Raw genomic sequence first — 72,089 nt, 5'->3', positions numbered from 1 at the left:
ATGGAGAATGAATGATACACTACTAAATGACGAATGGGTAAGAGCAGAAATTAGGGAAGAAATAAAGAAATTTATGGAAACAAACGAAAACAGAGACACAACCCACCAAAACCTATGGGACACCATGAAGGCAGTACTAAGAGGAAAGTTTATCGCATTGAGTGCCCACATAAAAAGGATGGAGAACCACCAAGTAAAGAACCTAATGAAACAACTCAAGGATCTAGAAATTCTGCAACAATCCATTCCCAAAGCCAGCAGAAGACGAGAAATCATCAAAATTAGAGCAGAAATAAATGAAATAGAGAACAAAAAAACAATTCAAAGAATCAATAAAACAAAAAGTTGGTTCTTTGAAAAGATTAATAGAATTGATAAACCCCTGGCCAACCTAACCAAAAGAAAAAGAGAATCAACTCAAATTACCAAAATTAGAAATGAAAAAGGAGATATCACCACTGATAGTGAAGAAATTCAAAACATTATCAGAAACTACTTTAAAAATTTATACTCCAATAGATTTGAAAACCTGGATGAAATTGACAGATTTCTAAACACAGTTAACCTTCCTACACTCAACCAAGAGGACATAGCAAGCCTAAACCAACCAATAACAACCAAAGAAATAGAAACGGCAATAAAAATTCTTCCACCAAAGAAAAGCCCAGGCCCAGATGGGTTCCCAGCTGAATTCTACAAAACCTTCAGTGAACAACTAATACCAATACTTCATAACACGTTCCGGGAAATTGAAAGAGATGGAACTCTTCCAAATTCCTTCTATGAGGCCAGTATCACATTAATCCCCAAACCAAATAAAGATACCTCAAGAAAGGAAAACTACAGACCAATATCCTTAATGAACATAGATGCAAAAATTCTAAACAAAATACTAGCTATACGCATTCAAAACTATATCAAGAGAATAATTCATCACGACCAAGTCGGTTTCATCCCAGAAAAACAAGGCTGGTTCAACATACGCAAATCAATACATGTTATTCACCACATAAATAGAACCAAGAACAAAAACCACATCATCATAGCAATAGATGCTGAAAAAGCATTCGACAAAATCCAACACCCATTTATGTTAAAAACACTGCAAAAAATTGGGATAGAAGGAAAGTACTTCAACATCATCAAGGCAATATACTGCAAACCCAAAGCCAACATTATATTGAATGGGGAAAAACTGCAAGAATTTCCGCTACAGTCAGGAACAAGACAAGGATGCCCACTTTCACCTCTCCTTTTCAATATAGTCCTTGAGACTCTTGCTGCAGCAATCAGACAAGAGAAGGAAATCAAAGGAATCCACATAGGAAGAGAGGAAGTGAAATTATCCTTATTCGCAGATGACATGATCCTTTACCTGGAAGACCCAAAGAACTCAACCAAAAGACTTCTGGAGCTGATCGACAAATTCGGCAAAGTCGCAGGTTACAAAATCAACCTAAAGAAATCAGTGGCCTTTCTTTATGCCAACAACGAATCCACAATGAAGGAAACAAAAACAACAATTCCATTCACTATAACCTCAAAACCAATAAAATACCTAGGAATAAACCTAACCCAAGATGTAAAAGACCTCTACAACAAAAACTATAAAACATTAAAAAAAGAAATAGAAGAAGACCTTGGAAGATGGAAAGATCTCCCGTGCTCATGGATAGGCAGAATAAATATCATCAAAATGGCCATTCTGCCAAAACTGATCTATAGGTTCAATGCAATTCCCATTAAAATACCAGTGACATTCTTCAGAGACCTAGAAAAATCAATCATGAACTTCATATGGAGAAAGAAAAGACCTAGAATAGCCAAAGCAATTCTCAATAACAAGAAACACGCAGGAGGCATTACAATCCCAGACTTCAAACTATACTATAGAGCAATAGTAGTAAAAACAGCATGGTACTGGCACAAAAACAGATATACTGACCAGTGGATTAGAATAGAAGATACAGAAACAAACCCACACATCTTTAGTCAATTAATCTTTGACAAAGGGGCCAAACACATACGCTGGAGAAAAGACAGCCTTTTCAACAAGTGGTGCTGGGAGAACTGGCTAGCCATTTGTAAAAAGATGAAGCTAAACCCCTATATCTCACCTAACACAGGAATCAACTCAAGATGGATCAAAGACTTAGAAATTAGACCTGAGACGGTGAAGTTAGTAGAGGAGAACATAGGTTCAACACTACAACATATTGGCACAGGCAGTAACTTTCTCAACAAAACCTCCAAAGCTCAGGAAATTAAAGCAAGAATAAACAAGTGGGATAACATTAAACTAAAAAGTTTCTTCTCATCAAAGGAAACTATCAATAACCTAAAGAGGAAGCCTACAGAATGGGAAAGGATCTTTACCAGCCACCATTCTGATAGGGGGCTAATATCCAGAGTATACAAAGAGCTCAAAAGGCTCTACACCAACAAAACAAACAACCCAATCAAGAAATGGGCAAATGAACTAAATAGACACTTCACAAAAGAAGAGATACAAAGGGCTAATAGATACATGAAAAGATGTTCTTCATCACTGGCCATCAGGGAGATGCAAATCAAAACTACACTGAGATTCCATCTAACCCCAGTGAGAGTAGCAAGCATAAAGAAATCAAACAACAACAAATGCTGGCGAGGATGTGGGGAAAGAGGAACTCTTTTACACTGTTGGTGGGAGTGCAAACTAGTTCAGCCACTATGGAGATCTGTGTGGAGATTCCTAAGAAAGGTGGGAATAGATCCACCATATGATCCAGCTATACCACTCCTGGGTATCTTTCCAAAGGGGTTAAATTCAGAGAAATACAGCAACATATGCATACCTATGTTCATAGCAGCACAATTTGTAATAGCCAAAATATGGATCCAACCCAGATCACCATCAACAGATGAATGGATAGCAAAACTGTGGGAAATACACACAATGGAATTCTATTCAGCCATAAAGAAGAACAAAATTTTATCATTTGCAAGAAGATGGAAAGCCCTGGAAAGCATCATGTTAAGTGAGATCAGCCAAGCACAGAAGGAGAAGATACACATGTTTCCTCTAATATGCCCAAACTAGAAAACACAAAGGATACCAGTAGGACCCCAGATATTAGAGGGGAAATACTAGCTAAGTTTCAATGGAAAGATAGGAGAGGAGAAAGGCCGATCTTGATTAAGGAGCATCTTCACCTGAACATGTGTAAAATTATGAATAAGACATGGTTAACCTGGCCAACCATTGGTGGGGGGGGGGAGAAAACGGGGGCGGGGGGAGAGGGCACCAAATATAGTGTAAATGTATACTATTTATGTTCAATAAAAAAATTGTTAAAAAAAAAAAAAAAAAAAAAAAAAAAAAAAAAAAAAGATGTCTCTTGAGCAGGCAGAAGCATCAGTAGATGCTCACACAGGGTCTCCGTTCGGCACTGGTGAAGCCAAGGCAGCCTCTGGGACGATGCTTCCTGGAAAGACTGACTGTGAGCAAGTGGACGATCCAGGAAAGAGAAGGGAGCGTGAGGATGGCGCCTCGCAGGAAAGCCCCAGTGATGAGGGCGGGTCTCCGTCCAGGAAAAGAAAGCTTGGTGTCGAAACTGTCCCGGAGGAGACAAGTCTTGGTGGTATTGAAGGCATCTCAAGCAAAAGAAAACTGGAAGCTGACGACGTTCCTGAAGATGAAGCCTGCACTGCAGCTAGCGCTCAGAAAAAGAGAAAGACGTAGCTCCAGGACGTTCCTGAAAAGCAGAACCACTTGGAGGGAGGACACAGCTCCGCAGTGGCCGCCCACTACAACAGGCTGAAAGGTCGGTCTGGAGACACGCAGTCAGAGTCGCATCTTCTACATGAGAAACTTTAATAATTGGAATAAAGTGTTCTGATCGGAGAATTTTTAGAGAAAGTACGACAGAAAAAGCCTCGGGACATCACTGTGTTGGACCTGGGCTGCGGTAAAGGCGGAGACTTGCTCAAGTGGAGGAAGGGGAGGATCAGCAGGCTAGTGTGCACTGATATCGCGGATATTTCTGTGAAACAGTGTCAGCAGCGGTATGAGGACATGAAAAACCGCAGTGATGAATATATCTTTAATGCAGAATTTATAACTGCTGACTCTTCCAAGGAACTTTTGGTTGACAAGTTTCGTGACCCAGAAATGCGCTTTGACATCTGCAGCTGCCAGTTTGTCTGCCACTACGCATTCGAGTCCCCTGAGCAAGCTGATGTGATGCTCAGAAATGCGTGTGAGAGGCTTAGCCCTGGAGGCTATTTCATTGGTACCACTCCCAATAGCTTTGAACTGGTAAGACATCTTGAAGCTTCAGAAACAGAATCATTTGGAAATGAAATATATACTGTGAAATTTCAAAAGAAAGGACATTATCCTTTATTTGGCTGCAAATATGACTTCCACCTTGAAGGCGTTGTGGACGTTCCTGAATTTTTGGTCTATTTTCCATTGCTGACTGAAATGGCAAAGAAGTACAATATGAAACTAGTCTTCAAAAAAACATTTCTGGAATTCTATGAAGAGAAGATAAAGAACAATGAAAATAAAATGCTGTTAAAACGAATGCAGGCCCTGGAGCCGTATCCTGCAAATGAGAATTCCAAGCTCACCTCCGCCAAGGGGGACGACTACGAACACGCGGCGGAGTACATGAAGGGTGGCCAGGCGCGGCCGCCTCTGGGAACTCTGAGTAAGTCGGAGTGGGAAGCTACAAGTATCTACCTGGCCTTCGCCTTCGAGAAGCAGGAGTGAGGACTGCTCGGGCTTCGCCGCGGCGCAGCGCTCCGCCCTCCACAGCAAACCACCGTCTCAGGTCCATTTGACGGCTCTGTTTACGTGAATTGTAAATTAATTCTGAACGTCCAGGACGCTGCTAGAAACTCCAGAGTGTAAATTCAACATTTGCTGTCTGTGACAGATTAACTCTGTGTGTGTGTATGTGAGTTGGGGCCTTTGTCTTTAAAAATGTATTTTTTAGCAGTGTTCTAAGAATTCCATTTGCTGTTTTAGCTCATCAAAACTATACTATGACTTTGACAGCAGCTGAGCTTTGCACAGCGCTCCCTTGTTGAGTGTGCATTTCGGTGTGGAACATGTTGCAGTTGTAAACTGGTGAGCACATACAGGGTTGTTGCTGTTTGGGCTCCTTTTCAGTTTTGTTACGTAGCGTTTTCAAGATTAAATGGATTTGCTGTCTGTACAAAAAAAAAAAATGAATGCAGTGTATATAATTTCGAAAAAAACAAATGACAGCATGAAGTGAACATTGAAGAGATATGGGCCCATCTTAAAATATCTAACCTAGCCAGGCATGGTGGTGCATGCTTGTGATCCTCTGGTCTCAGCCTTCCAAATGCTGGGAGTACAAGCATGTACCACCACATCTGGCTTCAAGGAGAGAATCTTAAAGGCAACAAAAGCAAAAAAAAAAAAAAAAAAAAAAAAAAAAAGAAAAGAAAAAAGAAAAAAAGAAAGTGACATTCAGAGGCAAACAAATTAGAATCACTCCTGACTTTTGAAAGCCAGGAGGGCCTGGAGCAGCATATTCCAAACTCTGAAAGAAAGTGACTTGCAGCCCCAAATTTCCTTAATCTCAAGCTGGGCATGGTGGCGTACGCTTTTAATCCCAGCATTTGGGAGGCTGAGACTGGAGGATCACGGTTCGTGGACAGTCTCAGCTACTTAGTGAGGCCCTCTGCAACTCTGTGAGACCCGATTTCAAAATAAAGAATAAAAGCCGGGTGTGGTGGTGCACGCTTGTAATCCCCGCGCTTGGGAGGCAGAGACAAGAGGATCACGCAGGTTCGAAGCCAGGCACGCGCGCTGGCTTAGGAGACCCTGTTTCCAAATAAAAATGTAAAAATAGGTCTGGTAGTGTAGCCTGGAGGTAGAAGGGCTTCCAGGAACCCCAGTACCACCAAAAAAAAAAAAAAAAAAAAAAAAAAAAAAATAGGGCAGGGGCGTAGCTCGGAGGTAGAATGCCCGTGGGTTCCATCCCCATACCTGCAAAAAACCCATACAAACAAACAAACAAATCTCTCAAACTCATTGGGGAAATAAAAATCTTCCATGACAAACAGAAGCTGAAAGAATTTATGTTTCCAAACCAGAATAGAGAAAATACTCAAAGAGATTAACTGTAAAGAAGAAATAATTAATAAACACCAGAACCAGAGAAACAATAATTTTCATCAAGCAAACAATTAAGCAAAGAAAAACAAACACTACCTCAAAACAGAAGTTAAAATTCAAAATGTTAGGAATTAAAAATCATCTCTTAATAATCACACTAAACCTAAGTGGCTTCAACTCCCCAATAAAAAGATACAGGTGACAAAATGGATTAAAAACCACAATCCACCTACCTGCTGCCTGCAAGAAACACAACTTATAAGTAAAGATAGTAACAAACTAAAGGTGAAGGGCTGGAGTAAGGTAAGATATAGTAGAGATTAAAGATAGCGAATATGTAGTAGGATTCTAGTAACCAATGTAGAGTATTAACTATAGTGATATGAAGAGGATTTAATACAAGACAGGGAAAAGAGAAAGAAAGAAAAAGGGATGGAGAGAAGAGAGTAGATATGAACAAGGGAAGACGCTCAAAAACAGGTAGGGAAGAGAGTAAGCAAGCATGCAAACACACACACACACCAAAACACAGAGCAGAGCAGCAAAATAATACAACCCTACAAATATATGAATACTGAGCAGACTTGTCCTCTGCGGTCCTCCTGGGTCTGTTTGGATTCTTTCAGCTGTTTAAGGTTCACCTTCTATAATAGGTTCTTGAGCATGTTCCAAACACTCTCATTTGCTTTGTCATTTAGAGTAATGGTGTCATTTTATAGCCTTGTCCTTTGGTCTCTTTCTGTGATTGGGACCCTGGCCTGGTGCCTCTCTGTGTGCAGGTGCCAGGTGCCATGGGCATCTTTCCTGCTGCAAGCCTGGGTCCCTGAGACTCTCAGTCTATGTAGGTGGCCAGCATTGCTGGGGCTGGATCTAGTGTTAAGCACAGGGCTCCACACTTTCCACAGACCCTGAGCCTGTGTCCCTCCCCCATCTGTGTAGGTGGTAGGTTCCACTGGGACCAGGCCCATTGTATAAGTGGGAGTTCGTGTTTTCTACCAATAGGGCTGGATTGGTCTGACCTCCCTGGTCACACGATTGGGTGGTCTGTGGCAATCTTTGGAGTTCCTACTAGACCTCTGAGCCCTGGGGACTGTAGACCTCTTTGCCTGATTGGCCCTGGGGGCTGTCTGCTAATCCATGCCTCTGCTGTGTCCAACAGCAGATTCCACCCCCACGTTCACCAGAGTCTCAGAACCTGAGTTTCTTGCTTGTCACAAGAGTCCCCGCGGCTGCACTGGGTGATCTCCCACAGTGATAACTGGTTCACTTCAGTGCTGTTAAGTGCTGCTCTGGATCTCTTTAGGATGCGGCAAGCTTGGCTGCCAGCGCTGCAGGTTGTAGCTGGGGTCCAGGCAGCAGGAGCCAACTGCTTATAATTCTGATGAGCTGCACCCACTTACTTTCCTTTAAGTCACTTGCTTTTTTTTTTGCTGGGGGTCTCTGGAAGCACAGTGCCGGCAGTCCCAGTGTAGAGAGGCAAGATGGCACTGCTGCAGATCTCTTGGCTGCAGCTGGAGGCAGGTGGGTACTTTTCTGCTCTGTTCTACCTTCTAGCTGTGTTTCTGCCACCTTTCAAATTAATGCTGGTTTTTTTCTCTCATAAAGATGCTGTTTTCACGGTGAGATCAAGCATCGGCAGGACTGATAGTTTCTGAAATATATAAAATAATTTTAAAAGATAAATATTTTAAATTTCTTTAATGGACCCATTTTGTTTATACTAGAGTGCTCAGTGAATGAATATGAGAATATTATTTTTAACAGGAGAAAAAGTTGTGCAACCCTCAAGTTTTAAGTCATATTATTTTAGTTCTTTATTCTTTTGGCTCTAGATATAGATGGATGACCCCCCCAAAAAAAAAAAAAATCCTCCTATTTTCCTTCTTTCCTCTTTGGCAGTCTGTGTGTGCTTCCATCTCAGCTTTTACTTAAAGCTGAGTCCATCTTAAAGCCGGTCGTCATCTTTATCTTTCAGCGCCCTCTACCGAGATGCTAGCAGTATTACATCGTAACCATTTTCCAATCAGGAAGTTTTTTCTTAAAAAATAAGGTAACGTTTTGAAAATGTCTTAAAGATAGCTAGGCTAGTTCCATAATTTGGCTGTTGTAAACTGTGCTGCTATGAACATGAATACGCAATTGTCATAATATTCTGATTTCATTTTCTTTGAGAAGATGCCCAGGAGCACTATTGCTGGGTCCTATGGTAGTTCCATTCCCAATCTTTTGAGAAACCACTACACCAATGGTAGATATAGACACAATAGAATTTTACTCAGCCACAAAGAAGAAAAAAGTCACACCATTTTCAGGAATATAAATGGAACTCGAGAATATTATACTAAGTGACTATAGCAAGTCTGAAAAAAATGAGTAGATGTATGTTCTCTCTCATATGCAGGAGCTAGAGGGAAATAAAGGCAACATCAGATAAATGAGCAGAGACTCCAGGGGAGTGACTGAGGGGGACTGGAAGAAAGAAGTAAGAAGGAATGCAACAGTCAAAACAATGCTATGAATGCATACAGAATTACAACTCCAATCTCAAAGGCAGGAAGCAGCCCAGTGGGAAGTGCACCAAGGATTGTGTGTGTGCATTTTTCTGACACTCTGTTCCAAATATGATATAAAATTACAATGTACCAAATCAAAAAAGAAAATATATTAAAAAGATGGACTCTTCACAAATTGGATTGATAGTAATTTAAAACTTGTTACAAGTATATAAACACATCCACTTATTACAAAGATACAAGTGGTTCCACGAGTTTGAAGATACTATAAAGATACAAACAAAAAAACTTTAAAGGGTATTCAGTTTGTTTTTATAATAGCAGCAAAAAGACATGAAATAAATAAAAAGCTAAAATTCCCATTTTAAAAACGAGTGATGAACACTTTAAGAAGTGTGCATTGGAAATCTCTCTCTGCATAGTATTACCACTAAAATGAATGTCGGGGAATAATTTTTTTAATAGTCTTATGTATTCTGTTTTATTGCTTGTAAAACTTCTGGTAGCTGTAGAACCCTTTAGGTGTTATTAAGTTGCTTCCTGTCTCCTTGAACTAGATTTTTTGCTTGAAAAAGGACAGAGGCTTAGTTGTTTTTTGTCACTGATTTCTTCTCCTTTATACATGGAAATCTGTGTATGGTGTTCAATAAATATTTCATAGTTGAATGAACAAAGTGTGTGGGAAGAAATATATATTAACACCTGCTTTATATTTTATAGAGCACTTGTTATTAGTCTTTTTATTTTGATCTCAATTATACCCCAGAACTTAGAACTTGGTTCATTATTATATTTTGGGACCTAAATTTTAAATGTGTGGATTTCTTATAGTAATACTTCATTTATCTAATATGGCTGGAAGAAGTAGTTTATATATAAATATTAATGTAACTATAGTTTCTCTGCTTTTTAAATGGTCTTGTCATATATATATATTATGTTATTAATATATATATATTAATGCGTTATTAACTTTCCTGTGTTCTGTAGTAAAGACTGTGGGTAATTATCTTTTCTAGGAGCTATGTTTTCTTTTTGTTTGTTAATAGCCTTCTTCCCTCCCTCCCTCCCTCCTTCCCTCCCTCCCTCTCTCCCTTCTCCCTTCCTTCCTTCTTTCTTTCCTTCCTTCCTTCCTTCCTTCCTTCCTTCCTTCCTTCCTTCCTTCCTTCTTTTTACTGGGGATTGAACCCAGGAATATTCTACCTCCAAGCTACATCCTCAGCCCTTTTTTACTCTTTTTTGAAGCAGGGTTTTGCTAGGTTACTGAGAGTCTTGCTAAATTGCTGAGACTGTTCTCACACCTGTGATCTTCCTGTCTCAGCCTCTCAAGTACTAAAATTAGAGGCATGTGCTACCACGCCTGGCATACGTTTTAACCTGACTCTGTATCCATTCTCTGAGCACCTAAACTTTCTGGTTTTTTTTTGTTTGTTTGTTTTTGTTTTTGGTGGTACTGAGGGTGGAACCCAGGGGCTTTTCTACCTCCGGGCTATACTCCCAGACCTATTTTATACTTTATTTGGAAATAGGGTCTCACTAAGTTGCTGAGAGCCTCACTAAGTATCTGAGGCTGGCTTTGAATCTGTGTGATCCTCCTGTCTCAGCCTCCCAAGCACTGGGATTACAAGCGTGCGCCACCACGCCCAGCTTAAACTTTCTATTAAAACAGCATGTTCTTATCTGTACCTTTGCTGCTTCTGCCCTAGAATCAACCATTTTTCCAAAGTGCCTTAGTTCTTTTTGAAAAGAGGTATTAGGAAGAACAATCTGGATACTAGATGTGCCAGTTGTTAATAGATTTTCTACTCCTAGGTTCTGTCAGTGGACAGAGTTGGGAAATATATATATATATATATATATATATATATATATATATATATATATACGTAAGTGTATACAAACACACAAACACACACACACACACACACACCTTTCTATCTGTATGTCAGAAGATATTTCAAACTATGACATATTTTTGTGTGCAAGCCACACTGTTATTATTTTACACTAGCAATGCTTCTCAAACTTTAACATATGAATGCTTGTGGGGAGCCATTAAGGTTTTCCCCTAAAAGAATATTTCTGACTCAGCTGACTGTCCTTCGCCCAGAGTCAACAAGGTTTGGGGTCTGAGAGAAGACCAGGTGGTGACAGCACGAGGGTATTGATTGACCTGCCCGTAGTGTAAGGTACTTTGGATTTGCCATTTTTGTATTCTGGTGTAAGAAACTGCATAAATACCTCAAGAGACATGAACCCGGCTTCGGCCCAATAGAGATTGGCGACCCTCCCGTGCTTCAAGAAAAGTAAATTAAAATTCGTTGAATTAAATTCTTAGAATTGAATTCTTTCATCCTCACTCCTCTCTTCGGAACCCATACTTTTGCCGGCTGGCTCTGAAATGATCATTCAGGGATTTTGCTGAAGTACATTTTTTTACTTAGTAGGCCTGGGGCAGGCCTGAGATTTTGTATTTCTGACAAGTTCCCAGGTAACATCAATGTGTTGTTCTGTGACTCACATAGTGATAGCAAAGCTTAAAGTTTAAACACTTCATAATTTTTAAATTGTCACAGTGATTATTTTTTGGACTGGGGGTCAAACCCAGAGACATCCTACCCCAGCCCTATTTTTTTTTTAAACAAATTTTGTATTGAACATAAATGGTATACATTTAAACTATATTTGGTGCCCTCTCCCCCCGTCCCCGTTTTCCCTTCCCCCCTCCCACCAGTGGTTGTCCAGATTAACCATGTTATATTCATAATTTTACACATATTCAGATGTAGACCCTCATTAATCAAGATCAGCCTTCCTCCTCTCCTATCTTTCCATTCAAACTTTGCTGATATTTCCCCTCCATTATCTGGAGTCCCACTGGGATCCTCTGTGTTTCCTAGCTTGGGCATATTAGAGGAAACATATGTACCTTCTCCTTCTGTGCTTGGCTGATCTCACTTAACATAATGTTCTCCAGGGCTTTCCATCTTCTTGCAAATGATATAATTTTGTTCTTCTTTATGGTACCCCAGCCCTATTTTATTTTTTGTTTTGTTTTGTTTTTCTTTTTGGTGGTACTGGGGATGGAATCCTTCTCCGGCTACACTCCCAGACCTATTTTATATTTTTATTTGGAAACAGGATCTCTTAAGCCAGCGAGGTTGGCTTAGAACCTGCGCATCCTCCTGTCTCCACCTCCCAAGCACGGGGATTACAGGTGTGTGCCACCAGGCCTGGCTTATTTTTTGTTTTGAAACAAGGTCTTACTAAGTTGTAGAGGACCTCACTAAGTAGCTGAGGAACTTGTGACCCTGTCTCAGCCTCCCAAGTACTGGGATTACAAAAGCGTGCCAGCACACTGATATGTTGAGCTAAGAGTTCTGATTCCATTTTGCTTATGTTAAGACACACTTTAAAGTTGTTGTTGTTGTTTTTTTACATACTTCATATAGAATAAAATTTAGCTGGACATGGTGGTGCACACTTGTAATCTCAGCATTTGATAGGCTGAGACAGGAGGATCTCAGGTTTGTGGCCAGCATCAGCTACTTAGTGAGGCCCTCTGCAACTTAGTGAGACACTGTTTCAAAAATAAAGAAGAAAAAATAGGGCTGGGTTTGTAGTGTGAAGGTAGAATGCCTCTGGGTTTAATCCTCAGTACTGCAAAAACAAACAACAAACAAATAAAAACTCTAGAATAAAATTAAGCTAATTTAGTGTACAGTCTATAGTTTTTGACAAACACACACAGTTGTGTACCCACCACCACCACTATAATAAAGCTACAGGGTAGTTCCATCACCCCTAAAGCTCCCTCCTGCTCTTTTGTAGCCATCCCCACTGCGTGGACTCCTAATTTCTGGCAACTATGGATCTGTTTTCTATCTGTATAGTTTTGCCTTTTCCAAAATGTCATAAAATGCACTGTTGCCTGGCTGAGTAGTATTTCATTGTGTAAGTAGAACACAGGGTGATTAGAAATTTACCAACTCAAAACTTTTTTTTTTTCGGGTCTGGGGATGGAACCCAGGGGCATTTGACCTCCGAGCTACACTCCCTACCCAATTTTTTTTATTCTTTATTTTGAATCAGGGTCTCACTGGGTTGCAGAGGGCCTCACTAAGTAGTTGGGGCTGTCCGCGAATCACGATCCTCCAGGTCTCAGCCTCCCGAATGCTGGGATTACAAGCGTGCCACCACCACACCCAGCTAATTCAAAACTGTTTGGTTGTTCCTGGATTTGAGCAGCCTCTCTCTAGTATAGAATATCCTCAATAGGGGGTTTAAAATTTTTTCAACCACATAGAAAATTTGGTGGTGTTGAAGGTCATTCCAAAGGAAGAGCCAAATTCTTAACAATACTAGAAATTGAAAGCAACATAAATAGGTGAATTGGCTTCAGGATGGTTTTACTGAACAGGCAGTCCTTAAATACAAACTCTATCACAGGTTCCCAAAGTGGGTGATACTGCCCACGGGTGTGTGTGTGTGTGTGTGTGTGTGTGTGTGTGTGTGAGAGAAATTTAATACATAAAAGAATACAAAGTTGTCACTGCATCTTTCTGGTATTTTCTTTTAAAGAAGGTAGATTTCTAGCCGGGCGTGGTGGCGCACGCTTGTAATCCCCGCGCTTGGGAGGCTGAGACAGGAGGGTCGCACAGGTTCGAAGCCAGCCTCAGCTACTTAGTGAGGCTCTCAGCAAGTAAGTCAGACCCTGTTTCCAAACAAAATATAAAATAGGTCTGGGAGTGTATCCTGGAGGTAGAAAGCCTCTGGGTTCCACCCCCAGTACCCCCCCCCCCACACACACTAAAATAAAATAGAAAGAAGGTATATTTCTGGGGGGGCACCGACTAATTTTCTTTTTCTGGGGAGGGGCATAAAACAAATATATTTGGGAGGTTCTGCTGGATTATATACAGAATATCTACAGCAGATAAAATGGTAAGAGAGGAGGTAATATCAGGGTCTGAGTTCTTGGCTTTTGTTGGAATTACTGGTTTTTGTTTAGTGGTGGGAGGGCTGCGAGGAGAGTCTAACTTTCAAGTTCAGGGGTGTTCTCACCGCTGTAGACAACAGGAATGCAACCACAGTCTCTATTAAGCGGCTGTGGTTGAACGAGAATTATTACAATTAATGGCACCTTATGTGATTGATGCTCTGTAAAGCCTTTTCCTGCACAGTACACAACCTGTTGTGCGGCAGCTCTTCCTAGCCTCATTTCCCCAATGAGAGGCTCCTCAGAGAAGCTGGGCCACATCTCCAGATGCGCACCGCCGAAGCATCAGGGCTCTGGTATGCTCTCTGTATATATCCAGTGTTTCTTCTGTTATCCCAGCTTCTGCGGAAGGAAGTTTTGACTCAGCCAGGTAATAAATGCCAAACCTGGGAACCGCACCCAGTGCAGAGGGAGGGGCCTGGGTTTTGCTGATGCAGGCTGTGAGCAGGCGCTTCCAGTGTTATCAGGGCCAGACCCAGCTAACCCAGCTGCTTACCTGGGTGAACGCTGATCATTTCTACTAAAGGCCCTTGGGCTTTCCAGTTTTAACTTTTTAAATCGCTCCTCGCTTTTTAGAGATTTCCCATTTCAGGTGTTGCAGCCAGCCGCTTCCATCTTCTTCTGTGTGTGTGAGTGGAAGACTCCACAGGTGTGTAGAGTCTGTGGCGTTGCACCCACAAGTTAGAGAACCCTGCGAGAGCCAAGCCCGGCCTGGCCCAATTTCCACGCAGGAAGACCCGCCGTGGGGCAGATTCGTCCGGGATCCCAGCCCCAGGGGCGCTTGGGGTTAAGTAGCTGGCACTGTGATCCGCAGAAGCCCGGGTCTTTGGGGGCTGCGGGGCTCACAGCCTGCGGGGCCGGGGCTCCCCGGGCGCCCGCCCCGCCCAGCCCAGCGCGCACTTCCTGCAGCCGCCCGCTCCCCGCCGGCTCCTCCCCGCCCGCCCGCCCGCCCCGCCGGCCCGCGGGGTCCAGATCGCCCGCGCCCCCGGCCGCCGGCCACCTCGCTCGTGGACACGATGCTGCGCGGGCCGCGGGGCTCCGGGATGCCCGCCGCCGGCCTGGACGCCGAGCAGCCCACGCGCTACGAGACCCTCTTCCAGGCGCTGGACCGCAACGGCGACGGCGTGGTGGACATTGGCGAGCTGCAGCAGGGGCTCAAGGACCTGGGCATCCCCCTGGGCCAGGACGCCGAGGAGGTGGGTCCCGCCCAAGCGCAGGGGACCCGGGAGGGCGTCGGCCCGAGCGCTGCCCGGAAGGCGGCGCCGTGGCTTCCAGCCCGAGGGTGCAGGCCTGGGGCGCAGCCAGCCAGCTCGGGGACCCAGCGGGCTGGACTCGAAAGGCTGCGGGTGTTTTTCCAAATAAAATGAGTGTCGTGAACACTCTGGCCCACGGGGCCCCTCTGCGGTCTTAAACCCTGTGCTACAGCACTTCTGTTTTGAGTGCACCGCAGGCACTTTACCTGCCTGGTACTTCTGCAAAATTTTCATCCTTAGCTGTGGGACTTAAGTGGGTCCCCAGTTGTGTAAAAGATACTCTTTGTAACTCCTGGAAGTTGATTGTTACTGTTTCAAAACTGAAAGTCTCCCAATTTGTTGTTGAGGAGGAATGGCGACATTCCATTGTTTTAAGACCAGTGTTAAGTTAATGCCCTGAGCACATATATTGCTCCGGCCGGTTGGCCTGTGGCCCAGCAGTTTAACTTCTGAGTCATTTGCATTGCTGCGTTCCTTAGTGCCTTAAGTTTAGCTCCCGAGAAGGGTGGGGATGACAGTATTTGGAACTTCTCCAACCCGGCTGAAGTGCAAGAGGACACTGGCATTCCGTACAGAGGCGGAGTGATCGGTGACTCTGAGGCCAACAACTGTCGTAGAGTTTTATTTCAAACTCCTCAATGCCTTGAGCACTTATGGACCTCTTCAGCTGTTTATTCTTGACTCAGATTGAGTTACAACTTGATTGTTGTTTGAAGAAACTACCTGTTTCTCCAAGGTTCGTATTTTTCACTTAGGATTTTATTAAAACTTCTGACTATATCTGTAGGTAGGCTCTTCATGTCATTCCTGATCTCTGCCTCCCGCTGCCCCCCAACTGCAGTCTTGTCACAGGTTTGTCTACTTTATTCACAGTTTCAGAGAAACAACTTCTGGTACTTTTTGCTGATTGTCTGTTTTTATTTTCTTGGATTGTTTTATTTCCTTCTTTCTTCCAGTTTACTCATTTGCTTTTTCTAACTTCTGGAATCAAATGCATCTCATTAATTTTGAGATATAATGTTCCTTGAATCATTTCTTCAGCTGTATCCTACAAGTATTTTGTCATTGTTGTTGCTAGGTCCCAGGCATTTTTAGGAGAGTGCTTTGAATTTCCTGATACATGTTTTTTGACTGGTACCTTGGCACTATGAAAAAAAAAATAGAAAGACTTGGCAAGATTAATAGACAACTCAAACTCAGGAATAAAAATGTCCTTAGTTTCCAAATTTCATAACATATAAAATAAGCTGTATTTTAAGTTGCATAAAACTGTGACCATACAGAAACATAGAACAGGATGACACATATTTATCACTGTAACATGTCTACATTTTGTATATAGACATAAATATATTTTATTCATACACATGACACCACGCCCTGTACTCCTGCTAGGCATTATTAACTATTCCCAGTGTTCTTTTATTTGAAGGGTACCCTGTTCTATAAAAGGTTACTCCTGGTTATTTCTGGATTCTAGGAGATTAATGGTGACTTATTTTCTTGTCTCTTGGTCCCTGGACACAAGAGTTCAAAATGTCCTAGTGGCAACTGTAGCTTGTAGTTTAACAGGGCACTTGATAGTCTCTTGCTGTGTCCCCTAGCAAAAGAATATCTTGTTTGGGGACAAGAAACTAACCCTACAGAGCTGAGAGCTGTGGGGACGGGAAGCAAGAAGTTGAGGGAGGGGATGATGGTGAGACCACTCCTGCCTCCATGTCTTGGCTGATGAACTCATTTATTCTTCCTATTAGGGGCCTTGTGGAGTCATAAAGAGGCCTCATCTAGTGCATGTACTGCATCCTGAAGGATGGCATGCCATTGTTGCCAAATATTACTTCCTATTTGATTCTTTAATTGTGTTTTTATTAGGTCGTTTTAGTGTTCTGTGAAGTTGGCTGCTTCTTTCATGGCTTGGTGTTGTTTTTTGAATGTGTCCCCCAAAAGCTCATGTGTTAGAAATTTAGTCCCCAAATTCCTATGTTAATGCTATTTGGAGGAGAAACCTTTGAGAAGGAGTTAGGATTGAGGTTGGGAGGGTGAGCTAGCACGATCCTCTGTCATGTTAAGACATAACATGAAGGCCCTCATTAGATGCCAGCACCATACTCTTCGATTTCTCGACCTCCAGAATCATGAGCAAATAAACTTTTCTTCTTTATAAATTATCTGGCCTCAGATATTTTGTTATAGTGATGGAAAATGGACAACATATGGTTTGTGATATGCCCAGCGAATTCAATTTTGTTATGGTTTGAATATAGACTATCCCCAGGAAAAGCTTAGGTATTAGCAATGTACCAATGTTCAGAGGTGAAGTAATTGAATGAGAGCTCTGGTCCCATCAGTGAATAAGGGCACTGAGGGATTAATAATTTGAATGGAATGCCTGGGTGGTAATTTAGGCAGGTAGGGTGTGATGGGTCACTGGGAGCATGCCTGTGGGTACTGGATCTGTCCCTGGTCTTCTTCCGGCCCTCTCTCTCTCTCTGCTTCCATGCTACGAAGAGCAAGGTAGCACTCTTTTACCATGCCCTGCCACCATGATGTTCCTGTCTTGGAGCCAGCTGACCCTGGACTGCACCTCTGAAACCATGAGTCCAAATAGACCTTTTGTGTTCTGGGTTGTTTGTGTCAGGTGGTCACAGCAGTGGAAAAATCTGACTGAAACGCTTCACTGTGAGCCAGCTCCTGTACATTATTAACTGTGAACTGGGCAAGCCATGTGTTGCTGTTCAGTAGGCCATGCATATTCTCACCACAGGCTGTTTCTCCTTCCTTATGGAGTGGGTGACTCCCCCACCGGGAAGATTTTCCTTCTCTGCTATTTTTCAAGGCCACTCCCAGAGGTTGCTGTAACATAGCCACTGTCTGTTTTTGTTTTGCACACACACACTCAGCCAACACTTCCGCTAACCAGGCTGCAGCTTTCCCCTCCTCATTCTTGAGAGGAGGAGATGGAGGATTGTGTAGGAAGAACTTCAGATGGCAGAGAAGTTCTGAGAACGAGGAGTCAGCCAGTGTTCTTCATGAGGGGAGGCCTGTGCTGGGTAGAAATGACCAGCTTGAGTTCCCGCAAAGTCTTATCATTGGCTGGAAGCGGCCTGGGGGCAGGGCAGCTCACTGCAGTGTGTCCAGAGGTGCCACGGCCAGAGGCAGGAAGTCAGTCATCCATGCTCCCCACAGCAGGACCCCTTGAAGGGAGATCACTGTGGTGTGCAAAAGGATCCTTGGGGTCCTCAATAATTTTTAAGATTATAGAATGATTTTGAGACCAAAAAGTTTGGGAATTAATTGCTTTTGGTCGTTTAATTTTTTTTGGCAGTACTAGGGATGGAACCAGGAGCATTTTACCTCCTAGCTACACCCCCAAGCTACACCCTCAGCCCTCTCTCTTTCTTTCTCTTTCTTCCTTCCTTTCCTTCTTTCTTTCTTTCTTTCTTTCTTTCTTTCTTTCTTTCTTTCTTCTTTCTTTTTTTTTGTGGGTCTAGGGATGGAACCAGGGACCTTCTACCTCTGAGCTAAACCCCTAGCACTTTCTTACTTTCTTTTTTCTTTCTTCTTTCTTTCTTTCCTTCTTTTTGTTTTTGTTTTTTTCTTGAGGGTCTGGGATGGAACCCAGGGACATTCTACCTCTGAGCTACACCCCCTGCCCTATTTTTGTTTTTTTATTCTTTATTTTGAAACAGAGTCTCACTAAGTTGCAGAGGGCCTCACTAAATAGCTGAGGCTGTCTGCAAATCGTGATACTTCTGTCTCAGTCTCCCAAATGCTGGGATTACAAGCATGTGCCACCACGCCCAGCCATTTTTTAATGATTATATGATATTCTATTTGATGTTGGTCATGTAATATATATTATAAATTCTCTATTGTCACTTAGTTTATTGATAGTTTCAAAATGATAATAAGTGAAATTGCAGTGGAATCCTTGTTTATTCATTTTTCATTTTGTTCTTTTTTTGTGGTACTGGAGATGGAACCTAGGGGCATTATATGTCCAAGCTCCACCCCTAGCCCCATTTTTTATTCTTTATTTTGAAACAGGGTCTCACTGAGTTGCAAAAAGCTTCACTAAGTAGTTGAGGCTGTCTACAAACAGCCATCCTCCTGTCTCAGCCTCCCAAGTACTGGGATTCCAAGCATGTGCCACTACCACACCTGCCTAATTTTGTTCTCTTTATAAGACAAGTTTTGAGGAGTGGACATTGCTCAGTCTGAGGGTTATACATATTTTCAATGAGCTATGTATTGCCTCATAGAAATTGAGTTATGTTCTGCTTCGTTGTGGACTGACTGTCTCTGTGTTTCCATCTCTCCATCTACTCAGGATACCAATCTTTATAAACTCTCCCATCCTGAAAGAGAAATTCGTTTCAATTTCTTTCACCTTTTTGTTCAAGAGCACGTGTGTGTGTGGTAGTACTTGGAATTGAATCCTGCAGTAATCTACCACTAAACCACATCTCCAGCCCTTTATATTTTTTTTTTGGGGGGGGGAGTATACCAGGGATTGACCCCAGGGGCATTCTACGTCCAAGATACACCTCTAGCCTCCATGCCCCTGCCTTTTAATTTTGGAATAAGTTCTTGCTAAGCTGTTGAGGTTGGCCTCGAACCTGTGATCCTTCTGTCTTAGCCTCCCAAGTACTGGCATTACAGGCATATGACTGCTGGCTGGTGTCAGCAGTCTTTATTCAGCTGACTGATTCAAATGCTAATGTCTTCTAGAGATACCTATATCCAGAAATAACATTTACCAGATAGCTGGGGATTCTTTAGTCAAGTTGACACTTAAAATTTAGCTATTTTACCTGGGAAATAGCAATCAAATACTTCAATTTGATTTCACAGTCAATATTTATGGGAGAAAATTTCAAAGGCATGGGTCAAAGGTTTGTGTAATATAAAGGATCGAGAAGATTGTCTACCTGTGTATATAGAAGTGACAACTATGGGCTGGTTCTTATCCGAATGTTTCAAGGTAATGGCTTTAGCTAAGACAAATAATTAACTTGAGGTAAAACCTCACTGTAAATTTTCATCTTTTTTTTTTTTTTGGTGGTACTGGGGTTCCTGGAAGCCCTTCTACCTCTGGGCTACACTCCCAGACCTATTTTCTGTATTTTTGAAACAGGGTCTCTTAAGCCAGCACGGCTGGCCTCGATCCTCCTGCCTCTGCCTCCTAAGCGCAGGGATTACAAGCGTGTGCCACCACGCCCGGCTAAATTTTCATCTGAGTTAGTATCCTCTCCATCTTTCCAAGCTTTTGTAATGAATTCAGCATTTACAAGAGAATACATTTCATTTAACTTTCTTAAGATCTTAGAAGAAATGAGTAGAATGTAGAAAACAGACATAAGGAAGAAATAGATAACCATTATTAAGAGGTTCAAAATTATCTAGGGAAGAGATCAGATTTCATAGCAAGTCTTGAGATATCTAAGAACCAGCTGGAAATGAAATCAGTACAGTTTCATCTAATATGATCTCTCTCTCCTACGTGTTTCCAAATTCCCTTACTATGAAATTAATGTTCAAAAGAGAGAAAATTACCATTAGGCTGTCCTAGGACTCAGGAATGTAAGACTGTGGACTGAGAGTAGAATGTAGTATAAGGATCAAGGAGACACAGTATTTAGCCTCTACTAATTTTTCTATAATTATCCTTTCTCCTTTTAGACACATTAATTTTCTATAATTATCTAATTATCTTTTTTCTTTTCATGAGTCTTTTAATTCTTATTCTCTACATTGTTTTGATTCTGTCTAAACAAGAGACATTTTACATTTTATAACCATAGATGGAATAGAATCACATACAAAAATAGCAGCTTAGCAAATGTTTATTGGTTTGAATGGAATTTCTTTTTAGCATTTTACATCATGAGATAATTTCTCAGTTAATAAGGAAGATTCATCCATTAATAGTTTTATTTTCAGAAACTTTATAGTCTGGCCTGATACTACGGAAACATGCTATAGAAATCATAGGAGCTGGGCATAATGGCACACACCTGTAATCCCAGTACTTGGGAGGTTGAGACAGGAGGATTTCTGGTTTAAGGCCAGCCTCAGAAATTAGTGATACTCTCAGCAACTTCATGAGATCTTGTTAAAAAAAAATATACATACACACACACACACACACACACACACACACACACACACACATTATATATATATATATATAATGGCTGAGGGTATAACTTGAAGGTAGAATGCCCCTCAGTTCAATCCCCAGTACAAAAAAAAGTCACAGAGACACATTGTAGGACATCATACCAGGGAGATTTTGGTATCAGGAAAGCAATGGAATTCCAACTACATTTATACCAGATGTTAAAAAAAAATACTCAAAGTCTGTATCTTTTGTGTTTTCTCCTAATTTATATTATTTAAAGCCTGATGTTATTCTTCCCTTGTGAAAATAAAGTTTCTAAAAGAATTGAAAAACAATGAAAAAATTCCCTAGTGAGGCATAATCTGCCCTTTCCATTTTGACAGCATTCGGAACCTTTTCAGTCACTTTTCCAAAGCCCTGGCATTCTATGATCCCTGACTGGGCCATAACTGTATAAATCTATCTATCTATATCTATATTTATATTTACAAGCTTGTAAGTATCTATCTATCTCTCTATATATGTGTGCATATGTAGGTAGGTGTATATATATGTGTGTGTGCATATATACATATGTGTATATATGTATACATATATACACATATGTATACATATACATATTGGGGTTTTTTTTGTGTGTGTATCTAGTGACTGAATCTACAGACATTTTACCTCGGAGCTACACTCTTAGTCCCTTTTTGTTGTTGTTGTTTTGTTTTGAAACAGGTCTCCATAGGTTGCTGAAGGTCTCACCACTTGCTGATACTGCCCTTGAACCCGTGCTCCTTCTCTCAGCCTCCCAAGTGCTGGGATTATAGGCATACACCACAATAACCAGCTTACATCTATCTTTTTTCTTTCTTTTCTCTGCCGGGATTTCTCTCATTCTGCCTAGTAAATTTTTGCCATTGTTCAAGGCCTCACTTCACTTTTATAATCTTACCCTAGCCCAGAATTATTTCCTTATTAGTATTCCTCTTAGGATATTTAGAAATAAATAAGCTGCCACAAGACAACATTCTGTAAGGTGCGATTTAACTTTTTTCAGCCACTCCAAGTTCACATTCTTATCTTTTTAAGAGTGAAGTAGAATCCACTGAGATATCTATATTTGGCAGGATTTATGACAGGAACAAAAGGATTTATTGAAAAAGTTTGAAATGTAGAGCATCGTGTTTGCTGGACATTCAGTGGCGCAGTGCGAACAGGGGTTATATTCTAGGCTGTGGAATCAGATCAGAGATCAAATGTTTTTACCACTCATGGCCTTGGACAAGTTATTTAATACCTGGAAGCCTCAAGTCTAAACTAGGAATGATTAAGAACTCACCCAGCAAGTTAGTGCAAGTATTAAAATCATTCACTAAATGTTTCTCAGTAGTGCTGGACAGTGTTCAATAAATTGAGGATACAGTGGTGAATAAGACCAAGAGGGTTCATTATTGTATGGATTATTTATTTACTTGGTACTAAGGACTCAATCAAGAGGCATTCTACCTCTGAGATACACCCTCAGACATATTTTATGTTCATTTTGAAGTGGTCTCACTAAGTTGCTGAGAGTTCCATTAATTTGCCACGGCTGGCAACTGGAATCCTCTTGCCTCAGCTTCCAAGTAGTGGGGTTATAGGCATGCGCCTCTGGCCCAGCTCCATCTCTGTACTCTTGAAACTCTCCCTTTGGTAGGTTTGTATGTATTAGTTGGTTACATGGGGACTAAGAAATAATAGCAAACAACGAACAGGTTAATTAAAAAAAGTGGAAAGAGCTCTTCAACAAAAATACTTGCTTGTCATTAGAGGAGACTGTCCACTTTAAGGTTGCTCCCTCGTCTCAATTCTAAACATGCTGTCTGTCCATTTTCCTTACTACCCTGGCCAGGACTTGTGACGTTTCTGTTTGGCCCTACAGAGAATCATTTCCCACCTGAACACATCACTTGTGACTCTTTGTCACCACCTGTATTCTCTGCAGAGCACAGGAAAGGACTATCCCTTGTGGACTATAAATTTCACTTTTGTGGGACAATTCATTCTTTTAAAAAAATTCTTAGTCAGGCGTGGTGGCGTACGCTTGTAATCCCAGCATTTGGGAGGCTGAGACCAGAGGATTGTGGTTCGCGGACAGTCTCAGCTACTTAGTGAGGCTCTTTGCAACTCAGTGAGACCCAGTTTCAAAATAAAGAATAAAAAATAGGGCTGGGGGGAGGGCAGCTCGGAGGTCAAATGCCCCTGGGTTCCATCCCAGACCTGCAAAAAAAAAAAATAAATAAAATTCTTAGTGCATTGTAGTCATACATCTTAGTGGAGTACAAGATGGCAGAGGTATGCAATTCATTCTTGACTGAGCCACAGCACATCTTGCGAAATAGCATGAGACGTTTGCCACTGCCCGGCAGCTTGGGGAAATGTTTATTGTGCAGCTTATAGTAGTACTTATAACTAACCAGTGTGACTTCCTCCTAAAGGGAAACCCATGAGTATTTCAAGACACGTGATGGTCCTCATTATGTACCCAGTACTTGACATAATGAGCGGTTTAGAGCCAGAGTTAATAGGGAATGGCTAACCTAAATTTTCTTTATTAATTTTAACTGTGTTTTTGCAGTATGGGGTAGAATACCTAAGGGGCATTCTACCTCCGAGCTACACCGCCAGCCCTATTTTTTATTCTTTATTTTTGAAACAGGGTCTCACTGAGTTGCAAAGGGACTCTCTAAGTAGCTGAGGCTCTTCGCAAACCATGATCTTCCTGTCTCAGCCTCCAGATTGCGGGATTACAAGCGTGCACCACCACATTCGGCTAATATTTAACTCTTTTAAGAGTATTTCACAGTATGGAGGTTCCTCAAAAGGCTAAGAAAGGGACCACCATATTACCCAGCTATACCACTGTTCAGTATCTTTGGGGAAAAAAAAGAAATAAATTAAAGGCTAAACCACTGTAGTGATTACATGCATGCCCATGTTTATAGCAGTACAATTCACAGTAGCCAAGTTATGGAGCCAGTGTGGATGTTTGTCGGCAGATGAATAGATAAAGATAATATGGTGTATACACATGGTGCAATTTTACTCAGCCAAGAAGAAGAAGAAGAAGAAGAAGAAGAAGAAGAAGAAGCAGCAGCAGCAGCAGCAGCAGCAACAACAACAACATCCCACGTCATTTGCAAGAAAATGGATGGAACTAGAGAATATTATTCTAAGTGAGATCAGCCAACCTCAGGAAGTTGTTTTCTGTCTTTTGTAGAAATAGGAAACAAAAGTACTTCAGCTGAATGAGGGCAGAGAGCAGAGCAGTGGAAGGGGATTGAGGGAGGAAAACGGAGAGAGGAAAGAGGAAGGAAACAGTTCAAATAATGCTATGTCCATACTTGAAGGTATCACTACCGACCTCACAGGTGTGGGGAGGGAGGGAGTAGCAGGGTAGACTGGAGGGAAATACATGTATGAATGTGTCACTTTAACCCTGATGTACAATTATACCAGTAAAAGTATAAGCATCTTTAAAGAGTATTCCATTTAGGAAAATAGATTACATAAAAAGTGGAGATTTTTACTGCACCGCACTTCCCGTGGCCTGGCGAGGGACCACAGATGGATGGTTAGGAGTCCAGGGCCCTCAGTGGCTGAGATGGGTGTGAGAACCAGACGCATTGCTTTTGAGTACTTCCACCTTCTCTGTTGGACCCCAGCTGGCTTCCTTCTGTGCATTTGGAGATCATACTCCCAGTGTGCCCTGACAGCTGTTAGGATAGAAGTTCTTCCATGCCTGGACCCTAGAAACAGTCCTAGACGGTTGCATCCTGTCAACTTTTAGAAAGCGTCGGCGAGCCTCCACCACCAGCCATTTACATCCACGGGCCTCATCCAAGCTCTCGCTCTCCAAATAATCCCCCCTTTTCGATAGCCCTGTGCCAGGGTCTCTCGGGAAGCTTCTGGGTGCAGGGATATGAGTCGCCTCCGCTCTGCCTTTGCTGTGGCGGAATCAGGGCATCCGATGGTCTCACCTGCGGATGTGGCCTGAACCCAGGGCCTCCTCCCGGCCTCGGCGGTGCGGTCCGGGTGTCCGAGCCGCGCGCACCCTGTGCCGTTAGGACCCGCCCTCTGAGTCCTGCGGAGCAACCTGTGGAGGGGGGGGGGCTTCACTTTGACACCTCCGAGGAGGCTGCTATCAGGTCTCTTTCGGGCAGACATCCCTCCAGTCCCAAACCTGGGGACTTCCATTCCTGGGGAGCTCAGGGCTGCAGTGTGGACCAGCCTAGCTGCTGAAAAGACATCGCAGATGGACGCCCTCTATGAAGATCTCTTTTGGTACCTGGACCACAATGAAGATGGAACTCTGGACATCTTTGAACTTAAAGAAGGCCTGGAGGATCTGGGACTCATTCAGTTCCTGGGGGAGGAGCAGGTGGGCTTCATCGGGGCTCTGATCATAGAGATGTTGGGGCTGGGAGCCCTGTTGTGTCCCTGTGCTTGTGTACCAGTTTTATTATTTAATAAGAATAGTTCAACATGGTTAATACTTTCAAGTGTTTTTCTCAAGTTTCTTCCTGGCTATAATAAAATTTTCCTCTTGGGATATTGCTTTTTAGTCGTTGACTGCAACCTTGTTCTCTGGGGTCGCCTCGCTCAATTTGCACACCTGTCTCTAGTAACCTGAATGGGTGTGTAGGCGGGGCTTCCTCCCTGTGAGGAGGAGCTGGAGCACCTGCTTTACCTGTATGGGAGTGGGATAGGTGGGAAAGTCTAATATTATGTTTTGGTTTCTATTCCTGGAAGAAGAGTGGCATTCTGAGAACCAATCTCTCTGCCTCTGTCTCTGTCTCTCTCCTCTGTGTGTGTGTGTGTGTGTGTGTGTGTGTGTGTGTGTGTGTGTGTGTACCAGTGGCTCAAGTTTCCACATATCATGCCTTAATTATTAGACCTTAATTATCAAGGCTGAGCTTGGACATCATTTCTTTTGTGAACTCTTTCCAAAGAGGCTCGATGACACGCTCCTTCCCAGTATGCACAGCCTCCTCAATAGTGCTAGCACAGCAGCACTTTTGAGTTATTTTCTCTCTGGATACTATTATTGTACCTAATTATTACTTTCCAGTTGTATTTGCTCTTTTGATGTTTGTCCCACTAGACTGGGGGATTCATGCGAGTAAGGACTATTGAGTTCACTTTAGACAGTTGGCACTTTGTGTTCACAAAAGTGTTGATTGAGTTCTGTCTTGCTAAGACTTTGTAAAACTCTTCCTATTAGCCACGTGAACTTTGGAAGTTTTTATTTTAGGCATCCATTCAAGGCATTGGTCGATTGTATTTTGAGGACATTCTATATTTCAAGCAATGCATCATGGTTTCTTCATCTTTTGCTATGATTTGGATAAGTGGTATCCAAAGGCCCATGTGTTAAAGGCTTGGTCCTCTCCTGTGTTGCTGCTGGGAGATGGGCAATGGTGGGACCTTTTTAAATTAAATTTAGTTTTTTACTAGAGATGGAATCCAGGGACATTCTACCTCTGAGCTCTGTCCCCAGCCCTATTTAATTTTTTTTTTTGAAAGAGGGTCTTTCTAAGTTGCTGAGGCTGGTCTAAAAACTGCAGTCCTCCTGTCCAGCCTCCCAAGTACTGGGATGTGTGCCACCACACCTGACTGATGTGGAACCTTTAAGGGCTGGACCCAGTTGGAAGTCTTCTGGTCATATGTGAGCATTCCCTTGTGGGGGGATGGTGGACACTGGTCTCTCCTCTCTCTCTCTTTTCTTTCCAGCCACAAGGCGAACACTTTGCTCTACTGCACACGCCCTGACATGATGCACTGTTTCACCACTGGCCCAAAGGCAGCAGGGCCAAGGGATATGGCCTTAAACTGTGCTCCAAAATAAATTTTACCTCCTTGATTATCTCAGGTATTTTGTCACAGTGATGGAAAGCTGACTGACACATCTGTGCTATCAGAGGCCTGGAGTAGATGTTTTCTTTGGGGCAGGTTACTCCATCATGTTATCTCTGTAAAGTTCACTTAGCTTTTCTAATCAGTACTTAACAAAAACTGAAGTTTTTCCTTTTAAAGCTGAAGCCATTCTTATTTCTAGATTTGCAACGTATGTATTTACTTATTTGATACAAACTAGCCTTCATAAGAATTTCATAAGAAATTCTGGATTATACCATAAATACATTCCTGTGAAACACATTCATTCCTTATCAAAGGCATTTTTTTTTGCAGATCTGTTTTTTGTATTTTATTGAGGCCATATAAAAGCTTTGTATACTCAGTGATGACTGATGTGGGCTCACAAATCAAAGCCAAGAGAGAGGAATCTCTGGAGGGCTCTGTACCAGTCTCAAAGAACAGATTTCAGCGGAGCTTTGTAGGGCTTTTCCTCAGATAACAGTGACATCTCTAAGTTCTGATGCGAGATGCCTTCCCTCATTTCTCTAGCTGTCTTAGTAGGAAATTCATTTATTTAGACTGAGAATTCAATTGATTTAAAATAGAAATTTAACATTATATAGTGTTATGATACAAAGACATCAATGTGCTGTGTGCATGTATAAATTATCACTTTGAATCTATGTTATATATTATAATGTACCAAATAAAATTATAAAACAACAAAGTTTAAAATTCTCATGTAAAAAGAGACACAGAAGGTACAGCTTTTGTTGGATACCTGCCAAATCGATACTTGGTTTTGTTTTGCTCTTTGCTATGAAAGGTGAGAGACTGAGTATACAAATGAGCAATGGCCCGGCCATATGTTATACTATAGCTTTGACTGACATCTTGCAGCATCCAGCTCCTTATCTACAATAAACAGACCAGGAAACCAGCCTGCAGTCAGATTGCAATTTCCTGTGACTGTCTAGGAAGCTAAGCAGTAACTCTATAACATTCAGACACCACTGACCAGAGCTTGACTAATAAAGACTCCCAAAGTTCATGCCGACAGCTTTTCTAATTTTTTTTTTTGTGGTGCTGGGGATGGAATCCAGGGACTTTCTACCTCTGGGCTACACTCCCAGCCCTATTTTATACTTTATTTGGAAACAGGGTCTCACTGAGTTGCCGAGAGCCTCACTAAGTAGCTGAGGCTGGGTTCGAACTTACACGATCCTCCTATCTCAGCCTCTCAAATACTGGGATTACAAGTGTGCCCCACCACACACCCAGCTTTTGTTTGTTTGTTTATTTATGTACTAAGGGTCGAACCCAGAGACTTTCTACTTCTGGGATATACTCCCAGCCCTATTATATATTTTATTTGGAAACAGGGTCTCACCAAGTTGCTGAGAGCCTCAGTAAGTAGCTAAGGCTGGCTTTGAACCTGTGCAATCCTCTTGTCTCAGCCTCCCAAGCACGGGGATTACAAGCTTGCGCCACCACGCCCGGCTCCAATTTTTGTGTTCACTTCCAATTTAGGATCAACCAGAGAAAGCTATGCATCTCCCACCAATCACCTTCCCGTCCCCTGCCCAGAGCCTCCAATCAGGGTGCACCTGGAGCCCCTTTCCTGCTCCAGAACCTTCCCAGGCCCCGGCCTTGAGTTTCTGCCAAAGATATGACAGAGACCGACTCCTTATATATAGCAAGTTCGTGAAAAATCACTTTTATTATTTTTTTCATTTGGCTGGTCTTCATTTATTCACACAGAAGAGTATACAAGAAAATCCAAAAGAAAAATCTTAGTCTTTCATGGTATTGTTAAATTGGAGTGAGTACATGATTGTAACTCTGGGGATCTTAAGAATAGTTGTGGTTTCAGTCCCCTTTCTACATGATAGCTGTTCACTGAAATTTCCAATGACCAAATTATAAACTTCATAGATGAAACTTTAGTATTTAAATGGGGTTCTGTGACATTTTCCCTTAAATTATGCAAATCTCAGTATATAGTTTGAATAATCAGGAAATAATTTCCAGATTAGATTCCAATCTAATTTGTAAAAGAAATTAAATAGTAATAATTATTCTCCAGTGACATAAATCAGATGAATGTGATCTTAAGACTGTCAATAGTAATTGATGGTAATAATTATCAAAGCTATTTTGGGTGCAGCTAAAAGAATCTCACTCAAAGTAGAATAAAACAACAACAAAATAAAAACAGATGTCTTTGTAGAAATCCTTTAACAGAGTAAGTTAGCACATCTTTATTTCTATTTTTCTGAGTTTTTAATTATGAATGATGTTAAACTCATCAAATGTTTATTAAAACAATCACATGACTTTTCTCTTTTTCTATTGATATGGTAAATTGAAAAGTTAATCCTAATATTACTGGGATCCATTCACTTTATTATCCATCTATCCATTTATCTACCAACCTACCTACCTGTCTACAGTATATGTTTATATAAATACTCACATACACATACATACATATGTAATAATTTTTTATTCCAGTTTTAGATTTGATTTGCTAGCATTTTACTTAGGAGTTTTGCATCTACTTTACTAGTGACACTGCTTGTAATTATGCTTTTTTATGACGTTTCTCTCCAATGGGTTTTGGAACCAAGGGTATACCTGCCTCATAAAATGGGGTTGGAAATGTTCCTACCTTTCCATTTCTCTAGAAATTTGGTGTTATTTCTTCTTTAGAAAATTGGACATTACTGTTAAAACTGTGTATGCCTGGTTTTTTTCTTTATGGGAATATTTTAAAGTTACAGGTTAGATTTCTTGAATATTTATAGGACTACTAAGATTATTCATTGTCCTAGGTCAACTGTCAGTAAGTTCTCTTTTTCTTCTTGTTTACCTGTTTTATCTCATTTTATAGTTTTGATATAGTAGTCCATAATATCTCTAGTGTCTAGCAATTTCCATCTTTATTTTCTGACATGGATTATTTGTCAATTTCAGGAGTTTATCAATTTTATTGGTCTTTTCAAAGAACCACTTTTAATTTAATTTAATTTTATTTTATTTTTTGGTGGTGGTGGTACTGGGGATGGAACCCAGTGGTGTTCTACCTCTGAACTACATTCCTAATCCTGTTTATTTATTTTGAAACAGGGTCTCACTAAGTTGCAGAGGGCCTTTAGTTGCTGAGACTGGCTGCAAACCTGCAATTTTCCTATCTCATCCTCCTTTACTGGGATTACAGGTGTGTGACACCATACCTGGCTGTTTCCTTTTTCACTAGTTTATGCTCTTATATTTTTCTTCACCTCCTTTTTGTTTAAGTTTTTTGTAGTTTCTTAGAATTGAGGTAAACCTCAATGACCGAGCATTGGCAGCCACATTTTAAGCCATAAATTTCCTCTATATCTTTAGTTGCAGCTCCTAAGTTCAGATCATTCTGAGTTTAGAGTTTAGGTCTGACCATTGCACTATCTTGTCACAATTTTGCCACTGTTTACCCAAAAGAGTATGACCATCAGAACAACAGAGTTTGCAAGCTTTGCATAGGGGATTATAAATGTCTTAATTGATAGAAAGTTTGTATTGTGAGTAGTGGTAGGGAAGGTCTTATTTCTTTCTCTAAAACAGACACGGATAGTTTGAACTGCATGGTAATGTACATTTGTAATCTTAGTACTTGGGAGGCTGAGACAGGAGGATCACAGGTTTGTGGCTGGCCTCAGCTATAGTGAAGCCCTCTATAACTTAGTGAGATCCTGTTTAAAAAATAAAAAATAAAAAAGTAGGTCTGGAGTGAAGTGTATCACAGAGGTAGAATACCCCTGGGTTCAATCCCCAGTAGTAAAAAAAAAAAAAATTATTTGTCTTCTTTCTTGGAGTTTATAAAATACATGTCAAGAAATTTAGGGTACAATTACATTAGCCTTAAAAAATACATGTTTTATAGAAATACACATTATTTTTCTAATTGAAATATGGCATAAGCTCCTTTTTGCAATAGAATAGTTATTTTTTAGCAGGTCTGTATCATAATGGATAATAATATATCTGGCAAAAATTGTTACTTTAGTCTTACAGGAAACAGCCAATATGCTTGAAGTATGTATAGAATTAATTTAGTACTTTAGCTCCTACTGGAAATAAAATTTCTTTATTTTTTGTAGAAAATTTTTACCACTGGAGATATCAACAAAGATGGGAAGCTGGATTTTGAAGAATTTATGAAGTACCTTAAAGACCATGAGAAAAAAATGAAATTAGCCTTCAAGAGTTTGGACAAAAACAATGATGGTGTGTCTTTTTTTTTTCTTCTATTCATCAATAGCTATAAAGAAATACTCATGCTTCTGAGAGTCTAAAATAGCCCTTTTTAGATGATAATTATTGTTTGCATTAATATTTATTTTAGCAATGTGATTTTTATGTAGAAGCCATATTTTTAGTGAAGAGGATTTATAGATAGGTTTGTCTGCTAAAGTAAAAACTATTCTAAAATGTTAACTATGGAATATTGTGCTGATTTGATTTAAAGTTATGAATTAAGAATAGTTATTATGCTGTCCTGCCCTCTCAGGAAAATAGAAGTATTTTTATTCATCTATAGGCATGAACAATGTACATTCTAAAATTTAAAAGACTTTCAGATTGTCTTACATTTGATAGTCTTTTTAGATGAATTAATTTAGAGAAGCTACTCTATGAACCTAAAAATTAGAAAAAAAATAGCATGTAGACATTTAAGTTGTACCTTCTGGTTGGGATTATGACTTTTCTATTTAGAATAATACCTGGAATTAAGAGTCCCAGTTAAACATGGCAAAAGGCTCTGGGAAGAGAAAGGGAAGAGTAAAGAAGCCCCACCCTCACAGGCAAACTCTGATTAGAAGAAAAATTATAATGCTGTTCCAACCTCCTCCCTACTGATGGATAATCGGGGTTACTTCATTCATAGACTTGTTGTTCAAGATACAAGTTGAGCAGATAGGTTGAGAGAAAATATGCTTCATAAAAGGGGTTGGAAAACTTTTATGAAAGTCTCAGTAATAGCTGCTCATCTTGGCCACAGACAAAAATGTGAATAAAAGTACATGGCTGTGTTTGAATAAAACTTTTATCTACTGAGGTTTTAAAATTATGTTTTCATAGCCAAGTCAATTTGTTTCTCCTATAGTCTACTTTTCCTTTTAGCTTAATACTAAAGATGTTAGTTCAGATAATCGAGAAAATATTGATACAAAATAGCTCACTTATTTTTATCATTTCCAATGTGTATACTTTTTTTCTTACTAACCCCTGTTTACCTTGGAATCATTATGGATTCCTATAGTTTCTCACAGATAACACACACTAAAATATTTGTTGAAAGATTAGGTTGCTTTTAAACTGCTCTGACTTTGTTAGTATGTTACAATTAATGAAAAAATCTCCAATGCAAAACTGAATAAAACTTTATTTACAAATACAATTGACAGGCTTTTTTTTTTCTTGAGGGTTATAGTTTGTTAGCCCCTGGTTTATATTGAAAATTAACCTCAGTGAATCTCAAATTCAAACAAATAAATATACTAGCCAGGAAATCCTTTAGATAGTTTTGATATTATTTCAAGACTAACTCTCAGCCAGGAAGAGCTGAGTTTGAGGAAGAACACAGGATTGTGGGAACATTTTTGGCCTCTGATAAACCTTGCTTTATAGATCCCTAAGTCTAACCTTAATGGAGTCTTAAAGCAAAATTCAGTTCTGACAGTCAGCTTCCTTCCCCTCCTGCAAACACAGGGTTCCAGTCAGGACCCTCTGTAGTTCAGTTGCAGAGACAAGATTGTATACTCTTAGGACAGCCAAGAGCTAGGAGGGAGATAGAGCTACCTCAGGACTGACTGCCAGATAATTAGCAGTCAGGCATCCCAGTACATAAATTGTTGCAGGCATCAATTAATTGTCCATTTCAGAAAATCTTAAATGAACCAGAGGAAATACAGATAAAACATTAATGTATCTTTGTAGTAAATATGAATAACATCCCTTTAACTTATCTTGATTTTGATGTATTTTAAAACAATTTATCATTATAGGTTCATATTTTTATCAGACTTCCTTAAAGCAAAGTGTATACAGTTGATCATCATTATTTGTGGACTCATATTTGCAGATTCACCTCAAAAGTAACTCCAAAATGCATACTGCCCTGCTTTGCAGTCATTTGTGAACATGCGCAAAGCAATGTAAAGCCTGAGTTGCTCAACACACACGTTCCTAGCCTCGCAGAGGAGGGTGGCTTTCCACCTGCTTATCTCAGCTCTCAGACTGTCCATATTCTCTTTTCAGGGTCTGTTTTGTGTCTTTTTTTTTTTTTACCTTTTCTACTTGTAGGGGGATAATTTTGCTTTTTAAAATGTTCCCCATGAAGCTAGGCATGATGGCACATGTCTGTAATCTCAGTACTTGGGAGGCTGAGACAGGAGGATCGCAGGTTCAGAGCCAGCCTCAGCAACTTAGTGAAACCCTGTTTCAAAATAAAATAGGACTGGGGTGTAGCTTTGAGGTAGAATGCCCCTGGGTTTAATCCGCACCACCACATGTACAACACACGCACACACACACACACACACACACACACACACTCACTCACTCACTCACTCCCCAAGCATAGTGTTGAAGTGTGCTGTCTTGTGTTCCAAAGTGCCAGGAGGCCATGTGTCAGATTAAGTCTCACGAAGAATTCGATATTAGTGAATCAACAATATACCCATGAGATGAGATGCCTTTAAACGGAAACACAAGACAAGGTTAGGTGCTGATCGGCTGATGGAAATGTGAAGGGCTTTCAGGAGCCTAACCTTGACTCATGTAGGAGCGAGGGTCCGATATTTGCTATTTAAGTGTATGCAGTGACTTTATAGATGGTGACTGCTGCAATACTAAGAATCGAATGGAAATCGTTAGGAATACAGTGGTAAGGAGAATGCTCTGAGTTGTATGTGAGGAACCTGATTTGAGCCTCAGTTCTGTTACTTCTCAATGACGTCACCTGGTAGGGACACAGGAGCGCTCAACCCTTCATCAGAAGAATGGTACTTTTTAAAATTGACAAGGATGTTATGATTACTGAATAAAATAGCACGTGGAGATTTGTATAATGTTTTTACTAAATTTTGTATATTTATGTTACATTATGTATTTAGGCAAATCTGTAACTTACCCAGATGTATACTTTTTTCCTTAATCGTTTCAAAGACGTCTCAAATGAGAGATTTGAAATGCACAGTTGTCAACTTAAAGCCCAAGTTTATGCTCTTTCATTTTTTTAAAGGAAAAATTGAAGCTTCAGAAATTGTCCAGTCTCTCCAGTTACTGGGTCTAACGATTTCTGAACAACAGGCAGAGCTGATTCTTCAGAGGTGAGCTCTTACCTACTGACAGTGATTTTTTACTTTTGTGTTAATATCCTATCTGGGAAAACTGTGTGTTTTTATTTATTTGTTTGTTTGTTTGTTTGTTTGTGGTATTAGGGGTGGACCCAGGGACTTTTCTACCTCCGGGCTATACTCCCAGCCCTATTTTATACTTTATTTGGAAACAGGGTCTCACTAAGTTGCTGAGAGCCTCACTAAGTAGCTGAGGCTGGCTTTGAGCCTGCACGATCCTCCTGTCTCTGTCTCACGAGTACTGGGATTACAAGCGTGCGCCACCATGCCTGGTAAACTGTATGTTTTTAAAACACTCCCCCATGCACGTCCCCATTCCCATTGTGTATGCGCACTACCTTTCTTTCTTTTCTTCCTTTTCATTTTGTGTATTCACATATATATCTACAGTGAAGGGGGAGAGGGTCACTCAGACTAGACTCTCTCTTGCAAAGTCTCGGGCAGTGGGTCAGCAGTGAGGTGTTAAATCTGGAGGAGTTTGGGTGGTGCCCTCTCCAACCCCCAACTTGGGTCCCAATGTGACAGTAGAACTTGTCAAAACATAAGGAGTCTGGAAGATTCTTGGTCATCTAACTAACTAAACAACATGTGACTGGATAAGAGGGAAATTCCAAAGCTCTCATGGTTAACAGAGAAATACTGATTTAAACTTGCAGAAAACAGAGAGGCCAGTTTGAATATGATTGTCCAGGGAAGTCAGTTCAGATGTTTACTAAGTTAGACTTTGGCAGACTTAATGTTTTATTTTACAGGATAGAGCCAAAACCTCTGAAGTACCTAAACACACTGTAGGTACCGATTTATTTATGATAACTGAAAACAGGAATGGTTGGTTACATTATATTCTTATGTTTTCAGTGTGAGCACTGTCTAAAAGTATTCAAAAAATTTTCCAGTTATATCTGTATATTTCCTTGCACAAATACAGTATTTCTCATAGGAAAATATAGCATCATTTTCTTCCTTTCTATCTGTTCAGAATTTCTTTTAAAAGCAGCTGCCCTATAGAACAGATTGAAATCTCAAGGCTGATTATAGAGTTCTTTTGTTAGAACTGGGTGAGAAATGCTTTCTTGAATAAATGAGTAACTAAAAAATGAAAAAGAGATAAATAGGTGTGTGTGTGTGTGTATGTGTGTGTATGTGTGTGTATGTGTGTGTGTATGTATGTGTGTGTATGTGTGTATGTGTATGTATGTGTGTGTATGTATGTGTGTGTGTATGTGTGTGTATGTGTGTGTATGTGTGTGTATGTGTGTGTATGTGTGTGTGTATGTATGTGTGTATGTGTGTATGTGTGTGTATGTGTGTGTATGTATGTGTGTGTATGTGTGTGTATGTGTGTGTGTATGTGTGTGTGTATGTGTGTGGTGTGTATGTGTGTGTGTGTGTGTGTGTGTGTGTGTGTGTGTGTGTTTTACTAGGGATTGAACCCAAGATCATTCTATCTCCAAGCTATACCTCTGGCCCAGTTTTTATTTTTTGTTTTGAAACAGGGTCTTGCTAGGTCACTGAAAGTCTCATCTTGCTGAGACTGTCCTTACACCTGCAATCCTTGTGTCTCGGCCTCCCAAGGAAGGAGATTACAGGTGTGCACCAGTCTGGCTGATAGATTTTTGACTTGGGATTTGGATAAAATAATATTCTACTTCTAAAGTCACGTTCACTCATGAAAGCAAGGTTTTTCTCTTATCCTAAGGTCAGAAATAATATTCCTATATTACCTTTGATAGCTTTAGGAAAAATGCACATTCTAAACCCAAGAGGCAGAATAGATCAAGGTGTTTAGTTAGCTTGGGCTGCTGAAACAAAATACCGCAAATGATAGGCCCTCAATAACTTATGAGACAAAAAGGAAGCCGTAAGTGGAAATTTAAGGATACTTTGATTTGAAAAACTTGAAAACATTCAAACTTGTGGGATATTTCTAATGTGGTACCTAGGGGAAATTTTATAGTCTTAAAGATGAATATTATGGGGATTTGAATGAATTATTCTTATCTCTGATTATGGGAGAATTTATTAAAAATAAGACAAAAATCTGTATGCAGTGGCACACATCTGTAATCCCAGGACTTGGGAAGCTGAGATAGGAGGATGGCAGGTTCAGGTCAGTGCGGGTAACTTAGTGAAACCCTTTGTTTTATCTTTTCCATACTGGGGATAGAACCCAGGGACATTCTACCTCTGAGCTACACCTCCAGCCCTATTTTTTTATTCTTTATTTTTAAACAGGGTCTCACTAAGTAGCTGAGGCTGTCCACGAAAAATGATCCTCCTGTCTCAGCCTCCCAAATTCTGGGATTACAAGAGACCTTATTTTATAATAAAAAATAAAAGAGCTAGGGGTATAGCTCAGAGGTAGAATGCCCATAGGCTCAATCCCCAGTACCAAAACCAAACCAAAAAAACAAAAACAAAAACAACAACAACAAAAAGGTAGCTAAAAAGCAAGAAGATTGACAGATAACATAAAGTGAAAAGACAAAGGGAAGGTATTTGCCAAGTTATAACTTGAAGAATTAGAATCAACCGTTAGGAGCTATGAGTGAGGAAAAGACATACAACATCTTAAAAACTGACTAAAGATGTTAAGAGATACTTCACACGGGAATATGGGCAGGAAATGAATGCGGTCAGAGGTGCTCAACCTCATTAGTGTAATTTGCAGAGAAAAAAGCAACCTCAACCCACTTGTGACTGTCTCCCCTGGGTACTTTGTCAGCCCCAAGTGTTCTGTGGCCTTCGGCTGTAGAACTTGGGATTCATTCAATAAATATTTACTCCATACTCTTTCTAGATACTCGATTATATTTGTGAACAAAATCAGTAACAATCCTTGTCTTGTGGAAGAGGCTCAAATGTGAGAGGTTGGGAGGTAGGATCAGACAATAAGTAATTGTGTTAAAATAGAAAATAGTGATAAAATAAAGCTACAGATATTACAGGCCAGAATGATGTTACAAGTAGTGGCTGGAATTTACAAACACACAGAGCGTGTGTTAATGCCTTATGCAGGAAAAAGAGAAACTTTAAGTGCAATTTCACATACGCAGATCAAAATACAAAATGGTACTAGAAAACAATCATAAACATATGGAAATGGCATTTTATTTTATTGCCACCTTTATGCATTATTTTCATACCAATTATAAAATGGAATTTGAGGAGACACCAAAACACTTGTTTTTTTCTCCCGAGACATCAAGTAATTTGCGAATAGAGATTGCCTTCTCCGTGCCATCCACTTTAGGAGCTGGGTATATATTAGTGAACCAGACAGTCAGAATTGTGGCACAGTTATCTGTTGTTCTTAGGAGAAAACAGATGCAAATGGCCTCATTGTCAAGTAGCTGGTAAAACAAAAAGTTTATGGTAAATATTTAAGATTACAGTATGTTATTTTTAAAGTTGAAAATGAGGTACCAGGATTTCTTAAGACTCAAAATGCACAAAGAGTTAGATTTTTTTTTTACAATCATTGCTAATTTTATTACTGTGGTAAAAGTTGGAGAAAGAAATTGTAGGATATTTTGAGTATATTTCAAAACCACATCTAAATGTTGCAAAAGAATATTAAGGAATAAAAAACAGGTTGGGGATCTCTCTCTCTCTCTCTCTCTCTCTCTCTCTCTCTCTCTCTCTCTCTCTCACTCTCTCTCACACACACACGTGCGCGCGCACGCACGCGTGCACATACGAAATATCTACCTTTTCTTTATCTTTTCATTTTATTTATAGTGTCTAGTATGAATGTCCTTAGTTTTAATTAAGGAAAATATAGGAGATGGGGGTAAGGAAGGGTAGTGGCATGTGTTTGAATATGATCTAAGTATGTTATTTGCACACACAAATATGCCACAACAATATTCATTATTCTTATAATTAAAATGTATTAATTTATAATTAAAATGTATTAATTTAATGAAAATAAATATCTTTACAAGCCAGGGCAAGAAAAAAATGGATTGTGCATTCACTCATGACTACCTTCCAATATTGAAACCTCCAGTTTTTTAATTTTAAAACTTCCTGAGTTAAGAGTTCGACAGAATACTAAAGGTAGTCTTTAGTGAGCTGTCTCTCTCTCTAATTTTGGGGTCCATTTTTAAAAATCTATAATAGTTAAAACAATCTGAAAGGACCATAAAAATCAAGTGGCACATGTCTGTAATCCTAGTGCTTGGGAGGCTAAGACAGAAAAATTCCAGGTTTGAGGATAACCTCGACAAATATACTCTCAGAAACCTAGCAATACCATGTTTCAAAACAAAATAAAAAGGGATGGGGGTGTAGCTTGGAAGTAGAATGCCTCTGAGTTTAGTCCCTGGTCCCCCCCTCCCACCGCAAAAAAAAAAAAATGCCTGCGGCTATTTCCAATAGTCTATATTTGTGAATGAATTTTTTTTTCAGTACTGGGGATGGAGCCCAGGGGCATTCTACCTAAGAGCTATACCCCCAGCTCTATTTTTTTATTCTTTATTTTGAAACAGTGTCTCACTGAGTTGCAAAGGGTCTCACCAAGCAATAACTGAGGCTGTCTGTGCACCATGATTCTCCTGTCTCAGCCTCCCAAATGCTGGGATTATAATCATGTACCACCACACATGGCTTGGATTTTTTTTTATTTTATAAAGAATATTAAGTTGGAAGCAGAGTGTGGTGACCCATTTTTGTAATCCCAGCATTTGGAGGCTGAGACAGGAGGATCGTGGTTTGTGGACTGCTCCAGCTATTTAGTGCTTTGCAACTCAGTGAGATCCTGTTTCAAAATAAAGAATAAAAAATAGGGCTAGGGGTGTTGCTTAGAAGTAGAATGCCCCTGGGTTCCATCCCCAGAACAGAAAAAAATATTAAATTGGAAAATAAATGGTCATTCTGTAAAATGGCCAATGTTAGTTTTATATATCAATTTATTTTTTTCTGATTTTTAAAAAAATCTTTCAGTATCGATGCTGATGGGACAATGACAGTGGATTGGAATGAGTGGAGAGACTATTTCTTGTTCAATCCTGTTACAGACATTGAGGAAATCGTCCGCTTCTGGAAGCATTCTACTGTAAGCGCCCTTTCTACTTATTTGGAGCTGTCAGCCATCGGTATAGTTAGCACTCTAAGCACTCGGTAATACAGCTTGAGGGGCCAGGTGCCCAAGTCCCAGGACTCCTTAACTTGTAGATTTCTGTCCATTCCATCAGGCAAAGATGTGTAGAGTATCTTCTGTACAAGCATAGCCATTTTCAAAACTTGGGAGAAGTACCATTTTGATGAGTAAGTTCCCCAGCTTTCATGGCATTTCGGGATTCCACCATAAGAAAGTACATATGTCACAGCCTTTTCTTTTTATAAATCGAAATCACCTGAATGATCTCAACACCTCATACTTGGGGTCAGTTTTCTTGGCAATCAGTGATACAGCCAGAGTTCCCTCCTGAAACTGGTTTGTTCGGGCAGACTGCCTAGATTCATCTCTGGCATGTAGTATTTATAATAATCTTTGTTGGTTACAGAATCATTTTGGCTCATCTGCTCAGTGTTTCATACCATTTTGTTTGAGTCCTATTAATATTCTGCTAAAATATACTGGTGTAAATGAAAATATGTTACTGTTTAATCAGCTCCTGAAACCATTGGGAACTCTATGAAGGAAGTTTTTGGTTTGTTTGTTTGTTTGATTGTTTTTTTTCCTAGTGGGCTTTTGTTCAATATTCATTCATGGATTTTAATACATTTTCTGGGCAGTACTGAAGTCTTGAGTTGACATGGCCACTGACAGCAATGCCTGAGTGTACACAGAGCATTATAACAAGAGTGCTGATGAAGACCTTTTCAACTATAAAGTTTATATAGGCGTGGTTTTTATTGTATCTTTGGACATAGATGATAACACTTGAGCCTACAATCATATACCCATTTTATTAATAGTAAAATGAAGGAAGAGAGAATCACTGCTGTTGGCATAGCTCCTTGCATTCTTGCCTATAAAGCCTTTTATGCCAAGTCATTTAGATAGTAGAGTAAAAATATTGTAATAATAGAATTTTGTTTCTCTCAAACTATATTTGTAATTTATAGTAATGTTCAGAATAGCTAAAAGAATGATCATTTCAAATAATTTCCTCTCAGCTAAATTTTATATAGAATCTTTTGCACGTTTTAAAAGGCAAGTCAGACTTACAAAATATTTATTGACAGTTAATATAGGAAGCAAGCTTAGGGATATTCACATGTGTAGTTTCATTTACATATTTAAAGCATGTGTGATGTTTGGGAATGAGATTTTTCAATTTAATAAAAAAAAAGTTGGCAAAGAAATTGTCTTCCTGTAAAATGGCTGATAATGTTTTATTCATCAATTTTATTTTGTTCTATATCAAATTTTCAAAATTTCATCATTGAGTAAAGTATGAAATATGATGTGGATATAATTTTGAGGTGAAGAGAGTATCTTAGAAACATTGGCAAACTAGCTTTCTTTTTTTTTTTGGTGGTACTGGGATTCCTGGAAGCCCTTCTACCTCTGGGCTACACTCCCAGACCTATTTTTATATTTTTTTTATTTGGAAACAGGGTCTCTTAAGCCAGAGCAAGCGGCTGGCTTCGAACCTGCGTGATCCTCCTGTCTCCGCCTCCCAAGCACAGGGATTACAAGCGTGCGCCACCACGCCTGGCTAGCTTTCTTTTTTTGAGATGGGCTTTTCCTTTATTGTCCAGTCTGACCTTAAATTCCTGGGTTCCAGTCATCCTCTGGCTTCAGGCTTCCTAGTGATTGGGACTACACAGAGTGCTACTGTGCCCAGAAACAAACTAGCTTATCTTTTTTTTTTTTTTTTTGGTAGTTCTAGGGAATGAAACCAGGGCCTCACACATATAAGGAATTTTTGTCTTCCACTGAGTTGCACCCACAGCCCCAAATTAATTTCTTAAACAATACCACCACCAATAGGATATGATTTTCTAGCATTATGAAAAGTGGCTGTAACTAAAAATGATTCACTATGGCTGATAAAATGCTGCCCTTTCATTCTGAGCTAGGCCAGTAGGAGAAAAACCACTCAATCTATAAAAGGAAAACATTATAATGACTGGTTTTGTTACGTTTGTAATTATTGTTAATTTCAGTTTCCTGTGAACCGACACTAAACTGTGTTTAGTGTGAATAGACCGTAATCATGTATGTGCTCAAATTGGTGCATTAAAAATTCTAAGCAGTAGAGTTGATCTTAATGTGAAATACAATTCTCTAAAACCAAAGAACTTCTGGGATTATCTGTTTTTAGTTGAAGGAGCATAACTATCTGTTTTGCTTTCTGACAGGGAATTGACATAGGGGATAGTTTAACTATTCCAGATGAATTCACAGAAGATGAGAAAAAGTCAGGGCAGTGGTGGAGGCAGCTCCTGGCAGGAGGCATCGCCGGTGCCGTCTCTCGAACAAGCACCGCGCCTCTGGATCGCCTGAAAGTCATGATGCAGGTGCGCTCGCTGACCTCGGGTCTCAGGGAGCTGCAAATGTTCTGAAGCAATGGAAATGTGGTGTTTTGGAAAAAAAGTTTTCAAATTTCTCGAGTAGTCTATCTTTAAAAATATCTCTATTTCATTGCTATTCACCTTAAGTTCAGTCTATATAAGTATTTGGCTGTATTCTACCAAAGTGAAAATTGTTGATATATGTATATAATGAACTTTTTAATTTTTTGGATTCCAGGACTATTCTAATAATAATAATAACTCTAGCCATAATTGTAGGTTTTTTAATACATTAGTTGCTCTGTCTGTCTGTCTACTTTATAAAAAAAAAAAGTAGAGCATTTCTTTCCAGGCATGGTGGTGCACACCTCTAATGCCAGTACTTGGGTTATTGAGACAGGAGGATCGCAAGCTTCTTAGGAACTTAGGAATACCTTTAGCAACTTAGATCCTGTTTCAAAAAATAAAAAAGGTTAGGGGTGTACCTTGGAGATAGAATCTCCTTAGGTTCAATCTCCAGTACCGAAAAAGGGGGAGAGCATTTTTAACATCTATTATCTTGAGATAAAGATGTAATTAAAAAAATTACTCTCTGAGAATAATTAGCATAAAAAGACCTGGATTCTTTATTTAATTATTACTATTATTCTTTTGTACTGAGGATTGAACCTAGGGCCATTTTACCTCCAAGCTACCCCCAATCCTAGCCCTATCTTATTTTTTAAAAATTGGAAACAGGGTCTCACTAAGTTACTGAGACTGGCTTTAAACCTCCATTCTTCTGGTCTCTTCCTGTCTCTTTAATAGTGAGATTATAGGTGTGTGCTGCCACGCCCAATTTAAGACCTGGATTTGTAGACTGACTTTGCTGTTTACTAGCAATGTAAGCTTTAGTTGGCTAGAGTGGAAAGGAGGGATAGGAAAAAAAAAAATTTGTTTGGTGAACATAACAGTAACTCATTCAATACTCATGGGAGCCCAGCAAAGCAGGCATTTTATCTTCAATTTATTTATAGGGATCTTGAGGCTCTGAGAATTAAAACAATTTTTTCTTTATAACAAACTAGATGAGGAACAGAGTATCTTTACCTCTGAGGCTATAGTTCTTACATTGCATGAAACCTGAGGTCTCCTTTTTCTTCACTCAAGAATGAGAATAAGAATGTCTAACAAAGGTGGCTATAAGAATTAAATTAGGTATGTAAAAATGCCCAAGATACTGGAATAACCTACTGGTATACATGGCCGTTGCTTAATATGTTTGAAAGTTACATTTGTTAAACCTAGGTCAATACCTTTTATATTTGTTCTTAGATTTCTATACCAAAAAAGATTCCTGACAAGGTTTTAAACTACCTTTACTCAGAAGGTACCCATATCCCAAAATTTATTTAGGGACAAACATACTGCTCTAAAGAAAAAGAAAGAGAGAACTGGTATGCATGTATTTTTCTTTAGGAACAACAACACATTGATTTTGAGAGAACTTGAGTAAGCATTTATCTTTTCCTTTGTCATATTTTATTGTAAAGTTTATTTGTTTACAATATTATGGATTTCTCAGGATTAATTTCTATAAATTTAAGGGGTTCCCAAAGTCACCTTCAGATTTGATACTTGCCTATATAAGTGACAACTCACTGAAAGCAATTATACTCATGGTCATGGTTTATTACAGGAAAAAGTTAGAGATTGAAATCAGAGCTGGGCGTGGTGTTGCACACCTGTAATCAATCCCAACAGAGAGGAGGATCGCAGGTCCAAGGACAAGCCTCAGTAATTTAATGAGAACCTCTGTGGAGTCTTTTTTTTTTTTTTTTCTTTTTTTGCCTTACTGGGGATTGAACCCAGGAGCATTCTACTTCCAATTTTTATTCTTTATTTTGAAACAGCATCTCACTAAGTTGTGTAGGGCCTCACTAAGTAGCTGAGGCTGTCTGCGAACCGCAATTCTCCTGTCTCAGCCTCCTGAATGCTGGGATTTCAAGTGTGGGCCATTATACCCAGCTTCTACATTGCCTTTTTTTGGTACTAGGGGTGGAACCCAAATCTGTGGAGTCTTAATGTGTTACTTTCTTGGCACTGATGTGTGACAAGAAGCAAAGTTTTGCAGACCAACCAAGGCAGCTCACCAGAGCCTTTGATGCACAGAGTTTTTAATGGGGCCCAGTTACATTCTGGCCACATGGTTGATCTTTATTCTTCAATCCCTTCTAACTTCTTTTTTTTTCCCTTAGTGATAGTCACTCATTTTGTATAAGCTGAAACAACCAGAAGAATAGCTGATTTCTTTCATTATATTCGACTTATTACAGCTTTCATGTAGCCAATCATAACTTCTAAAATATTTGGATGCCTTCCACATGTGTAGTATAAGCTGAGTAATTCATCAACACTCTGGGTTAGGCTGTTGGTGCATGCTATTGTGAATTTATTGGCTAGGGACACCTGGAGATCAGTCTTAGAAGGCACAGTTTTTGTTTTTGGTTCTAGCCTGTGCACATCCCAATGTCTATGGCTCTGATACACTCCTGTCCAAATCACACTGAGACTCACATATGTCTGTACTACTTCTTGGAAGGAGGGAGTAATCTGTTACCTGCAGTGTACTTTTTCATTTCTCACGTTTCAGAGGATGTTTCATAGCCTAATATATAATTTGGTTCATGTTATCTTTTGACTGTTGTTCATAGTAATTTTAATTTTCATAATGTCCTCCATTTTCCCATGATAAGGATTCAATTATTCTCAGATTTAGACCCAGACATAGACATATGTCTCGAAAAAGTAATACTAATCCTTCTCATCATTTTATATTTTCTCAACCTTATGTATTTTATTTTCAAATATGTCTTACAGCAGTTATAAACAGTACTGAAAAGAGATTGTATGGTTATTTTAGAAATAGTATTAATAATATGTCAGTGGTATGTTACATCATTTTGTTTTTACTTTTAGGTTCATGGTTCAAAATCAATGAACATATTTGGTGGCTTTCGACAGATGATAAAAGAAGGAGGTATCCGTTCCCTTTGGAGAGGAAATGGCACAAATGTCATTAAAATTGCTCCTGAGACAGCTGTTAAGTTCTGGGCCTATGAGCAGGTAATTGTTATCATCTGTGGAAATGATTAACAAAGAGGAGTTAGTAAACTGATTCAATAAAGATTAGCATATGGTGCTCTTGGGATTCTTGTTTTAATGCATAATGATTTTTTTTTTATATATATACTCCAAGAGGGATTTCTCACGGGCTAGATAAAGCCAATTATTTCTCGTGACTAAATTCTGGGATTCTGAAAATCATAATATTCTTTATAAAGGAAAGCTTTTGTGTTTTTCCCCAGTAGCTCTTAAATGTAAGACTTGCGTTTATTCAGTGTGGATCCTATTAGAAGCAGCCCACTAACCTAAAGTTTATAAAAGTATCCTAGTCTAATCTCTGGAAAGAAAACTTTAAGGTTGAAGTCCTTTCTGGGATTTGGCAGAATGTAAATGGAGTTGAGTTTAGCGTGAAACCTCCGTTAGGGCAGGGGCTAGGCTTCCTTTCCAGGCAGCCTGCACCCAGGCCGGGGGATGCGTGCTCAGAGTTCGCTGTAAATGCATGCATCTTCCTGGGAATTGACTTCTCTGTCGACTTGGATTATTTCAGATTTTGTTGAGCCTCACTTGCTGGTAACAGAAAATACAGTAGTGAGTTTTAGGGTTTGCTTCTCTCTGTGGTCGTTAGCAGAACTGCCTAGCTTGCGCATCTACAAAATTATTTTTCTGTCATTTATTTCAACTTCTTTATCATGGATTATAAGGGTCTTGACATTAAACTCCACCCCACCTTTTTGTTTTATTTTTAGTAGACTTTAGATCATTCTGGAGAGTGTTTTATCTTTGAACAATGGGGCACTTTTTTTTTTTTTTTGGTGGTACTGGGGGTGGAACCCAGAGGCTTTTCTACCTCCGGGCTATACTCCCAGACCCATTTTATATTTTATTTGGAAACAGGGTCTCACTAGGTTGCCGAGAGCCTCACTAAGTAGCTGAGGCTGGCTTCGAACCCGCGCGATCCTCCTGTCTCAGCCTCCCAAGCACGGGGATTACAAGTGTGCGCCACCACGCCCGGCTCAACGGGACACTTTTTAAATACACTTCTCTTGGTGCCTTGTAACCATACATGATAGTGGGGTTCATAGTGACAAAAACATACGTGCACAGAGCACATGGTGTGTGTTCCTCAGGTACCCACCCCGCTCCCTCCCCCTCCCTGTACTTGTTACTGAGATTGGCATTGCTGATTTTGTATAGATGCATAGCATTATTTGAACTGTGTCCTTTATCAAGTCTCTATTCCCCTCTCTTCCCCCGAACCCCCTCCACCAGCCCATTAGAATCTTTCCTCCTTTATCTGAAGTTCCTTTTGTTTCCCATTTTCTCTCTAGCGTCCACAGAGGAGAGAAAACTCAACCTTTTACTCTCTGAGACTGGCTAGTCTCACTTAGCATAATAGTCTCTAGTTCATCCATTTTTGTTCACATGACATAACTTTTGCTCTTGACAACTGAATAAAATCCCATCATATGAATGAGTCACAGCGTTGTTATGCATTCACATGTCGATGGACACCTAGCCTAGTTCTGTAATTCGGCTGTTGTGAAATGTGCTGCTAAAAACATGGACGTGCATGAATCATTATAACAATCTGACTCCAGCTCCTTTGAAAAAAATACAGCTTGCTTGAGTCATGTGGTGGTTTCGTTCCTACCCTTCTGAGAAACCTCCACACTGATCTCCGTAACAGCTGTGGGAGTTTGTAGTCCCACCAACAGTGTAGAAGAGTTACTATCTCCTCACATCTTTGCCAGAATTTATTATTGTTTATATTCTTGATTATTGCCATTCTAACTGGAGTCAGATGGAATCTCAGTGCAGTTTTGATTTGCATTTCTCTGATTGCATAAAAACCTTCTAAGATAAACAGAAATTGTAATCCCAGCATTCCGGAGGCTGAGACCGGAGGATCGCGGTTCACAGACAGCCTCAGCTACTTAGTGAGGCCCTCTGCAACTCAGCGAGACCCGGTTTCAAAATAAAGAATAGAAAATAGGGCTGGGAGTGTAGCTCAGAGGTAGAATGCCCCTGGGTTCCATCCTCAGTACTGCAAAGCAAAAAAAAAAAACAAACAACAACGAAAAAAAATTGAAACAGGATACTCTTGAAGAAACTACCAAGTCTAGTGGTGTCTTTGTTGGCATAGGAAATAGAGAGGCAAAGAAGAAACAATTTGGAGAACGTCTGGGACTTTTAAGTTTGATTTTATCATAGGAAAGCCAGAGCCTAAAATCAATATTCACCCAGTATTGCAAACAAAAAATCAATATTCAAAAACAATTCCATTATTTCAATATGCAGGAGGTTTTGTGTATTTGCAAATCATTGTTATTGCAAACAGATATATCCATCACACTTTATAGTGTTTGTCAGATTCTTGCCTTGGATTTTTTTTCAACAGGTGCCCCCAGTTTCTATCTACCCAGCCTCCTCTCTGAGCCCTTCTTCCGGTATTGTGATTTTTGCACACTTTTTTTTGTATGTATCATGTATTCTGTCGTTGTTTATCATGGACTCTAAGGGTCTTGACCTTCAATTGCACCCCACATTTTTTGTTTTATTTAAAAAAATTATTTTACTATGTCTAATCATCTTGGACATCAAGAGGAAAGCTCCCCAGGAAGTGTGGTGTCATGCTCTCATGGTCTCTTGGGTCCACGGTACTCCATTTTCTTCCCTTCAACAGAGGGTTCGGCTGTCCCTTAACGCTCTCTTCCGACCATCTTTCCATGAGAAGCATTTCCTAAGCATCCCACCCAAGCCAGTGCTCTCTTGCCCAGCCCCTTTAGAATGAAAATTGAAGAATTTCCAGTTTTCCACTGGATAATAGAAAACCCATAGTTTCCCCAGTGCATTCTAAATAACTTCAGGGTAAATATTATATTGCACAAATTCTTAGTTTTCCCAGAGTGCCCCCAAAATTCACATCTGGATTTGGGTAAGTTCTGTTCATCGGATAACTAGTAGGTTAGAAACCTAGAAAAGGATATATTCAGCCTGGTTATAGCTCTCTCAAATACAACATTGATTTGGCAGAAGGCTGTGTTTGGGTGGTCATTATTATAGCAGTATTGTGTCATTGAAGGTGGCAGTGTGGTGTAGTGGTCTCATAGCTTCAGTCACCATCTATTTATTAACCTCTGTCCATTCTAACTTCTTTCCCTTCCTTACTATATCTGTGCATCCATCTCTGTAATGTATATCTAGAAGAAACCCTGTCTTGTTGTACTGGGGTCCTTAGGTTCCAAGGAACAGTGATGGGCGGGCTCAGATTGGGGTCACTGTGGGGTGCTGTGTGGCTGTAAGGGAAGCTTCCTTGGAGGAGCCGAGGAGGTGGGACTCCCCTATTCTGTCTTTCTCCACCTGAATATTTGCTACTCTCTGCAAACTTTTCCATGTTCCCATCTGGTGTCTCTAGAGAAACCTTGCATTTCTGAGAGAAGGATTTGCCTGGTGAAATTTTCACAGCCTCTGTTTAGGCAGAGATTTCCCCTTTACATTGTATGAAGATAATATATTAATGGTTATAATAAGAACAACCACTAAGCATTTGCCGTGTGCCCAGCACAATGCTGACTAATCTGCATGTGTTGTTCTGCTCAAGCTGTCAGCAGCCTTCAGGGGAAGGTAGTGGTGTCACAGACCAGACACTGTGACCTGGACACGCTCACCACCTTGCTCAGGGCCACACGGCTCAGGTGTTCCCGCCCAGGTCGGCCTGGCGCTGGAGCCCACGATATTAAAATCCTGACTAGTGAATATTTCATTTTTACTAGGGTCACATTTCCACTCTTGGGGTGATCAGTGGTGTTTGGGTCGCTTTGGTGCTGGTGGGCCAGGGAGGTGCTGGGGTTGGTGTGTTCATCTATTAAATGTATGATAGACAAAAACTGTTTTCTGCATTGTTTTGTTGATGTTTGGTTGTCATTTATTTATTGATTTTATTTGTGTTGTTGAAAAGAAACTCATCTTTTTTTAATTTTTTAATTTTTTTATTGGTGCACTGTATTCATACATCATAGTGGGATACAAACTTTTGTAGACATACATGCACACATCGCCCAGTCAGCCCCCACCCGATCCCCACCCCATTCCCTCCCCATCCCTCCCTCCCATGCTTGGCTTAGTGGTTGACATCTAGTATTATAGCAATTTATCCAAAACTAAAAATGATAATCTCACATAACAGTTTCATTTGTCTGATACCAAGCTTTTGATGACTTAAAGATAACATTTCAATATTTCTTTTTACTTTCTTTCTTACCAGAGAATATTTTTTTTTCTATTTTTAAGGTGAAACTATCATATATTTATATATTTATTTTTCAGAAAAAAAAATCTATCCTAATATGGAAAATGGAGTCTAGATACACAAAACGATCTTGAAAAAGAACAAATCTAGAAGATATATATTTTCTGATTTCAAACCATATAAAGCTACAATAACTGAAACAGTGTAGTACTATTCTAAAGGCAGATATATAAACCATTGGAGTTAAATAAAAGCCTAGAGCTAAATTCTTCCCTATATTGTCAAGTTATTTTTGACAAGGTTTCCACGAACATTTGGTGGTGGAAATAATAATCTTTTAACTAAATATTGTTGAAACATAATAATTACACGGAAAAGAATAAAGTTGAATCTTTACCTAATCCCATATACAAATATTAACTCAAAATAGATAAAAGACCTAAATATAAATCTTAAGACTATAAACTTTTAGGAGAAAATCTGGGTCATAAAACCTCACAACATTGAAATTGGCAGTGATTTCTTGGATATGATTTCAATGGCACAGGCAACAGAAGAGTATACAAACTCCCTAAAAAATAAAAAAAATAAAAAAAATATTGTATATCCAAAGACAATGTAAACAGAGTTAAAAGTTACTAATAGAATGGGATAAAATATTTCCAAATGCTATATCTGAAGGCATATTAATATTCCAACTAGAAATTCTAAAAATTAACAACAATAAAGGCAAACAATACCATTTAGAGATAGGTAAAAGACTAACATAAATAATGAATCTCCACAGATAACCAGTCTTAGTTGTCTGTTGGATGGAAAATCTTGTTTCTCTAGTTCTGGTGTGTGTTACCTATTTCTTCTTTGTAGTTAATCTCTTTGAGTATTTTCTCTAGCGCTGGTTTTGAAGACATAAATTCCTTCAGTTTCTGTTTGTCATGGAAGCTTCTTATTTCTCCATATAATTTGATAGAAAGTTTTGCTGGGTAGGAAATTTTTGGCTGGAAGTTGTTTTCTTTCAGAGTTTGGAATATGTTACTCCAAGCTCTTCTGGCTCTCATGACGTGGTTTGGGAAGTCTGGAGTGATTCTAATTGGTTTGCCTCTGAATGTCACTTGGCCCTTTGTTTTTGTTGCCTTTAAGATTCTCTGCTTGGCTTCCACATTGGTCATTTTGACAATTATGTGGCGTGGGGATCCTCTTCTCCGATCCTGTCTAAAGGGAGTTCTATAAGTGTCTTGGATCTGTGTATCAACCTCTTGCTCTATGTTTGGGAAATTTTCTGCTATTACTTCTTGAAAATATTGTTGATCCCTTTGGTTTCACTTTCTTTTCCCTCCTCTATTCCAATTATTCTTAGGTTAGCTCTCTTAAAATGGGCCCATATTTCTTCAATATCAGATTCCTGCTGTCGGATATTTTTTCCTAGATTAGAAACTATGCGTTCATTTTTGGAATTATCATCTTCTAAGAGCGAGATTCTGTTCTCCATGTGGTCTAATCGGTTGTTTGTGCTTTGAATTGAGGCCTTTACTTCATTAATTGCATCCTTTATCTCTTTTTGGCTCTCTCTGAGTTCTTTTCGAAGCACCTCTATTATTTCTACAGTTATTTTCCTGATTTGATCTTCTAGAAATCTCTGATTTTCTGTTTTATCAGGTTCTGATGTTGTGGGGTTGTGGGCATTCATTGCTCCAGTATTATTCCTCTTTCCCATGATTTCGGAAGTTTGTGCCTTCTCTGGGTTCTTCCCTTGGGTCACTATGACTTCACTTAAGGTGTTCTGGATATCGAGTCTGTAGTATCTCAGACCCCACTACTCCTTTACTGGGTTGTATCACAGAGTCTCCGACCCAGAGAGTCGATAGAGGCTGCTTTAGACTGTTGGGGGTGCCAGGTTGCACGTTCTCCTATGGTGTGATATCTCTGCCACCGCCCCTCCCCCACTGGGTCAAGTCCCAGAGAGTACAGTACTGGGATTTCTCCTCTGTGGCCCGCAATTTGACTCACTGTTCTTGAGTACGCAGATGTAGCTGTACTGGACTCGGTGAATTCTCTGCTGCTGCTGCCGGTGGCAATATGGCGCCGCTGTTATGCCCTCGGCCGTGAGGCTGGCGTATTTCTTCTTGGTTTTGATTTCCACTCTGAATCCCTGCAGCGTTTGCTGAGCTCAGCCACTGGGAGCTTTAGATTTTACCTGCGGCGAGAAATCCCACCTGGCTGTTCTGCAGCGGCTCACCTTGGCTTGCTGTAGCTGTCCGGTGAAGTTGCCACCGCTGCCGCCGGCAGTATGGCGCTGCTGTACGGTCTCGGGCGTGAGGCTGGTGTATCTCCTCTGTGGCTCTGTGCTCTGTTCTCAGTTCGCTTTCTCTCTGGAGCCTGGTGATTTTTTTGTTTCTCTGGTGATGGTGTTTTCTGGCTATGAAAGGTGCTGATTTTGTGGTAATGGAGATTAGTTGTTAGCGGGGCTCTTAAGCCCTGCTTTTCTCGGTCGCCATCTTCCCGGAAGTCCCAGAAACTCATCTTTTAAAAAGCAACTATGGACGCCGGGTGTGGTGGTGCATGCTTGTAATCCCCGCGGTTGGGAGGCTGAGACAGGAGGATTGCACGGGTTCGAAGTCAGCCTCAGTACTCAGTGAGGCTTCCAGCAACTTAGTGAGACCCTGTTTCCAAATAAAATATAAAAAGGTCTGGGAGTATAGCCCGGAGGTAGAAAGCCTCTTGGTTCCACCCCTAGTACCACCAAAAAAAAAAAAAAAAAAGAAAAAAGAAACTATGGGGAAATATCTAAAGTTATGAAAACTTTACGAACCCATGTTTTCTGCATGTCTAGGAAGGAATGCTGTTGCTCTGTTTTTAGCAAAGGAGCAGCTTGGTCTAGCATGTGGAATCCTTGTGTTCTGTGGAAATCTGACTTGAAAACCACTGTCCAATAAACCGACTGACTTGCCTTTCTGTTAAGTGTTGTTAATGGAATGGACTCACTTTGAGGATGTTAGTGTAATGTACACATTTTGAGGTGGACCGTCACGTTGTCAACAAATTGATTTCTAGGAGCGGATTTGTGCCTTGGTATTCTCTTAGTTAGCTTGGGCTACCATAATAGAATACCACTGATCGTGGATTGTGGGGCTTACCAGAAGAAATCTGTTTCTCCCAGTTCTGGGGGTTGGAAAGTCCACAGTCAAGGGGCCCGCCAGTTTGGTTTCTGGTGAGCAGTCTTCCTGGCTCACAGACAGCCACCCTCTTGCTGTGCTTAGCTGGCTTTTCCTGGTACACTTGGAAGTGGAGAGGAAGCTCTCCCTGATCTCTTCTTGTAAGGAGGATGCTAATCCTACCCATATTACCTCACCTAACCATAACTGCCTCCACAGCCCTATCTCCTACAGGGTCACCCTGGGGGTTAGGGTTTAACACATGAATTTGAGAGGACACAGTTTAATCCATAGAAGGTACTAATATACATTTAAAAACTTACTCATACAGTACAAGAAGTTGCTTACCGAGGAAGGACAAAAAATAGGAACCTTTGAGAGATTTGTTTCTGGCTCGATGGCTGGAGCTACCGCACAGACCTTCATTTACCCCATGGAGGTAGGTCCGGCTGTGAAGTCTGACTGCGTGATGGTGTTTGCATGGGCTGTCTGTTGTTGCGCAAGAGTTCAAAACAACAAGCATGTGTAATCTCACGGTTTCTGTGGCTCAGCAGTCAGGAAGCGGCTTTGCTGGGTGCCTCTGGTCCAGGTTTTTCTCAGCCTCCTGTCACGGGATCAGCTGAGGCTGCAGTCACCTTGAGGCACAACCAGGGGTGGATGTGCTTCCCAGCGTGTGCATGGGCTGTTGCCAGGCCTCGCTGGCTATTGGCTGGAGGTATCCACTCCCATCATGTGGGCCTCAGTGTGGTGCCCGAGCACCTTCACAACATGGTGGCCAGCTTCCCCGCAGTCAGTGAGCAGGTGGGGGGTAGTGTTTGCAAGTGTGAGCCTGTGCACACAACACAGTAACTGCTATCTCTTGTCACTTCTGCTGTGCCTTGTAGGAGACACAGACTGACGCTGGTAGAGTGTTGGGGGGAGTGCACAGAGCTGTGCATGCCAGAAGACAAGGGTCTTGGGGTGTCATTGTGCTGATGAGAACTATAGCTCTCATTCCTCCCCAAGGAGTTTCTGTGCAATAATTTGACAGCGGAGCCTCAGGACTTGATTACATGAGAGTAAGCCTGACTAGGGAGCCTTCTATTAGAGCATGGTTGGCAAACTGCGAACTTGTATGCTGGCTTATGCGCCCTTGAGCTAAGAATGAGTTTTACATATTTAAAAGGCAGGTAAAAACCAAACCAAACCAAACCAAACCAAAGAATATGCAATAGAGACCTGATATTTTAGGTCTGCAAAGACTAAAATATTTAGTGTCTAGCATTTATAGCATTGTTTTCCAATTCTTGCTTTAGAACAAAAATAATATTGTGGCTATCTGGATTCAACAAAGGGGTTTTAATAACCAATAAGATCTAAGCAAGATGTACCCTTCACTTCTACCACTTTGTGGAATGAATGTTAATATAGATTGTTCATGTTACTCTATACACCCTTTCTAAAAAAGCGTCCTGTTCTTCTAATGCCCTTTATCTCAATTAATCTCCCCACCATCCTGCCACCCATCCTATGCCCCGGGCTAGGAACATGGGGACTCCTTAAACCACCATTTCCTTGCCCTTCCGTGCAGTTTTATTATGACATCAGCTGGTGAGCTTGTCTCCATTTCCTTTGTCACCACTCACATTCAGATGCTCTTGACAGTAAGTGGGTCTTCTAGCTCCGGTCCTAACTCCTCAAGAAGTAACACATGACCGAGAGCATCAACAGACTGGGACAGTCATTTGAATGACAAATGCTGGGTATTTGTTCTCCACAAAGTTGCTTCCTTTAACTCCACGATGTTGGAGTTAACACAAACAATAATGTCTGGTTATATTCCTTCACATCCAGGTTATGAAAACCAGGCTGGCCGTGGGCAAAACCGGACAGTACTCTGGAATATATGATTGTGCCAAGAAGATACTGAAGCATGAAGGCTTTGGAGCCTTTTACAAAGGCTACGTTCCTAACTTGCTAGGCATCATACCGTATGCAGGCATAGATCTTGCAGTGTATGAGGTGAGTACACAACTAGGCTTTCAATCTACAGATGTGAATTACACAGTCTGTGTTGCTAGAATTTGACTTTATAAAAAGAAGCGAGAAAACAGTTTGTGATCTGATGGTTCAAGAGTGTGCTCCTTGGTTTTTCTTTTCCCAGGACTTGAATATGAGACCCTATATGTATTTGAATCACTTTTGTATTACTTTTTTATGGATTATTTTTGCTAAGGAAGAGAGCAGACCCAAACTCAGATGCAGTTGTAACATGAATGTAACTAACATAAATTCCTCTATTGTACTGAAGAGAAAACTCAGAATGCCACTTTTGGGTTAGGCAGCCATCCGAGTCACTTAGTAATTCATGGATTGAACACACACCGTGTGGAAGCCACGGGATCCTAGGGATTGGATCCTAGGGACCTACAGAAGAACTCAGTGTCTGCCTATAAGAAGCTGAAGGTCTGATGGGTAGGTGGACAAGCCAATAACTAAAGGGCAGTGGTTGGTTGGTTGTGCTGTGATAGACTAAGCCGGGGTTAGGACCAGTTCCAACCTGCAGCTGAGGGGAGGGGGACTGTGTAATGAAAGCTTCCTTAGAGGGCTTTTCTACTTTTATTAAATAGCTTAATTGATATATAATTCAGATAGCATATATTTCACCCACTCAAAGCATACAATTTAATGGCTTTGGGCATATTACATTATTTTAAAAGTTTATTCCAAGATGTAAAAAAATTTACCATTTTAACAATTTCCAAGTATATAATTCAGTGATATTAATTACACTAACAATGTTAGATAGCCCTCACCACTGTATATTCCCCAAACATTTTTTTTTACCAGGCTAAACAAACTTTGTTTCATGTGTGTGGTATTGGGGAGTGTACTAAGGGTCATTCTATCTCTGAGCAACACCCCCAGCTCTACTTAATGTTTTTTTTTTTTTTTTTTTGAAACAAGTCTCACTAAGTCGTAGAGGGTCTCCATACGTTGCTGAGGCTATCCTCGAACCTGTGATCCTCCTAGCTCCGTCTCCCAAGTACTGGGATTACAAGCGTGCACCACCCTGCCTGGCTGGCTCCAACCAAATGTTTTAACAATTGAGCACTAACTCTCTTCTTTACCTTCCCGTCACCCCCTCGTAAACTCCAATCTACTTTCTATTGGTGAAGTTATGTATTCTAGATGTTTCATAAGTAGAATCACACAATATTGTCTTCTTGTTCCAGGCTTATTTCACTTAGCATAATGTCTCAAGGTGCATTCATATGTCAAAACTTCATTCCTTTTACCGGCTGAGTAATGCTCAGCAATGTTTGGGTCAATGACAGAACATGTATATGGTGGTAGTTACATCAGTTTAAAATGCGACTGAAAAAATTCCTGTTGCTGAGTGAGGTCCAGGGCATCTTAACATTGCTAATGCAAGGCACTATTCACACGTTTGCAATGACGCCGGTGTAAACAAATCTATTAGGCTACCAATTGTGTAAAAGCATATCACTTACAAGTATGTGCAGTAACACTTGGTAGTGATAGATGACTTTGTTACTGATTTATGTGTTTACCATTCTATACTTTTTACCCTTACTTTTGAATCACTTGTGCTCCTTGTAAGAACATTACCTTGGTATATCAGCAGCAGACTCAGGCCTCTCTTGTTCCCTGAGCCTCTTGATTATGTCATTTTCTCTTGTGTTTGGTTTAATTTCATGGTGTTGTGTTCATTGTGGCCCTGGAAGCAATGTGCTATGCCATATATATGCGTCATAGAGCTTGGTGTGTAGTGGGCTATACAGCTAGGTTGTGTAAGCACACTGTGATGTTCTCACAACATGCAGTCACTTAAGGATTCTTTTATCAGAACATGCCCTTGCCTGAGTGACATGTGACTGAAACTTTTTCCACCCTTTAACCTGTGTATGCTCTTAAACGTAAGTGAGTCTCTTGTAGACAGGATCGAGTTGATCCTGCATTTTAATCCATTCAGTCATTTCATCCATAAGGACATTTAATTCATTAACATTTAAAGCAATTACTGATTAGAACTTACTGTGGCCAGTTTGTTAATTGTTTTTTGTATGTCTTATAGATTTTTTTTTGTTCCTTCTTTTCTTTCTTACTGCTTTTTGTGTTTTGTTGACTTTTTTTATAGTGACATGTTTTGATTCCCTTCTCATTTCCCTTTCCATACATTCTATAAATACTATCTTTGTGGTTACTATTGAAAGTACATAAAACTTATTAAGGCTTTAAAACAATCTGTTTTAGCCAGGCATGGTGGATCATGCCTGTAATCCCAGGACTTGGGAGGCTGAGACACAAGGATCTCTGCAACTTAGTGAGAACCTGTTTCAAAATAAAGAATAAAAAATAGGGCTGGGGGTATAGCATGGAGGTAGAATGCTCCTGGGTTCCATCCCCAATACTACACACACACACACAAAATAAAATCTGTTTTATACCAATTACAGCTTAACTACAATCTTACGTAAAACTTCACTCCTTTACATCTCTGACTTCCTTCTTCTAGTTTATGATTTTGGTGACACAAATTACCTCCTTTTATATTGTGTATCCATTAATAGATTAATAGTTACTTTTTATGGTTTTGTTCATTAAATTCTATACTAGTTTCAAAGTCATTTATACCCCTACACTGCAATACTACAGGATTTTACAATTTTCTTTTTTTGACCTATTTTATTTTATTAAAAAAATTTTTTTTTGGTGGTACTGGGGTTTCTGGAAACCCTTTTACTTCTGGGCTATACTCCCAGACCTATTTTAAATTTTTATTTGGAAACAGGGTCTCTTAAGCCAGCGAGGCTGGCTCCGAACCTGTGCGATCCTCCTGTCTCCGCCTCCCAAGCGTGGGGATTACAAGCGTGCGCCACCATGCCTGGTGTAGTCATACATCTTAATGGATTCAAGATAGTAGAGACATACATCCACACAATTTTCTATATATTCACCTTTATATACTACTTTATATTTACAGATAGTTTTGTGTTGCTGATTATCATTCCTTTGTTTAAACATGAAGGACTCACTTTAACATTTTTGGTAGGGCAGGTCTAGTGGTGATAAATTCTTTGAGCTTTTGTGTATCTGGGTAGTTTTTCATCTCTTCTTATGTGAATGTCAGTTTTGACAATATAGTATTTTTGTTTGGCAGTTTTCTTTTGATTTCCGCACATTGAATACAACCTTCTACTTCCTTCTGCCTGCAAGGTTTCCATTGAGAAATCTGCTGGTACTTTTGTAAGAGTAAAAAGCCAAAAAATTTAAACTAGTTTTATCATTTGTTTTACATATTAGTATATATTTTATCCTTAAAATGTTTTATGCTTAAAGAGCTAACTAACATATATTTAATATAATGTATCCTAAGTATTGTCTTCTCATGAAACACAAGGACCTACAGTAACAGGAGAAAACGTGGCCCTGGATTGGCACACCTGATTCTGAGCCCTTGTTAAGAAGCTCTGTTGAAAGCTGGGTCTGGTGGTGCATGCCTATAATCCCAGTACTTAAGAGGGCTGAGACAGAAGGATCTCAGGTTCGAGGCCAGCCTCAGCGACATAGCGAGACTTTCAGTATACTAGTGAGATCCTGTTTCAAAACAAAAACATAAGCCAGGCGTGGTGGCGCACGCTTGTAATCCCCGCGCTTTGGAGACAGAGACAGGAGGATCGCGCAGGTTCGAAGCCAGCCGCGCGCGCTGGCTTAGGAGACCCTGTTTCCAAATAAAAATGTAAAAATAGGTCTGGGAGTGTAGCCCAGAGGTAGAAGGGTTTCCAGGAACCCCAGTACCACAAAAAACCAACCAACCAACCAACCAAACAAACAAAAACATAAAAGGGGATGGAGATGCAGCTGGGAGGTAGAATGCCCAACTCCAATCTCCCCTCCCACATACACATAGGAAAAAAATAATAATCTCCATTGAGACAAATCATCCTCATTTTAAAAATCAGAATAATAGATCCATGTCAGAGTTTTTGCAAATGAAATAATGTATGTATACAGGGTATAAATTAGATGCAGTTAGTACTATGATTTTTAAATTAGTACTCCCCATAAGAAACCCTGGGTCTCATCCAGTTAGTAAGCTGCTGCCACTCCCAGGAACGCGCAGCCCCACCGCACAGAAAGTGAGAACGGCCATGAAGATGCCCACGCTGAGTGGAAGCAGTTGTCAAGTTTGGCGTTCTTTTATTTTTCTTCTTCTTTTCTCTGTTTCTTGAGCAGCTCTTGAAGTCCCATTGGCTGGATAATTTTGCAAAAGACTCTGTAAACCCCGGCGTGATGGTGCTGCTGGGATGTGGTGCCTTATCCAGCACGTGCGGCCAGCTGGCCAGCTACCCCTTGGCTTTGGTGAGAACGCGCATGCAGGCTCAAGGTAAGGCTTTGGGGTTGTTTTCTAGTGCATTTCAATTGTACGAAAGGGCTAGCTTCAGGGTGATATATTTGCACATACATAAAAACACAATTTGATCAGTTTCATTCCCTAATACTAATACTCCACTCCCCTCTCCCCCTCCTCCTGGCTATGTCCCTATGCCCCGTTGACCACCCCTTGGCTTTCATGGCAAACCCCCCTCCCCAGCTTCCACATTTGATTGAAAATACACCATATTTTCTCTCTGAGTCTAATTTATATTGCTTAAAATGATGGTCTCTAGTTCCATCCATTTTCCTACAAATGACATAATTTTGTTCTCTATGGCTGCATAAAACTCCATTCTGTGTCTCTACCACATTTTCTTTATCTGTCCACGCACACCTAGGTTGGTTCCATAACTGGGCTGTTGTGCTGCTATTATCACGAGTATGGATGTATGCAAAGTGTTCTGACTTAATTACGGGTAAACACCAAGGAGTGCTGTAGCCGAATCATATGGTAGTTTTGTGTTTGGCTTTTTGAGGAACTGCCATGCTGACTTCCACAGTGGCTGTGCTAGTTTACATGGCCAGCAACAGTCAGTATAGGAGAGTTTGAAGGCCAGCATTCATTATTATATTCTTTTTTAATTAATTAATTAATTAATTAATTTTTTTGTGGTACTGGGGTTCCTGGAAGCCCTTCTACCCCCGGGATACACTCCCAGACCTATTTTTACATTTTTATTTGGAAACAGGATCTCCTAAGCCAGCGCGCGTGGCTGGCTTCGAACCTGCGCGATCCTCCTGTCTCAGCCTCCCAAGCATAGGAATTACAAGCATGCGCCACCATGCCCGGCTCTTTTTTTATTTTTATTGCAGTACTGGGGATTGAATCCAGAGGCATTCTATCTCTGAGCCATACCCCAGCCATATTTTTCCCTTTCTTTCTTTCTTTCTTTCTTTCTTTCTCTCTCTCTCTCTCTCTCTCTCTCTCTCTCTCTCTCTCTCTTCTTTCTTTCTTTCTTTCTCTCCTTCCTTCTCTCCTTCCCTCCTTCTCTCTCTTTCTCTCTCTCTCTCTCTCTCTCTCTCTCTCTTTATTCTTTCTTTCTTCTGTGATATGGGGGATGGAACCCAGGGGCCTTCTATCTCTGGGCTACACTCCCAGACCTATTTTATACTTTATTTGGAAACAGGGTCTCACTAAGTTGCTGAGAGCCTCACTAAATAGCTGAGGCTGGCTTTGAACCCGCGTGATCCTCCTATCTCAGCTTCCCAAGCGCTGGGATTACAAGTGTGTGCCACCACGCCTGGCTTTAATTCTTTATTTTGAAACAAGGTATCATTAAGTTGTGGAGGGCCTCACTAAGTAGCTGAGGCTGGCTGCAAACCTGAGATCCTCCTGATTTAGCCTCCCGACTACTGGGATTATAGGCCTGCACCACTATGGCCGGCCCTTACTACTTGTATTCTTGATAACCCATTCTAACTGAAGTGAGATGGAAACCCAGTGTGGCTTTGATTTGCATTTCCCTGATGGATAAAGATGTTGAATTTTTAAAAATATATAGTTCTTAGAAATTTATACTTCTTTTTTTTTACTATGATGGAATGTCATTTTATTTTATTTTTAAAATTATTTATTGGTGCAATGTATTCATACATCATAATGGGATAAAAAAAACTTGTGTATACATACATGCACACATTGCCCAGTCAGACCCTACCCTATCCCACCCCATTCCCTTCCCAACCCTTATTCCTATGCTTGGTTTAGTGGTAGACATCTTATGAGGAGAGTCTTTGCAGTTCATTTGTCCATTTATTGATTGGGTTATTTGCTTTTTTAAAAATTGTGGTACTCAGGATGGAACCCAGGGGCATTCTACGTCCAAGCTACAACCCCAGCCCTATTTTTTATTCTGTATTTTGAAACAAGGTCTCAATGAGTTGCAAAGGGCCTCACTAAGTAGTTGAGGCTGTCCTCAAACTGTGAACCTCCTGTCTCAGCCTCCCAAATGCTGGGATTTGCACCACCATACCTGATTTGATATAGTTTTAAGAGAATTTTTAAACTTTCTTTTATTATTGTTTTCCTAAGTTTCATTTTTAGAAAATGAAACTAAATAAAACATTTTAATTAAATTTTATTTATTTTTTAATCTCTTTCTATGAAATTTTAATTCTACATGTACAATGAATTTTTATGTATGACTTATCTATAAACAGAGTGAAACTTTTTCTTTGTACTGTGATGAGTGCATGTTTTAATAGCATACGGTTTGGTATCTAGAGGGATTGGGGTTCATTTCCTTGCCCCAAATCTCCATTTTTTTCTTCTGTGAATAGGACTGAAAACAATTAGTAGGAAGATATTTAAATCGCCCACCATTTATTAAATTCTTGGCACATGGGCTGGGATTGTTCTTAGTGCTACTTTAGACCTTTTGAACTGGAATTCTTCCTCACACTGACGGTCTCCTCCCCTGGCTTTGGTTACACGGTGCCATCCTTGTTCTTCTGTAAGTTCGCTGATTTTTCTCTCTTTGCTATTTGCTGGCTATTGTTGCTGTGCTCACTCTATTAAAAAGTGCGCATTCAGTTACTGTCTTTTACATTTTCTTTTTTCCCTGGTCAGTCTCACCCACTGTTCTTAATTTCTTTCTTTCTTTCTTTCTTTCTTTCTTTCTTTCTTTCTTTCTTTCTTTCCTTCCTTCCTTCCTTCCTTCCTTCCTTTCTTCCTTTCTTTCTTTCTTTTGTGGTACTGGGGTTCCTGGAAACCCGTCTACCTCTGGGCTACACTCCCAGACCTATTTTTTAATTTTGGAAACAAGGTCTCTTAAGCCAGCGCGGCTGGCTTTGAACCTGCGCCTCCCAAGCGCGGGGATTACAAGCGTGCGCCACCACGCCCGGCTATTTCTTTGAACAGTACATCCTAAATATCTACGGCTCCATAACCAACCTCTCTTTCAAGTGCACCCAGCCCTCCTCCAGCCAAGCAGTGGGTCATTAAGTGACACTTCCCGAGCCGTTGCTGGGTGCTCACCATTGCTAGATGCTCGGGCTAGAGCATCAGCAAGTGAGATGTTGTCCTGTTACTGGAGAGCGGAGAAGACACAGGCAAGGCAAGTCAGTGACAGCGTAAAGCAGAAGAGTAACTGAGGCAAAGAGAGATTAAGGAACCTCCTTCAGGTTGTGCTCCTGGTAAACAGTGGAGCCAGACTTTACACCCAGACAGTCGGATTGAAACCATTGCCTAGGGAGCTTTCCCTTCGCGGGGTCTGCCAGCCTCCGTGTAGGCCCTCACACCGCCGCCATGCCTGTTTCTCTAAAGTCAAGGTCTCATCATTTTGTGTCTGCACAGACATCTTTGTTTTTTTTTTTTTTTTTTTTTTTTTGGTGGTACTGGTGGTTCCTGGAAGCCCTTCTATCTCCGGGCTACACTCCCAGACCCATTTTTACATTTTTATTTGGAAACAGGGTCTCCTAAGCCAGCGTGCGCGGCTGGCTTCGAACCTGCGCGATCCTCCTGTCTCTGCCTCCCAAGCGCGGGGATTACAAGCGTGCGCCACCACGCCCGGCTGCACAGACATCTTTGTAACTCTTCAGTGTCTTCAGAGTAAATTCCAAATTTCTGAGTGGGAATCCCACAGCCTTTACTAATCTGGCCTCGTTTTATTTTTAGCATCCTCTCCATTTTCTCACCCCCACGCTGTCCACCTGCAGCCTCTCGGCACCATCTGTGTGATAACTGCATCCAGCACTCGCCTGGCACATGGGTGTGCCAGCCTTTGTCTTGGTTGTGGCATCAACAGAATTTCCTTTCTCCTTTACCCTGTTGAGATAATTTTCAAGGCCCAGGTTCCCTATACTCTTTTATTTTATTTTATTTATTATTGTACTAAGGATTAAGCCTAGGTACATTGTACCTCCAAGAGACATTCCAGTCCTTTTCATTTTTTAATTTAGAAACAGGGTCTCACTAAGCTGCTGAGGGTCTTGCTAAGTTGCTGAGGCTGGCCTTGAACTTGCAATTCTCTTGTCTCTGCCTCCTAAGTACTAGGATTACAGCTGTGTGCCACTGTGCCTGGCCCTGGGTTACCTATATGTTTTCCTGAGCTTCCCAAGGCTTTCCCATACTTCCCATAATTCAACAATTCCCTCTGCAGTGCTTGCCTAATGAGAGAGGAGGAGGCAGCAGGGTATTGTGATGGGAAACGTGGCTTTAGAGTCAACAGGCCATGTGTTCTTGGCATTAGCATTCGATGGTTAAGTGTTTTAGGACAAAATTCTCCAACCTTTTTTTTTTTTTTTTTTTTTTTTTTTTGCTGTGCTGGGGATGGAACCCAGAGGCATTCTACCTCTGGGATATATACCCCCAGCCCTATTTTATAATTTATTTGGAAACAGGGTCTCATTAAGTTGCCGAGAGCCTCACTAAGTAGCTGAGGCTGGATTCGAACCTATGTGATCCTCCTGTCTCAGCCTCCCAAGTGCTAGAATTACAAGTGCGCGTTACCACGCCCAGCTTAAAATTCTCCATCTTTTTAAGCCTCTATTTTTATTTATTTATTTTTTGTGGTACTGGGGCTTGAACCCAGGGGCATACTATACCCGAGCTATACCCCCAGCCCCATTTTTTATTCCTTATTTTGAAACAGGGTCTCACTGAGTTGCAGTAGCTGAGGCTATCTGAGAACACTGATCCTCTTGTCTCAGCTTCCCAAATTCTGGGATTACAAACGTGCACCAGTCCGTACCTGGTTTAAGCCTCTATTTTTTTCTATAAAATGAATATATTTAGCTGGGCGTGGTGGCACATGCTTGTCATCCCAGTACCTGGGAGGCTGAGAGGAGAACTGAAAGTTCATGGCCAAGCTCATCAACTTAGCAAGACCGTCAGCAACTAGGGAGACCCTGTTTCAAGATAAAAGGAGCTAGAGAGCGGGGCATGGTGCATGTTTGTCATCCCAGCATTTGGGAGGCTGAGACCAGAGGATGTGGTTTGTGGACAGCCTCAGCTACTTAGTGAGGCTCTTTGCAACTCAGTGAGACCCTGTTTCAAAAAAAAATTTTTTTAAAGTCTAAAAAAAGGGCTGGGGCTGTAGCTTGGAGGTACAATGCCCCTGGATTCCATCCTCAGAAACACAAAACAAAAACAAAACAAAACAAAACAAAACAAAAAAACATGAAGCTGGAGTGTTGTTCCTTACCCCTCCCCAAACATAAAAAGATATATTATTTAACTTGTGGGGTTAGCAAGGAAAGTAATTAACCCATCGTCTAGCACATAGTAATTGCTCCATGAAGAGCAGTTATTACCATCATTACTATAGTCAGAACATGCACTCTGAGGCACTAAGTAAAAGTTTATCTCCTTGGATCTCTTTGAGTACATTCTGAGTCCTGTTTATTGTAATAAATTGAAACATGCTTGAATATTAAATTAGCCTGGTTTCTTTGTTTTTACCTTCCAGCCATGGTAGAAGGAGCCCCACAGCTGAACATGGTTGGCCTCTTTCGACGAATAATTTTCAAAGAAGGAATACCAGGACTTTACAGGGGCATCACCCCAAACTTCATGAAGGTGCTCCCTGCTGTAGGCATCAGCTATGTGGTGTATGAAAACATGAAGCAAACTTTAGGGGTAAACCAGAAATGACATGTTGAAGTTTTTGCTTTAGCATGCTTACTGAAACTTCAACAGTCTCTGGAGTGACTTCTGCAAGTGCAGCAAGTCTATGGCAAAAGAAGATTGTAGGGTTTTTTTTTTTTTTCCACAAAAGGGAAAAATATATCAACGATCACTTAAATGTTTGGGCCTGATTTTAAATATCTAGAAATGTTAAAAATCATAGTTTAATAAGTTTTGAGAAGGTACCACAAAATTGTACTTTTTTTTCCCCAGATCTGTGCCCTCAGTCCTAATTCTGAAAATGTACTTCCAAGAACTAAATTTGTTCTTGTGGTAGACGTATAGATCACTAATCTTAATTTTGCTCGGTTCAAATTTATGCCAGCTCCTTCATTTCTAAATGTCTAATGTCTTAAAAAAAAAAACAAAATGATCACAAAATTCTGTGGCTTAAATTGTTTCATGTATTTTGAATGTCTTTGTAGGCTTTTAAAAAATTTCTTATAGACCCATTAATAAAAATCATTGTACTTAAAATATACAATAGCTAAATAAGGATTAAGGCTTACCTCTTTCTTTAATCAGAGTAGTAATGGACACAAGAGGCAGAATTGGTAGAGAGAAGCAATGAGATATTCACCTGAGAGGGCACTTTTCCATTTTACTTACATTGTCGCTTTGTTCCTGGGATTGTCATGTTACCGTTATGTTGTCAACACAAGGCAACTCATTTGAACGATTCCATTTATTCTGCCATTGCTTTGAAAAGCAGCAGGGAGCAAGACCCTTTTACTTACGTCATTCTCTGAAGAGCATCTCTCTTTTGCTTATCCTCTGTTTCCAGATGGTTATAATCAGGAAGGCTTCCTGGGACAGTTCTTAGTTATCTGGAGTTTCTTAATGATGTGAAGTGGATTGATCATGGCTGAGTGACATGTCCATTTCTCCCTTACTGCTGAATTTTTTTGAATTTACCATTCTCAATTTTGGGTAGCACAAAGCTAAGACACTAGTACTTAGTAGCTGCATATATCAATCTTAAGCATCATAAACTTATATTTAAAGGAGAGGCTCGATTTGTAAACGTAGACATTCATATTTTCACTCGGAACATGATAGAAAGTTTTAGGGACACGATAGGAAATTTGTAATATTGGTAGCATTTGAAATTTTACTAAAGCCATTTTTGTAGCCAACTACATTCTGATTTGTGATTAGAACCTAGGAAAATGTTAGTTGAAGTTATTCTTAAGATGTTTTAATTTTGTTCTAGACTCATTTGATTTCTAGTAATTTCTGTTATATAACGTGCTGATGTTTTTATGAAAATCTAGTGACATAATAGGTATTTGCTTTATTTGAACCTACCTCTTTTATTTTTTGAACCAGAGAAAAGACGGACTTATATTTGTGAAACGTATTCTAAAATATAGTTTACTTAAGTTACCGATGCCTGGTAAGTGTCCCAGTATTTTCATACTACCCAGGATAAGCATGGGACACTACTTTATCTTTGAGGCTTTTTGTACTTTTTAGCATTACAATATTAAGGCACATGATTAGCGCTTTCTGTTTTTACTTATAAAATTATGGAAATGAATAAATTACTAACGCTGTTGAAGTTTCAAGCTGGTGAAAAATATGAAAATATTCATAGCTCATTGTGACTTTTAAATTGGCCCATGTTGAACGTTTCTAAGGTATGAATGTGATTTATATGTGCATCTTGTATCTTTTGAAAAAATGATCTTGTACCTTTTGGGAAAAAGCCATGAGTTGAAGATGTTTCTGGCATTACTGCATATTTACTTTCCATTTATATTAAAATATATGTTTATTTTTAACATGACTTGTTTCCTAATTTTTAAAAGATAAAAAGCAAAAACCATGTGTGTCATACAGCTTACATTGTTGGCAATGGTTTGAATAGTGCTTTTCACACATGGCTCTGGACAGTCTTTATAAATATTTTGGCTTTCCTGAACAAACGACAACATGATATGGTGTATATCATGCGTTTTGGCACAGGGTGATAGTTTCAAGACAACCAAATTCCACATTTTCTGGTGGGGGGGGAGCAGTGTTCGCAGTGCTAAAGAGACTTAGAACCATGGGACAAGAGTGGCACATCTCACGCCGGGCGTGGTGGCGCACGCTTGTAATCCCCGCGCTTGGGAGGCGGAGACAGGAGGATCGTGCAGGCTCGAAGCCAGCCGTGCTGGCTTAAGAGACCCTGTTTCCAAATTAAAACAAAGTATAAAAATAGGTCTGGGAGTGTAGCCCGGAGGTAGAAGGGTTTTCAGGAACCCCAATACTACCAAAAATAAAAATAAAAATAAAAGAGTGGCACATCTCGTGTGGAGTGTTTTTTGTCTTGAAATTGTGGGAGACAAAAGTCTAAATGAATTTACTGATAAATAATTCAAAAAAATGTGTAATGAAGATTGCAAATAAGTACAAAATTCTATTTCAAAAAACAAGAGACGGAGCTGTGTGCGGTGGTTCATGCCTGGAAGCCCTGTACACAGGAAGCTAAGGAGGATTATAGGTTCGAGGCTAGCCTCAGCAAGTTCAGCAAGATCCTGTTTAAAAAAGATAAAAAGGAAGAACTCTAGACAAAGAAGGGGGAAACCATAGATGAGCAAAAAAGGCAACCTAACTGAGGGGGAAGAGGGAAATTCCCTAATGTACACGATGTACATCGGCAAACATATCAAAGCCAATCACTAAACTAAACATGAGAAGGAGGGCAGGGAGGGAGTGGGGCGGGAACTGGGGACGGGCCAAATGAGTGATGTGCGCATGGGCGCCTCTACCATCTCGGACTCCTTTAAGACGTATGACTACAAGGCACCAATAAAAAATAAAAAGTAAATAAAAGGACTGGGGGTGTAGTTCAGAGGTGGAATGCCCCTGGATTAAATTCTCAGTACCCCCTCCCCTCAAAATAAACCCCCCACACACACACAAAAAAAAAAGCAAACAAAAAAACAAAAAAAGACAAGAAGAAAGACCGTAGAGAAATTTTGTGTTCCAACTCTAGGTCTACCCAGATTCCAGGAGTAATATATATCTTCCTGTGAAGCATCCAAAATGTGCCAGATTCCGTGTCATTCTTCCCGTTCAGAGAACAAGCTTCAAGAGAACAGAGACTGTGTTTTGCAGTCATTTGTTCTTCGATTCTCTCATCAGGTCAGGTGTGGAAAAGGGGGATGAGCTTCCTCCCCAAAAAGGAATCTTGCAAGCCCAGTTATACTCATGGAATTTCCTTTCTGGGGAAGACCCCTGGGCAAGTGAGGCCGGGGCTTCACAGCCTGCTTGGGCATTCGGGGAAGCAGGTCAGTGCGGTCTCGGGGTGCCAGTGAGCCCCAGACACTGGGCACTGCCACCGCAGCACACCCTGCTGTGTTGGCCGGAGTGCCTCCAACCCAGGCTGCTCCAGCACTGATTCCGTCAGCTCGCAAATGTTGTTCTGGTGAGTATTTAAGCACCAACACTCTGCCAGACACTGTTAGGGACTAAGGACACAGCTTTGAGGAAATGACCTGGCACCTCTCATCCTAGAAATTATCTAGTAGGGGAGACAGTAAACTATGGCTATACAACGTAGAGGGTGGTGGTCAGTGTACAAGGCTCAGATACTTGGGCGGCTGAGGCAGGAGGATTGCAAGTTGGAGGCCAGCCTCAGCAACTTAGAACCTGTTTCAAAATAATAAGGGCTGGGAGGTGTAACTGAGTGGAAGAATGTCTCTGGGTTCAAGCACTAGCACTGAAAACAAGTGGATAAATGAGGGAGAGAAAGGTGGGCTGAGAAGAGAAGAGCAGCCAGGCCATCGGTGGGACAGGACGGGGCCGAGCGGAGTGAGCCAGGGGGGTGCCCCGCGAAGACACAGAGGGGGCCCAGCAAGGCTGAATTTCTAGGTTCCTCCCTTCCTAGTTCTGCATAGCAGAAGTTCCTGGGTGATGGTCCCTCAACAACACTCCAGTGCCCCATCTCCAGGGATGGAAGTTTCTTTATTGGAAATGTTAGAACACGGCTTTCTTTCTTTCTTTCTTTCTTTCCTTCTTTCCTTTCTTTCTTTTTTTGCGGGTCTGGGGCTGGAACCCAGGGGCATTCGACCTACGAGCTACACCTCCTGCCTTATTTTTTATTCTTTATTTTGAGACAGGGTCTCACTGACTTGCAGAGGGCCTCACTGAGTAGCTGAGGCTGTCCGCAAACTGCGATCCTCCAGTCTCAGCCTCCTGAATGCTGGGATGATAAGCGTGCACCACCACACCCGGCTTTTTCCACAGTCTCATTTCTGAAACCGCCATTTCCCTTGCTTCCCCTCACTGCTGTCTCTCTTTGGCCCATTCTCCACATAGCATTTTAATTTTAAAAAAGAAGGTGGACTTAGGGACCTTAAAATCTAGTTATGGCCCTAAGAATTATAGAGAACTTTAATCTAGGCAAACCAGCAAGGACGCAGCTGTGGGATCCTCCTCTGGTTACCTTGTGTCCACTCATGGTTTGTTCATTTGTCTTTATACAAAATGTGCATTGCTGGAAACAATTCTTCTATTTATTTTCTTGTTGGTTGATATCGTCTTTTTGTTGTTGTTGTTGTTGTTTTTGTTGTTGTTTTGTGGTATTGGGGGTAGAACTCAGAGGCCTTCTACCTCTGGGCTATACTCCCAGACCTATTTTATATATTTTATTTTTATTTGGAGACAGGGTCTCACTAAGTTGTTGAGAGCCTCACTAAGTAACTGAGGCTGGCTTCGAACCTGTGTGATCCTCCTGTCTCAGCCTCCCAAGCATGGGGATTACAAACATGCACCACCACGCCCGGCGAGGTACCGTCCTGTTTTATTTTTTATTTTTTTTATTTTTTATTTTTTTTGGTGGTACTGGGGTTCCTGGAAGCTCTTCTACCTCCAGGCTACACTCCCAGACCTATTTTTTTACATTTTTATTTTTGGAAACAGGGTCTCCTAAGCCAGCGTGCGCGGCTGGCTTCGAACCTGCGCGATCCTCCTGTCTCTGCCTCCCAAGTGCGGGGATTACAAGCGTGCGCCACCACGCCCGGCTACCGTCCTGTTTTAAATTCACTTCCTCAAAGTCAAAGTCGGACAACAATAACAAGTGACTTGATTTTTTTTTTTTTTTTTTTTTTTTACTGAAAGAGGGGCTGGTCTATCTGGGGATTTATTATTTATTTATTTTATTTATGTGTTACGGTATTGGGGATTGAACCCAGAGCTACATTCCCAGCCCTTTTTGTTTTATTACTTGAAAACAAGGTCTCACTATGATGCTGAGGCTGGCTTTGAACCTGCAATTCTCCTGTTTTAGCCTTCCAAGTTTTGGGATGACCGTGTGTGCCGCCAAGCCCGGCTCTGCCTGGGGATTTTAAAACATTCTAAAGTACCTTTTAAACCTAAGGTCTTCACTGGTGGTGGGAAGGCGTGGAACAGGGCATGGTGCCTTCAGATATGTATCTGTACACGTGCTGCCTTAATATAAATGAAAATAGAACCAAACGATCATTTAGGCATAAAGAAAACTGCAATATGATGTATGAATATAATGCACCAATAAAATAAAAAAAAGAAAACTGCAATAGTGTCACAAATGAAATCAAAAGAAGAGATCACAAATAGATCGGAAATAGATGATATTAATAGGTAATATTATTATAATACCTATCACAAGTAGATCACAGTAGACACCCCCTGAGCTTTACCTGAATATATGTCCAACATTTTCAAAAGACAAGAAACTAAGGTGAGTGAAAAAATGCATGGGTGTGAACAGATGGAAAATATCCTCACCACAGAAGTTTTAAAAGCCCTGCGTTACTTTAATCAAGCTGACAGGGGTTAAGTATACACCATACCCTGTGTTCTTTGTTGCACAGGGAAAAGCACACAGAATACATCGATGATGACAAGCATGGCAGAAATGAGAAGGGATTTATTGATTAAACATTTAGCACTTTACATGATACTACTTCATGAGGAAGCACCTTATATATTATCACCGCTGCACAGTTTTTATCAGTAGAAAGGCCTATTTTCTATCTTGGCCTTGATTGTTGAATACTCTGCTGCTAGCCCATACTGACTTAAGTGCAAACTATGGCTTGTGACTAGAAACACTGCTTGAAGAAGCTTGTCTTGTTAAAAAAATTTTTAATCTTTGACACACAACAGTTGTATGCATTTATGGGGAGCAATAAGATGTTTTGAAACATGCACAGAAGTAACCTGCAGTGGACTGGATTTTCCACTAGATGGCACACTTCTCCCAGCTAGCTCTGTGGAGTTCTGGTACCTGGGAGAGGAACAGGAAGCTTCACAACTTGGCTTTTTCTCCCTTTGCCTTGACCTGGAAAATCACTGAGCTGTCACGGAGGCCAGATCTAGATTTCCTGCACAAACCCTCGTTTTCTTGTTCGGATGAGTGGAATTAGGGTCAGCCTGTTACCCTCCTAGGAGAGAAGCTTTCAAGGCCCTTCCTGCGTAGCACTGAAGAGGAGGGCTTGTTCTTACTTTTTTTTTTAGACATTTTTCAAAAATAGAAGCAGCTCATTTTTGCAAATCAACTTAGAAATGACTGAACGAACAATATCACTTTGCATATGCAGAGTCCTAGGTAAATGTTCACATATGACAATCGAAACCCTAGAAAATATTTGGGGACATTTGTTTTCATAGTGTGATGAATATTTTTTCATTTGCTTAAAATAATTTGAGAAGTGTCATGGTGATGTGAGCTTAGAGTACAGAGTGGTGAAGTAAGGGCAAGCATAAAATGAACGGGTCATAAAATGCACCACAAAATTTAGCTTTCTCCATTCCTTCGCACAGACTGCTTTCTACAAGAGTTGTTTTTGTTGGTTTGTGAGGCGTGCTGGCATCCACCCCTTGACAACACCACAGCCTGAATGCATTGGGAGGGAAAATGTTAGGAAATGTAGAAAGTCAAGGTGATAAAACTGGCCGTGTTCAATTGTTAAACCCCCTTCGACCCTGCCAGAAAGTGAGATGTTTTCAGTTTCGTTTCTTTTCGGCTCATTTCCCCCCAAATTCACAGAAAAAAATTCTGTGCTTGAAAAGAAAACACAGAAGGTAGAGCTGAGAGGTGGTAATCTGCACCATTTTTTAGGTAGTAATAGGGTATTCTCACCAATCAGTATTTAAAACTAGTAAGAGATTTTTATCAAAATGAGAAATCAAAGACTACAAAAGATTAAAATTATAAGGCTCATTCAAAGAGACTTGAGTACATTTATGTAGCTTTCTAATTTTAATTAGTGTTTATTTTAATTTTGGGGGTACTGTTTTTAATGTGTGATACCAACATCTACTTGGCATTTGAATACCCATTAATATCAATGTTTTCTACCAGTTTTGTGTGTGTGTGTGGGGGGGGGTTATTGGGGACTAAACACAGGGGAATTCTACCTCTGAGCTATATCCCCACCCCTAGTTTATTATTTGTTTTTAAACAGTGTCTTACTAAATTGAGGAGGGCTTCCTAAGTTGCTGAGGCTGACTCTGAACCTGCGATCCTCCTGTCTCAGCCTCCTAAGTACTGGGATTATGAGCATGTACCACCATACCCAGCTCAAATTTTGATTTTTGTAATTGCACTAAGGCCTTAAAGTTACTGGGGTTACAGGTGTACATCACTACGTCCTGCTACCAGGTCTTTTTTTTTTTTAAGCCCTAACACAGAGGCTTGTAAACTTGACTGGGCCTTAGAATAATCAGAATTGGTTTATAATTTTCCAATAGC

General features: G+C 40.5%; 2 protein-coding genes across 3 annotated transcripts; both read left to right on the top strand.

Annotated features, from left to right (window-relative positions):
* Positions 1 to 3,373: 3,373 nt before the first annotated feature.
* On the top strand, positions 3,374 to 4,759 carry LOC308260163 (mRNA cap guanine-N(7) methyltransferase-like; the record flags this gene model as incomplete). Its single annotated transcript, XM_080691482.1, is given in 4 exon segments — positions 3,374 to 3,721; positions 3,725 to 3,801; positions 3,803 to 3,870; positions 3,873 to 4,759. Coding segments are annotated over 4 exon segments (1,380 nt in total).
* A 9,908-nt stretch (positions 4,760 to 14,667) lies between these two features.
* Positions 14,668 to 64,330, top strand: LOC308260758 (mitochondrial adenyl nucleotide antiporter SLC25A24; the record flags this gene model as incomplete). Of its 2 annotated transcripts, none has more annotated exons than XM_080692271.1 (10): positions 14,668 to 14,847; positions 31,060 to 31,186; positions 34,206 to 34,293; positions 39,268 to 39,379; positions 41,638 to 41,796; positions 44,749 to 44,895; positions 52,628 to 52,735; positions 54,130 to 54,297; positions 58,537 to 58,687; positions 64,146 to 64,330. In XM_080692271.1, the coding sequence occupies 10 exons, from the start codon at positions 14,668 to 14,670 to the stop codon at positions 64,328 to 64,330; spliced, it is 1,425 nt and encodes a 474-aa protein (XP_080548397.1). The 2 variants fall into 2 exon arrangements, with proteins under 2 accessions (XP_080548397.1, XP_080548398.1); XM_080692272.1 differs by lacking the exon at positions 14,668 to 14,847 and adding an exon at positions 25,314 to 25,439.
* Between the last annotated feature and the right edge of the window lie 7,759 nt (positions 64,331 to 72,089).

The sequence above is a fragment of the Muscardinus avellanarius genome (assembly GCF_963383645.1).
Source record: "Muscardinus avellanarius genome assembly, chromosome: 3".
NCBI lineage: Eukaryota > Metazoa > Chordata > Mammalia > Rodentia > Gliridae > Muscardinus > Muscardinus avellanarius.
This window is presented reverse-complemented; position numbering and strand designations above follow the sequence as displayed.